This window comes from Pinus tabuliformis, chromosome 7 (genome assembly GCF_031772625.1).
Source record: "Pinus tabuliformis cultivar Carrire ecotype Pingquan chromosome 7, CPIR1, whole genome shotgun sequence".
Classification (NCBI taxonomy): domain Eukaryota; kingdom Viridiplantae; phylum Streptophyta; class Pinopsida; order Pinales; family Pinaceae; genus Pinus; species Pinus tabuliformis.
The window spans coordinates 1,281,246,031-1,281,318,119 of NC_142293.1; the positions used below are offsets into that span (position 1 = coordinate 1,281,246,031).

At 38.0% G+C, this 72,089-nt stretch overlaps 1 protein-coding gene across 1 annotated transcript; it reads right to left on the minus strand.

The window, feature by feature from the left end:
• Window positions 1-29,235: 29,235 nt before the first annotated feature.
• On the minus strand, window positions 29,236-29,808 carry LOC149252180 (uncharacterized). The gene has a single exon (XM_089454091.1). It carries the CDS (start codon window positions 29,806-29,808, stop codon window positions 29,236-29,238), a length of 573 nt encoding a protein of 190 aa, XP_089310217.1.
• Window positions 29,809-72,089: the final 42,281 nt, after the last annotated feature.

Sequence of the window (72,089 nt, forward strand, 5' to 3'; positions counted from 1 at the left end):
CTATTATCTGGTGCAATATAATGAGTTGGGATTCATTCCAATAAGTTGTTGGGTTACTAGCTAGACAAGGGTTCAAGCAGAATAAGACGATGGAATTCCTCTATATTCCACTTGACAGCTTGAACTAACTTTTTCCACTCACCTAGGTGTTGTTGTTTAGGGTTATTGAAACCTTATATGTCAAATCGCTCCTAATATAGCCCTCTGATTCATTCCCCTTATGACTTGTACCATTCTAAAATATGGTGGTTATACAATGATACACTCGGGAAAAGCACTTACCCATCTGTGGCTTCCTAGAATTCATGTTGGATATTTCATTCGTGCATGTAGTAGCTTACTAACATTTTGGGTTCTTCCCCTTATTTACACCTGCAATGCTAAGTCATACTATATGGATAGATCATAGCAAAACTTTAGATTTTTTTAACATAAACAGTGCAGCGGTGTACTCGTAAATCCAACCAGTTTTCTATGATAAACATGCAAGGCCATAGAAAATCATAGGCTAGGGTTTAATGATCCCTATAAGGTATCTAATCATACCCTTCTCATAATTTAATTACGTAGTTGCACATGCAAACTAACCCATAGGCAAATATTCACAAACACCCTTTATGTGAGTCGTTACCTTCATACTTTTCATCTTTGTTGTTGTAATATTATATGGATTAGAATCCATATTCTCCTAGCCAAACCAATGAACATACTAGCATGATAGAGTATTAAAATTAAATTCACATTGGCGAAATCTATCTTCATAAAAATAAAATTACCAAAAACATCCTCATAACATAAATTGACATTAATTCTAATGTTGCAGCAAATATGACTAACTTTAATACATAGTGTGAATAACAACAGGGATCATAATCTCTAACCAACAAATCAATCTGAAAAATTGCACCTGAGATAACACTCATCCACCCAACCTTGGGCCAACATATGATCCCCCCCGAGCTAAGATGTTCTTGTGTGCAATGAACAACCCCCTTTGATTCCCTATAATGTCTTTTTAACATTATTTTCCCACAGATTTCCTTGGCAGTGTGCCTCCTTTCAGGGACATTCTCACCCTTCATCTTAGGCTTTTGTTTTGTTTTCCCCCATAAAGATTTATTTTCTCTCCCGCAGTGTTTTTCTCACTATTTATCTTCAATTGAATATATTTATTTAAGGATTTTTTAATAAAATATGATCCAATCCATTTGTATTCCAATTTGGCAAGAATCTTTTTAACTCCAGTGTTTCTTTCCACACAACTTCCATCTTTATTAATCAAATTTATTTATTTAATTACACTAACTTTTTTCCTCATAATCAGTTCATTATGGCTCATCAATCAACACACTAAAAATATGCAATACAAAATAAAATTTTCCCATAGTTGTGGAGGGGTATTACATTTTCCACGTCTAAAAAATAACACTGTCCTTGGTGTTCATTTCTCCTTGCCTTTTACTGAGACAGTTTTGGGTAGGCTTCTTTAATATTATCTTCCCACTCACACATTGCCTCCTCCGGTGTAAAGTGCTTCCACTACACCTTAACCTGAGTGACGACTTGATTCCAGATCATGGTTTCCCTCCAATCCAATATACGAAGTGGCTCAGGCTAGAAGTCTCTTTTGGGTTGTACCTTGAAGTTCAATCATAGTAAACTGATGCTCAACTTTTGTATCCTCCAATGTTGCGTTAATCCTAGGAATATTTTGGGCGATGTCATTCACAATCATTTCCTCTTGAATTGTCTAAACGTTCTGTACAGACCTAGAATTATGCGAACAATCCCTTAGAATGTGTGTCTCGCTATAGCCCCGACATTTCAACAGTTCCCTTTCTTTTATACTGATGTTTTTCTTGTTGTTCAATTCTGTGGGTTTTAATCCAGTATAAGAATATGCAGGAAGAAGCGCATTTCCTTTGCTAAACTTCTTCCTTTGATGATTCTTTACAAAATTCTTGAGGTAGTAAGGCTTATGTCTTTTTACACTCCCTCCCACCTTGATTCTCTCTTTATTTTTCCATGATTTACCACCTTCACTTCTATTCCTGAATTTTTGGTAGCATAATCTAGCCTTCCTCACCACTTCATGCATAGATTTTGAGTTATCGAACTCAATTATCTCCTTATATAATCCTGGAAAACAATTTATGAATTGCTCTACTTTCACCTTCTCCTCTTTAAGGTAGGGTACATACTATAGAAATTTTTTAAGCTTAGCCACAAGCTCGTCCATGATCAATTTTCCCAGCCTTACATCGTGAAATTCCTTGGCCAGGTCATCATAATAGCACTCACTGAGATACTATGGCTTGAACTATTTCTGGAATTCCTCCGAAGAAACTGTCTTTTCTTCTAGTAGTTTCACGCTTTTTACTTGTTCCCACAAAAGGGTAGATTTACCCTACAACTGATAAATAGTCAGATGTGCCTTTAGAGTACTCTCATACTCATACACATGGAAATATTTAATCATATTCAATGACCACGCCTCCACATCCTCCTCCCATTCCCCATCAAAACTAGGGGATTTGATCTTCCTAAAGTCCCCGTGTAACTCCATCTTCTTCTTTCCTTTATGTACTTTTAGAGAATTATGACCTGATTCTTCTCCACTTTCATATTTTTCAGATTATGTCCCGCTATTATTTATTTTTAACCCTTTGGACTCTATACTTTTTTTGTTGGACTTCTCATTCCATTCTCTAATAAAATTTTCTTCTTCCTCACTAGCTTTTAATAACCACTCATTACTGCTCCAGAGCTATGTCAATTATTGTTGTAGATTTGTTACTATATCCACAAATTGAGAGGGTAATGAGGTGTGATATTCACCTAGCTCCACATACAAATTCTCCCCACCAGTGATATTCAAAGGAGAGTTCTCCATCATTCTACAACAATATTCTTCAATTCAACGCCCTAAGAAATGGACCAATTGCTATCAGTGTGTTACATTTACTTCTATTACTTCATATTCTATAACTACAGTTGTGCCTTTTTCTTAAGCCCAGTGTAGTAGCTGGCACTCTCATACCATTTGTCAAATACTTAACCTAAAATAACACTCCATTATACTCAATGTCAAAATTGTAATTCTACATATGGTGCATTCCTTAAACTGTAATGCTACATAAGGTGCATCCCTTATTTTTTTTTCTAAATTAGGCATGAATATATTTGTAACCAACAACATGTGATTATGGTTGTTGACATTTTGTTTGACTTGTATTTGAAATCAATGTTTCCATTCCCTAGTGCTCGTCTAAACTTTGTGATGAATGCTCCACTTCATGTTTGGTCTAAACCCACGTACCTAAGTTTTGTTATAATGATCATGATACAAATATGTTGTTGCTCCAACTATATCCACATCACTTGTATCAGGTTAACAAAAATATATGAATATCACTTATTTTAAAGTTAACAAAACATGCAATTGGTCCCTCCCCATTGATTATTACCATAGCGTAGGACTATGTGTAGAGAATCTGATGGTAGGTTAACACGATAATGCAATATAAATCAAAGCAGAATACTATAACCTACTTCTACTATCAATTTGTAGAAGCTTAAAGATCGAGCTAAACAATATAACAAGAAGAAGAAGAATCAATGGCACAATACACATGAAAATACTTTGGGAAAAGCATCGGCTAAAAACCCCACACTATTGTATTATCATACACGGAGGAAATACATAGGAATTATGCAAAGCCTTAGCTCTCACATCTAGCCAGCTCTTAGTACAATCCTCACAGATGCTCATAGGCAATCTTGGCTTCTCTCCAACCTTCCTCTCTACCCTCCAAGCTCCTATTTCCTTGCATTGTTCCTTGTGGATGATTTCCTTTTAACAAGCGGACGATCTTCTCCAAAGTTGCCCAATCCTCAAGGATTTATCCTTGATTGCATGCATGAGTTCTCTCCCTGAGAAAACACATGAAACTGATAGTACACTATCCTTGAACATTAATCTTAACTGGGTCTTTCTCAAAATAGACATGAATGAGTTTCTGATGAGGGAATCTTTAGTTAACTAGAATAGCACTAGTTGAGTGCATTAATGCATCTACTAACTCTTAACTCACTATTAGTTCCTCAAATAGATTGGAACTAATTTAACTAGACTTAACTCAGTAAACCGAGTTAACTAATTACAACTCAAATATAAATCAATCTTATCTCCTTAATTTAAGGGATAAGTCTTGCATGACTTTAGAAAGACTTCTTACTTGAATTTCTCCAACTAATTAATTTAAAATAAATTAATTAATTATTTCCAAGTAGCTATTAAGACTAAATTCGATTTTAATTCACAATTTAATTCAAGGACAAATTAAATTGGAATATTCTTGTTGCCATATTTCAACACTCCTTGTCAACAAGAAAGGGATTATTTGCCACCCCGATCTTGTCTCTATGGAACTCGAATTTACACTTAGACAATGCCTTTGTCAAAATATTAGCATCTTGCTCCTCTGTTGAAATATACTGCAGAAACATTATCTGTGAAAAGCCAAGGGCAACAAATCTAGCCTTATGCTTCTCCACACTACCATCAGTAGCTTATTTTACCTTGTAAAGCAAACGAGAACTCACAACTGACTTCTTCTCTGGTACCACATCCCAAACATTGTTATGAACTAAGGAGTCATACTCCTCCACCATAGCATCAACCCAAAACAGCTACTACAGTGCTTCCTCAAAGGAAGATGGCTCGGTCTCAACACATTCCCCAGCAAGGGACATGTATCCAGTGTACCACTTAGGTGACCTCCTATGTCTGCGCTAAGAAGATGGTACTCCCACATTCTCTCTTGCATCCTCCAACAATCTGTCAGCTTCTCTTGAGTGCTTCTGTCCATCTCTGGAAGACTCTGCTTGAGTGGATGTCTCCACTACTAGAACCTCTGCATGCAATTGCTCCACATTAGTCTGAGGCTCCTCCTCCTTAGGAACCAATAGTTCCTCCACAGCCTGTAGTTGGAGCTCCCTCTCAAGGGAAAATTGCATGGCCTTCTGCTCATCAAACTTGAGATCTCTGTGAACCATTCTCCTCTGACTGGTAGGCAAGTACACCCGATAGTTGTGAGGTGTATCAGTATACCCCACAAATATCCCCAACTTTGCTGTCAACTCAAGCTTCTTTTGTGCATCCTTTGTCACATGGAAATATACCAATGAGCCAAAGATCTTGAAGTGACCCACATCTGGTCTCTTACTGGAGAAAGCTTCCTCTAGTGTCTTCATCCCAAGTATTCGATACAGGATTCTATTCTACAAATAGACCGTTGTGTTGCATGCCTCAACTCACAAGTGAAGTGGTAGGCCTTGGTCATGCAGCATTGCCTGTGCTTCCCCTACAATAGTTTTGTTCTTCCTCTCATCCACCCAATTCTATTGTGGGTTATGAGGTTCCATCAACTCTCGTTTAATTCCTTCCACTGCACAGAAGCACTTAAACTCTTTAGATACATATTCTCCACTGTTATCGCTTCTCAAGGCCTTGATCTTCTTTCCTGACTCTTTCTCAACCAAAGCTCTGAACTCACAAAACCTTGTGAAGGTTTGGTCCTTCTTTTGCATGAAATAAATCCATCATTTATGCGAATAGTCATCAATGAAAATCACATAATACCTTTGCTTCGCTGTGGATGCCGTCAAGAATGGTCCACACAAATTAGTGTGAACTCGCTCTAAGATAGCCTTTGCTCGACTATCTTGATCATGAAAGGAAGACTTGGTGTACTTTCCCAAGGTACAACCTTTGCATTTGTCAACTTACTCAAGTTTACCTTTGGGAAGTCCTGTAGATATCTGCTGCATTATCTTTAAAGCCCCATGATGAAATGGAAAAACATCATGTTCCACATCTCGCCAATGTCTTGGCTTTGCACCAATTCTGCTTCCGTACTCAATGTTGCACAATAATCTACCTCTAGTTTATAGAGATTCTTTAACGGAATCCCTATCCTCTTGGTCTGACCCGTGTCTATGTGTCTTAGGAATGCCTTTCCTTTACTAAAGACAACATTGTAGCCTTTGTCCTCTGACATCGCGACCGATACCAAGTTCTTCTTCAGTCCAGGCACATACATAAAAATTTTCAAGGTGAGAGGAGCTCCATGCTCCCTCTAAAAAGCAACTGTGCCCACTCTTGAAACACTATACCTTCCATCGTCACCCATCTCTATGTGCATCTTGAGCTGTTTCTCCTCCAAGTCATTGAATAAATTTTTATCATCGGTCATGTGGAATGAGTCTCCACTATCAAGATATCAGACACAACCCATCATCGATGACACCATGCATGCGATGACGGTAAGGTCCATTTCGAACTGAGAGGCTTATGCCTCACCTTCTGATCCTTCTGAGGATCCCTTCTTTGACTTCTTCGATGGGCAATTAGTCGCATAATGTCCCATCTTGTGACAGTTAGATCATCTTACTTTAGACATGTCACCCTTCTTCCCTCCATGAGAAGAATTCGATTTGAAATGGGATGCCTTCCCCTTCCCTTTCCTTGCCTTACTTTCTAAGGCCAGATTTTCTTCATCGTCATTCTTTGATGAAGAACTATCTCATGTGCTCCTCTTGATCTCCTCCTGCATAAGATCTGACCACAGTCGTTCCCAATCTGGCAATTTCTCCCTTCCATTCATAGAGTCCTGGTAGCTAATCCAACTCTTTGGAAGGCCAAGGAGAGCAAGGCTCAGCATATCATCATCGGCAGTAGTTATTCCCACACTACCAAGGTCATCTGTGTAGGTGGTGAGCTTGTTCAGATATGTGGAAATAGTATCGCCCTTCTCCATGTTGATTCTTCAAAGCTTATCCTTGAGCACCAATTTCCTCTAGTCGCTATTGTTCTGGTAGAGTTCCTTAAATGTCTTACACATTGAAAATGGAGTATCCTTTCCATGGAGACTCGAGACAATATGGTCTCGAGCTCCCTCAAGGATGATCTGTCTTGCCTTCACGACACACTTCTTCCACTCAGCAAACTCTTGTGCATTAGTTGAAGCTAGCTTTGGGATTTCTTGATCAATGAATTCCTTCAAGCCATTGTCTTCTAATATAGTCTCCATTCTATCTTTCCATGCTATGTAATTCGAGCTACCTTCCAAGGCATACTCAAGTCTCAAACCATATAATGCCATTGGCAAACCTTGAAGTATGATATGAATTCGATTTGCACCTGCAACCCCGAACTTCAAACTTTTAATTCTCTTCTCAATATATTGTTCACACCTATAATACCATGTAGATAATTTCTACAAATACAGCTCTGATACCATGTAGAAAATTTCTACAAATCCACCTCTGATACCATGTAGAAATTTCTACAAATCCAGCTTCGATACCATGTAGAAAATATGATGGTAGGTTAACACGATAATGCAATATAAATCTAAGCAAAATACTATAACCTACTTCTACTATTAATTTGCGGAAGCTTAAAGATCGATCTAAACAATATAACTAGAAGAAGAAGAATCAATGGCACAGTACACATGAAAATACTTTGGGCAAAGCCTCAGCTAAAAACCCCACACTATTGTATTATCATACATGGTGGAAATACATAGGAATTATACAAAGCCTTAGCTGTCACAACTAGCCATCTCTCAGAACAATCCTCACAGATTCTCATAGGCAGTCTTCGCTTCTCTCTAGCCTTCCTCTCTGCCCTCCAAGCTCCTATTTCCTTGCGCTATTCCTTGTCGATGATTTCCTTTTACCAAGTGGATGATCTTCTCCAAAACTACGCAATCCTCAAGGATTTATCCTTGACTACATACATGAGTTTTCTCCATGAGAAAACACATGCAACTGATAGTACACTATCCTTCAACATTAATCTCAATTGGGTCTTTCTTAGAATAGACAAGCACGAGCTTTTGATGAGGGAATCTTCAGTTAACTGGAGTAGCACTAGTTGAGTGCGTTAATGAATCGATTGACTGTGAACTCACTATCAGTTCCTCAAATAGTTTGGAACTAATTTAACTGGACTTAACTTAGTAAACTGATTTAACTAATTACGACTCAAATATAACTCAATCTTATCTCCTTAATTTAAGGGATAACTCTTGCATGACTTCAGAAAGACTTCTAACTTGAATTTCTCCAACTAATTAATTTAAAATAAATAAATTAATTATTTCCAAGTAGTTGTTAAGAATAAATTCAATTTTAATTCACAATTTAATTCAAGGAAAAATTAAATTGGAATATTCTTGTTGCCATATTTTAGCACTATGTATAACCCTCACTATGTTTGAGACTCTTACTAAGCGCTACAACTGTTCCACACCCTCACCTCACCTCTAACTCGCTCATTACACATGTCTTGGCCCATGTGAGCTGGGTATGATGTCCCATGGCCCTCACAATGGCCGAGGCACTGGAACTCCAACGACCTAGATCTCTCCTCACTCATCAAGGGAGTAAAAACATTCTTTCAAACCCTAGTATTTTTCCTTATCCACCGTCCATTTCTTTGGTTTATTTCTCTCCCACCAGGGCTGAGGGTTGTCCAAAAATTGACTTTTTCCTCATCTACTACCCCCACCACATGCCTTTGTTGTCAACTCTCCTAATGTAGGCTATCCATGTTCGAGCCAGGACCTTGTCATGCCTTGGGGTTTGTCTTGCATTAAGGTGGATCTACATGATGCTCCCTCTCTACATTTTCCCTTGATACTAGTGACGAAGTTGTAGTGGGAAACCATGACGGTCATTCGGTTTCATTCACCCAGGTAATTTTCAACCTTGCCTTTCTGTAATTCCATTCCCGTAGATTGTAAAATAAACCCTTTGTCTTGACCATTGTCCTAATTACCTTCTTACACATGAATGGAGGTGAGGGTTTCAACATGGTTAGCTTAGGGTTCTAAGAACCATAAGGTAGTCACCTTCGGTCCTCTACATGATATCTCAGGTAATTTTCCTATCTCTGTGATCATGGCTAGTTTGTTTACCCATTTCATGATCTCATTCTCACTAACCCAAATCGTTTTGGGGGTTTTGATGTGATGGTTTAGCTATTGGAATGTGGCTTTTATTTGATGAAAAATACACATGTAATACCTCCATCCTTCCTCCTCTAGTGAATTGGGTGTATATTCTTCATTAATTTCGATTAAGGTTGCTTTCTATCCAATAATTTTATTTCTCCCTGTGGCTTTGATTGTCATAGTTATACTTACAACATTTATTTAGCCATGTACTATTCTTTCAATGGCTCGGAGACTCCTAACTGGTGTCATGTTACTTCTAGGTCCTTTTCCTTGCATGAATACTCTCTTCGAGCAACATCTTACCATTGTTCAGGGAATGGGAAAAAACAAGGGTTTTCCTAGGCTATCCTTGCTATTTCCAAATATAGAACTATCTGTTCTATGTGATTTTGTTTCTATTCCACAAGGCTTCTGAGTTTAATGGGCTAAAGAGTCAGACACTCTTTAGATTCTCATATGTATACACTTGACTTGAATTTTCTAGCAGAGATTAAACTCTCGTTCAAGGGTTTTTCCTTTTCTTCATTGTTGGTAGTATTTATGTGTGCTCTATTCAGTATGTCCAACACTGGTGACTATTGCTACTAATGGAAAGTTATTGTTGTCGAATAGTACAGTACTTTTGTCCTGCATTACACATGTATCTCACTCTCTTTTTGTAATTTGTATGTTTATCCTATGTTTCTGCTAGGTTTGAATACTGGTGATAAGTATGAATCTTTCTCTCTGGTTTGTTATCCTAAATAAATATTCTATTGTTAATCTATTGTGTTGAAGAATTGAAATAAGTGTGAATCAAACTTTTAGTTTTATTAACTTGAATAATTATCACTTTTCCTTCTATGTGTTGGAGTCTTGCAATGAGCCTCAATCATGCTCTCTGTTTAATTAACTTCAATAGCTATTCAATATTTCTTCTATGTGTTGGAAAGTTGTCCTAAGCGTGAGCTTCACTCTCTAATTTGTAATGAGATTACTGCACTAGCATATTACTATGTTTGTTCTGTCCTTTATGCTAGTGTTGCTCACTATAGGCCCACGCTAAGTTTAGTAATATATCTACCATTGGATATGTTGTAATATTGAATTTAAATGAGAAATTACATTTCTGCGACCATGGATACGTCTGTGCATGTAGTTCTATCGTAATTTCATCTCTTAAATCATATGCTCATGGATTGTATTTATGTAGTCGATGTGATTTCCTTTCTAGTTGTGCTTTTCTCTTTATTTCCCAATCCCATGTTGCTTATGGCATTGTTTTTTGTACGGTAATCCAAATATTACTCAATGCAATCTACAGTTAGTAAATAAATCTCAATTCGCTGTGTTTTTCGCTATTCAGTAAGGTGAAATACAGTCATTAACTTGGCAGTTTTAGGATTTAAAACTATTAGACTATCATAAATATTTTGTTACGAACGTATCACTTCCTCCATCCCTATTAGCTCTATTTTCTTGTGTGATATAATGAGATGGCATTCATTCCAATAATTTTTTGGGTTACCAGCTAGACAAGGGTTTGAGTAGAATAAGATGGTGGACTTTCTATATATTCCACCTGACCCCTCAGATTAACCTTGTCCACTTGCTTGCATGTTTTTGTTTAGGGCTATTGCAACCCTGCATGTCAAATCGCTCCTAATCTAACCCCATGATTCATTTCGCTTATAACTTGTATCATTCTAAAATATGGTGGTTATAAAATGATATACTCGTGAAAAATACTTACCCATTTGTGGCTTCCTCGAGTTCATGTAGGAGTTTCCATTTGTGCATTTACTAGGTTGCTAAAATTCTGAGTTCTTCCCCTTCTTTACCACTGCAACACTAAGTTGTACTATATGGAGAGATCATAGCCAAAATTTATAGTTTTTTAACATTAACGTTGTAGCGGTGTACTTGCAAATCCAACTAGTTTTCTAAGCTAAACATGTAATGCCATAGAAATTCTCATACCAAATTTTAATGATCCCTACAAGGTATATAATGATACCCTTGTCGTAATTTAATCACGCAGTTGCACATGCAACTAAATCCATAATCAAACATTCACAATGAGCCTTTATACGATCCACTACCCTAATACTTTTTATCTTTGTTTATGTAAACATATATGTATTAGACTATGTATTATCATAGAAAAACAACTAAAAATACTCGCATAACAGAGAATTACAATTAAATTCACATTTCAAATATTTATCTTCATAAAAATAAAATTACCAAGAACACCCTCATAACAAAAATTGACATTAATTTGTTCTATGGATGCCAATACAGCAAACAAGTAAGGTGATCGATTAGGGTTTCAGGGGTTTGCAACCCTTCCCTGATAACCTGCAATAGCAAAAATCAAACAAAGGCTACACCTGGACTGTGATGATGGTTGAGAAGAGATGAGCGGCACGACAAGGGGGGAGAGATCCCCTCCTACAGGAATGTTGTAGCAGGCGAATCAAGCCAATACGATGCCACAGGTGGGAATGGGGGAAAAGGTAAAGGGATCCCAGTTTTGGGTGCCAAATGGCAGGCAGGATTGGGAGGAAGATGTCTGCCAAGGGCTGAAAAAAAACCTAGATTCATCATCCCGAACAACAAGCTGGAAGAATACAGAAGGTACATGAAGGACCATGGCCTCATCTGCAAATTTATAGGGGCATGGCCGACTGAAAAAGAATTGATAAAATGGATCCAACACCGATGGCAACCAAAAGGGCACATAGATCTCAAGCTAGGAGCAAAAGGGTTCTTCGCAGTGATCTTCTCAAACCTGGAAGACAAAGAAAGGATATTTGAATATGGTCCATACTTCTTCATCAATGCCAACCTCTTCACCAGGCATTGGGAATAATGCTACAACTCGGACCAGGAGAAAATTCTAGCCACCCCAATATGGGTTTGACTCTTCGGCCTACCAATGGACTTCTGGGACCCTGAGATACTAGAAGGCATTCATAACTTGATTGGCACCTTCATAAAGGTAGCAGACTTGAGAAGGAAAGGCTGCTACGTTTCCTACGCCAGAATCTGTGTCTACATTAATATAATGGAGTCACTTCTATAATATATAGAGATGGAGTATCACGATGAGGTATGGTCATAACCGATCACCAATGAGCACATTCCATTTCGGTGTTGTAGATGCCATGAAGACAGCCACCTATTCCAAGCTCACCCCTAAACCAGATAGTTAAACACTTGGCGGGGGAAAGAGAGGGTGGCTTGATGGTAAAAGAGGAAGGAGACGGGAATAAAGAGGTGCAAAGGAAGAAAAGAACCTCGAGACAGGCCTAGAACCACAAAATACCCCAACGAGAGAAGGAACAAAGGATGCATAACAGATTTTCGGTCCTACGGGAAGAAGATCCAGAGGCGGAGACATGAGACACACCTCAAACAAAAGAAAATCAGGAGGACAAAGAAATAGAGGGAAAAAAAGAATGAAATATTAATTGAGGTTGAGCAAGGACCGAAGAATAACATGCAAATGGTGGAAACCCCAATGAAGATAGACAATGAGAAGGATGACCTAAGTATAGAAGAACATGTCATGAAAAGGCTACTGCAGGAATGGAGACATTTGGAGGAATGATTTATCCTGGAAGATCAGAAACAACTCTACAAAGAGACCTTCCAATGGTACAGAGATAAGCAGGGTACAACGATCATAAGCTAACCTGAACAACTAGGGAATCAAGGACAAGAGATAGGAACAAAAGGAATAGGGGGAAAAGGTAGGTAGGAAATCATTGAATGAATCCATACAAATGGTTGGGGAATTACTGGTGAACTCAGGGAGAGTAGTGCTACTGTCAGAGGTTTTTCATCAACCGATCAAATTGTTGAAATGATTATTACAACTTGGAGCATTAAAGGCCTCAACAACAGAGGAAAATAGAGGTACTTTAAGGAGAGATTGAAAAAGGATAAGCCCAACATTATGATAATATAGGAAACTAAAATTAGCAAAAAAATGCTAAAACACATAATGGAAAACTTCAGGATGGAATACGAAGTCATGGCCTAACATGCAAATTGGAGTGCAGGAGGATTGGTGATACTTTGGAACCTGACAGAAGTGTTGTTTGAAGACGGGGTAAGTATACCGTGAATTCTCACAGGAAAATTCCACAATCTAGGCTCCAATGAATGGGCTCTACTTTCAAGGGTGTATGGGCTGCTTCTCCTTGGAGAACGAGGAGCCTTCCTCCAAAATTTGAGTCACCCAAGAAATCTTTACCGAGATGAGCTATGGGTAGTAGGGGGGGATTTTAATATGATTAAAACCCTAGGTGAGAAAAAGGGAGGAATCAAAAGAGCAGATTCAGATATGGCAGTCTTCAGTGACACCATTACTAATTTTCACCTAGTGGATATAGACACAAACAACAAGATTTATACCTGGAACAATACGAGAGGTGGAGCACACCAAATAGCAAGCTGCCTAGATAGGCTCCTAATCTCAGAACAATTGATGAGTAAAGATATCTTCATAGAAGCACCAATCCTCCCAAGTATGGGGTTGGACCATTGGCTGGTCCACCTGGAAGTGGACCTAAAATATCAACCTAAGAATAGGCCGTTTAGGTTTGAATCCTTTTGGCTTACAAACCCAGACATCCTAAAAACGATGGAGGAATGGTGGAAACAAAGCACCCAACACAGCGGAAATAGGATGCATACATTCCAGATAAAGCTTAAAGATCTAAAAAAGAGGCTAAAAAAGTGGAAGAAGGAGGAGTTCGGTCACATCCTCAAAGACCAAATTGAACTCAGCAAGTGTATGGCATATGTCCAACAAAAAATGATAAAAGATGGAAGATTTGAGGACCTGGTGTTGGAAGAAGGGTTACTAATCAATCAGATAGAGGAACAAGGACATCAGGAGGAAATCATGTGGAAGCAAAAATCACGGGTTCAGTGCCTAAGGGAAGGAGAACATAACACGAGATTCTTCCATAAAGCTATGGTGCATCACTGACAACATAACCACATATATTCTCTCAAGGATGCAGAAGGACAATGTAAAACACAACATGAAGAAATGGAAGGAGTTCTGGTCAGCCATTTCAAATACTTGTTTACGAAGAGTGCTGACAAAAGATCGGAAGCCATCCATAGAATCACGTAGCAAATTCCAAAAGTGATATCGAATGAACAAAATATGGCACTAATGTGAGTTGTAACTAAAGAAGAAGTAGAGGAAATAGTGAAAGGAATTCCAAATAATAAAACCCCAGGTCCAAACTAATTCACAGTGGAATTTTACCAAGCTACCTGAACATTCATGGGACAGGACATCCCAGAGCTAGTGGAGGAATCAAGATGCAATCAAAAGGTATGTCCTAGCCTTAAATCTACTTTTATTGCTTTAATTCCTCAGACAACTAAATCTGAGGATCCTCAAGGTTTCTAGCCAATTGCATTTTGCAATGCCATCTACAAGATTATAGGTACTCTAATTGTCAAATGCCTGAAACCCCGTCTCCCCAATCTCATTTCCCCATAACAAACAAGATTTGTTGAAGGTCATCACATCCTTGATGGCTTTATCTCGTCGCAAGAGGTAGTCCATTCCCTCAAAACCTAGAAGCTCTCAGGCATGATGATAAAACAAGATCTTTCCAAAGCTTAGGACAGACTTAGTTGGGGTTACCTCACAAGAATTCTTAAAGAATATGGCTTTGCCCAAAGATGGATCAACTAGATCTTAGCCATGATATCCTCTCCAGTCTTCTCCACCATTCTTAATGGAACCCCCACTAAGACCTTTAACCCTACCTGTGGCCTGAGACAGGGGGACCTGATTTCACCCTTCCTATTCATCTTAGTAGTGGATGGGTTGGGCCAGTATATAAAGCAGCAGGTTCACACCTCCGAGCTTCAAGGGCTAAGAATCTGGGGTAATGATATTCCTATGATCCACTAGTAGTTTGTAGATGATATCATGCTCTTCTGCCAAGCCACCCTGAGGGAAGCTCATGGCATAAAAAATATCCTTAACAACTTCATGGAAGCCTCAGGAACCAAGATCAATAACGACAAATCCTACATCTTCTTTTTCAACACCCAAAGAAATGTTAAGACCTACCTTGCAAGGATCCTTGGGTTTAGCTTTGACAACTTGCCTTCTCAATACCTGGGTATGCCTCTATCAGATAATCCTCTAAGAAATAACTACTGGAAAAACATAATTGAAAAATTACATGATAAACTCAAGTGTTCAACCTTTCGATCCTTAAATATTGCGGGTAGAATAATGCTGCTCAAGGAAGTTTTTCAGTCGATCCCCATATACCAACTTTTTGGAATGGTAGCCCCAAAATGTACATGTGCCAAGATGGCAGACATTTTCAAGAAAGTACTATGGGGTGGTGCTTAGAAAATCAGGAAATGGGCATTGGTGTCATGGCAGGGCCTCACAAAAAGAAAAAGACGACGGAGGCCTAGGACTAAGGGACCCATATTTCTTTAACCAAACCATGGGGGCCAAATTATGGTGGTGATGGATGAACGAGGGAACTGACCTATTGAAAAAAATATGGACTCGCAAATATAATATGCCTGAGAGACCAGAGGCCATCCTCAAATATCAAGACCCTCCCAAGGGCTCGGCGATTTGGAATCTAGTGGCCAATAATAGACACCTTATACACCAGCATGCCTTCTCGAAGGTCCCCAATGGAAAAACAGCTAGAGTTTGGATAGAAGCTTGGCATCAATGAGGAAAAATGATGGAAAAAGAGGAAATCAAAGAAATATATCAACAGATTAGAGACAACAATACACAGGTAGTGAGACAGTACTTGAAGGAGGAGCAGGGGGAGGAAAGTTGGCGAAGATGGAAAACAAGTTAAGACTGGGAACAGACGGCAAACATAGATCAATGGGGCAACCTAGATAGAGAACTAAGGACAAGGCAGATAATGGTTTTCCAAGATCTGGACATTTTGAGATGGGGTCACACTACCAAGGGAACCTTCACTATAAGCGAAGCCTATGATATCCAAGCTTGATAGGAAGAGGAAGGATAGAACATAACATAGAAAAAGATCTGGAACGGGGGGTGGTGGCTAAAGGTAGCCCACTTCCTCTTAATGGTCATCAAAGGATGAATCTTGACTTGGGATCAGTTACAGAAAAGAGGCTTCCTGGGGCCCTCCTTCTCTAGGCTATGTCGCCAAAACAAGGAAGACATGGAACATCTCCTCAACAATTTCCCATTCGTGGAACAAAAATGCAGACAAATGCAAGGAATTTTTGAAAGGATGGATAGAGACCAAAACACTATCAGAGGAACAATTCTGTTATGGTGAACACACATCTATTCTAGTCTAGTAGTAAATAGGGCTTGGAACCTAGGCCTTGGATTCACCCTATGGGCCATATGGAAAGAGATAAATCACAGAATTTTCAAGCACAAAACAACCCCGTAGGGAAAAGTACGGGAAGGTATTGTCAAGAACATAAGGGAAACAATATTGGTAGTACCATGGCATGTAGAGGACTGGCAAGTGTTGCCCCAAGAAGGTCTAATATTACGAAAGCTAAACCTAGCACCAGGGATGATCGGAAACAAAGCATGGAAGCTAGGTAATGTGGGCATGAGCTTGAGGTTCCATTTCATCCCACTAGGAGAATGTTTCATCAAACTCAACTTCAATGGGGCTTCTAAAGGCAATCTAGGAGAAGCAAGCCTAGGGGACCTCTTTAGAGACTCCTAGGGCAACACCCATCTCATCTATTAAAAAAGGTGTGGGTTCGCCAACAACAATGAGGTAGAGTTTGCTACAGCAAGACAGGGTCTCCTAATCACTGTTAGAGCGGGATACAAAAACCTAGAAGTGGAATGGGATTCAAGCTTGGTAATCAATACATTAGCAAAATTAAACAAGGGCGCAAAGTGTGACAAACTTAGTTAGAGCTAGAGAACTGCAAGACGGATCCAGGAAATAGGACAAATCATCCCCAAATTTGACTACATTGAAGTGAAACATGTCCGGAGAGATGGAAACAAGGGGTCCGACTTCCTAGCTAATTGGGGGTGTAACCATTAGCAGGATCGGTTGGAAAAACAATGGCCAGCTAGTCCAAGGGATACCACCCTTGAACCCCTAGAGGTAATATTCAAACAAGAGTATGACAGAGCCAGGGGAAGTTAAGCCAGGCAACCCAAGCTCCTGATTGGGATGAGACGTGGTATCAGTGGTGACAGACCTAGATTTGAGATGGTCAGTACCAAAGCATTTATTACAACCACCCCGCACATGCTTAAGGCAGGGGGTGCAGTGTCCTCACTCATGAATGCATGGGATGTGCATAGGCAAGGTGGCAGAGGTAGAGATAAGGTAGGGCTGCAGAAACGGAGAAGGTATTTAATGTGCTGGGTAAGTGATTTCTACAGTGGAGAAGGAATGAAGCTCAGAGCGAAAGATAGGAGGCGGAACCGCGTCTTTGGGCTGGCAACGGCTTTTTGGTATGTAGTTTAGTCCCAATCTTGGTCAATTTCTAAGCTCTGGTTGGATTCTCATAGAAATTTCATGTGCTGGTGGGGGTTCTGCTGGGGGGAAGGGAGAGGCAAAGGGCCATCCCAATGGGGTGTAGCTCAATCAGGAAGAAACCAGGGGAGTAAATGGAGGCCCATGGCTTGAATTTGCATGTCAGTCATTTTTCTTTTGAGCCAAAAATTTGGCAATGGCATGGATATTATGGGGTTGACCCAAGCTACATGCCCATACCTGTTAGCCGAGCCCAGGGGTGTTGGGGAAAGCAGGCATGTAATGTCGGGGGGGTTTAGTAAAGTTGAGAGAGATAACCAAGAACTGCAGACATGGGGACGAGACACTAGCAATGCCAACAATTCATTGAGAAAGCCCTAGCATGTGCACTTGCATGGCAGAATAAGCGAAGAAAGGGAGGCTGGGGAGTATTATTGGCAGAGAGGCAAGCATTCCCATGACAGGATGCTACTAGCTGAGGAAGGGACTCGCATGTATGCTAGCGATTATAAAGCCTAGTTCCAGATGGGTCTAAAAGCCTCGATCATAATGCAGGAGGGTCACCGGAAACTGAGCCAGGGTAAGGGGGAGTGGCATGGAGAAGAGACTGGGGACCCAATTTCAAAACTCAAAAATCCCAGGCCACCTATGGCCTCAGGGATTCCTTAACCCACTACAGGCCAGGCCGTGTAGAGAAACAAGGTATGACCAGTTGAGATGGATTGAAGTGAATGGAATCAGGGATCTAACAGTGTTTGAATGTCTACAGGACATCAACAAACAGGACATGGCTCCAGCGAAACGCGGGTGTGGTCATGGAAAGAGGGTTCTGGCTACTTGGGCATCCAAGAGACCCAGCTCGATGGAAGGTCATAGGGGATGCAAGCCTGTTGAGCACCTCATAGCAGAAGCAACTGCGGCTTATAGGGATGAAACTAACGAAGGTATCGGAAAGATAATTGATGACTGGGAAGAAGAGATAAAATAGGAAAGGGAACTGGATGACGAGATTGAAATCTCGAGGATGATGGTTGCTGACCCAGGCAACACAAGAGGTAGAATCACACAAGTCAAACACACAGTGTACCTATATTTCTTGATGAAAAGTTTGCTTGGTAAAGAAATGGAGCAAATGTTTGTGGGGATGGCAGTCACACTGTAGGGCCTGCCCAATTACGAAAAATACATTGACAAAATCCTCTTTTAGTTGCACAAACATGATATTAGAATGGATCGTATCGACCGACACATTCCCTACATCATGGAGCTGTTTTGGTATGCCAAAGGAAACTACTGAAGATCCCGCTCCTGTTGCCTCAGTCTCCAAGGAGCAGAATGTCAAGAAAGATTAGTTTCTCTATGCTTAGTTTTTGTTTATGTGAATAGCATTTAAATTTCCTATTGTTTATGCTAGAAGTTATATAGTATTTGGACATGAGACTGAGGCCCATTTAGCCTTGCTCGAAAGACTGAAGCAATTTTATTTTTGGATGGTGTATAATGTTGAGTGATGGCCAACAGACTCGATTCCTTTCGGGGCGAGTTAAGGCCACTAGGTAAATTTGTGTTTTGTAAGTTTTCCTTATATATATAATAGAAAATGGATGGACCTTCCAAGCATTACAAAAAAAAAAATTGACATTAATTTTAATGATGCAACAAATATGATTAACTCTAATCCATTGTACAAATAACAAGAGTAATCATAATCTATAACTAGCAAATTAGTCTGCAAATCATGCCTGAGACAACACTCATCCATGCAACCTTGGACCAACCTTTGATCCCCCCAAGCTAAGATGTTCTTTCCTAGAATCAACAACCCCTTTGATTCCCCATAATGTGCTTTTAACATTATTTTGTAACAGATTTCCTTGGCGGCGTCCTGCCTTTCAGGGATCTGCTAACCCTTCAGCTTAGAATTTTCTTTTGTTTTTCCTCATAGAGCCTTATTTTATCTCCCGTAGTCCTTTTCTCAGTATTTATCTTCAACTGAGTATATTTTTTTAAGGATTTTTTAATGAAATATGATGCAACCCATTGCTATTTAGATTTGGAAAGCATCGTTTTTACTCCACTATTTCTTTCCACGGAACTTCCAACTTTATTCATCAAATTTATTTATTTAATTACATCAACTTTATTCTTCATAATAATTTAATCATGGCTTATCAACCAACATACTAACAATAGCCAGTTCAAAATAAAATGTTTCCATAATAGTAGAGGGGTATTACATCCTTCCGTTCTTGACAATAACACCATCCTCGGTGTTCATTTTTCCTTGCCTTTTACTGAAACATTGATGGGTAGTCCTCTTTAATATTATCTTCCTACTCCCCATTTCCTCCTTGGCTGTAAAATGTTTCCACTGCACATTAACCTAAGAGAAATTTTGATTTCGGAGCACGATTTCCCTCTGATCCAAGACAAGAAGTGGTTCAGGCCAGAAGTCTCCTTCAAGTTCCACCTTTGATTTCAATCATAGTAGGCTGATCCTCAACTTGTATTTCCTCCAATTCTATTCCAATTCTAGGAATATTTTTGGAAATTTCACTCACATTTGTTGCCTCTTGAACTTCCTGAATGTTCTGGAAAAACCTAGTATTATGCTGACAATCCCTTAGCAAGTGTGGCTCATTGTAGGTCCAACATTTCAACAGTTCCCTTTCCTTTATACCAGGTTTTTTCTTGTTGTTCAATTTTGTGGTTTTCGAGCTAGTATAACACTGTGTAGGTGGAAGTGCATTTCCTTTTCAAAACTTCTTCCGTTCATGATACTTGTGAAAATTATTAAGGTAGTAAGGTTTTTGTCTTTTTACGCTCCCTCCCACATTGGTGATCTCTTTATTTTTTCACGATTTACCACCTTCACTTATATTCTTGAATTTTGATAACATAATATAGCCTTCCTCACCACTTCATCCATACATTTTAGGTTATCGAACTCACTTCTCTCCTTATACGAGGTTGGGAAACAATTAAATAAATGTTGTAATTTGGCCTTCTCCTAAGGTAGGGTACGTACCATATCAAGTTTGTAAACTTAGCCACAAACTCATCCATGGTCAGTTGTCACAATGTTAGTTCATGGAATTCCTTGGCCCAGTCATCATAATAGCGCTTCCTGAGATACTATGACTTAAACTACTTCTAGAATTGCTCCTGAGAAACTGTCTTTTCTTCTAGCAGTTGCACACTTTTACCCCTTCCCACCAAAGGTTACCTTTACCCTGCAACTGATAAATAGTCACGTGTGCCTTTAGATTACTCTCTTACTCATACACCTTGAAATATTTAATCATGTTCAACAACCACGCCTCCACATCCTCCTCCCTTTCCCCATCAAAAGTAGGGTGTTTGATCTTCCTAAACTCCCCTTGTAACTCCATCTTCTTCTTTCCTTTCTGTACTTTTAGAGAATTACGACTTGATTCTTCTCCACTTTTAGATATTTTAGTTTTTTCTCACTCTTATTTCTTTTAAACCCTTCCGACTCTATACTTTTATGGTTGTATTTCTTGGTCCATTCTCTAATCAACTTTTCTTGTTCCTCACTAGCTTTTATTAATCGCTCATTACTACTCCAGAGCTATGCTAATTCTTGTTGAAGAATTCTTAGTATATCCACAAAATAAGAGGGTAATGAGGTGCTACCTTCACCAAAATCCACATCAAAATCCTCCCCAATGGTGATAGCTGGAGAAGAGTTCTCCATCATTCTATAGCAATTTTCTGCGATTTAGCACCCTACAAAATAGACCAATTACGATTAGTATGTTACATTTACTTCTATTAGTACTTATTCTATAAATATGGTGGTGCCTTTTCCTTAAGCTTAGTGTAGTAACTGGTGCTATGATACCATTTTTCAGAGACCTAACCTACAATAACACTCCATTATACTTGATGCTCAAACAGTAGTACTACATATGGTGCGTTCCCTAAACTTTAATGCTACATAAGGTGCATCCATTATTTTATTTTTCTAAATTAGGGATGAATATATTTGTAACCAACATCATGTGATTATGGTTGTCCACATTTTGTTTTACTTGTATTTTAAATCAATGTTTCCTCTACCTAGCGCTCATCTAAACATTGTGATGAATGTTCCACTTCATGTTTGGTCTAGACATACATACCTATGTTTGGTTATAATGATCTCAATACAAATATGTGGTTCCTCCAAATATATGCATATCAATTGTTTCAAGTTAACAAAAATATATGCATATCACTTGTTTTAAAGTTAACAAAACATATAATTGGTCCCTCATCCTTGATTGTTACTATAGCATAGGACTATATATAACCCTCACTATGTTTGAGACTCGTGCTAAGCAGTACAACTATTATACATCCTCATCTCACCTCCAAATTGCTCATTACATGTGTCATGGCCAATGTAAACTGGGTACTATGTCACATGGCCCTCACTATGGCTGAGGCACTAGAACTCCAATGGCCCAAATCTCTCCTCACTAATCAAGGGCGTAAAACTTTTCTTTCAAGCCCTAGTATTTTTCCCTATCTTCCCTCCATTCATTTGGTTTGTTTCTCTTCCACGAGATCTGAGGGCTCTGCAAAAATGAACTATGGCCTTGTTTGTTACCCCCACCACATTCCTTTCTTGTCACCATATCCTAATGCAAGGTATCAATGTTCATGCCAAAACCTTGCCATAGCTTGGGCTCTATCTTGCATTAAGGTGGCTCGACATGCCACTCCCATTTTTCATTTTCCATTGATACCAGTGACAAAGTTGTAGTGGGGAACCATGAAGGCCATTCATAGTGGTTTCATTCACCCAATTAATTTTCTTCCTTGCCTCTCTATAATTCCATTCTCGTAGATTGTAAAATAAACCCTATGTCTTCAGCGTTATTCTAATTACATTCTTACATAGGAATGGAGGCAAGGGTTTCCACAGGGCCACCTTGGGGTTCTAATAAAGAGAAGGTAGTCACCTTTGGTCCTCTACATAGTATCTCAAGTAATGTTCCTACCTCTGTGATTGTGTCTAGTTTGTTTACCCATTTCGTGAGTTCATTTGCACTAACACAAATTGTTTTGGGTGTTCTGTTTTGATGGTTCAGTTGTATGAATGACGCCTCTATTCCACGACCAATACACATGTAAGACCTCCTTCCTTCCTCATCATGCAAATTCGGTGTATATTCTCCTTTAATTTCGATTAAAGTTTATTTTTATCCAATAATTTTATTATTCCATGTGGCCTTGACTGAACCAAGTATACTTGCAACATTTATTTAGCCATGTACTATTGTTTTCATTTCTCGATGAGTCCTAACGAACGTCTCATTACTTTGAGGTCAGTTTCCTTGGACAAATACTCACTTCTAGGAAATTCTTACCACTGTTGAGGGAATGGTGAAAACTAATTTCTTTCCTAGGCTGTCCCTGCTATTTCCAAATCTGGGACTACTGGTTATATGTAATTTCATTTTTGTTAGATAGTTCTAATGAGTTTAAATGGTTAAAGACTTAGGAGCTCTCTAGATTCTCACATGTATAAACTTGACATGAATTTGCTAACAAAGGTTAAACCCTTGTTCAAGGATTTTTCCTTTTCTTTACTGTTGGTAATATTTATTCCTACCATATTGAGTATGGCCAACACTGGTAACTATCACTACTAATGGAAAGTTACTATTGTTTAATATTGCAGTATTTTCAACCTGCATTATGCATGTATCTCACTCTCTTTTTGTAATTTGTACGATTATCCTATGTTTCTACTAGGTTTGAAGACTCATGATAAGTGTGAATATTTTTGTTGAAGAATTGAAATAAGTGTGAACCACACTCTTTATTTTATTAACTTGAATAATTATCACTTTTCCTTCTATATGTTGGAGTCTTGGAATGAGCGTGAATCATGCCCTCTGTCTAATTAACTTCATAACTATTCACTATTTATTCTATTTGTTGGAAACTTGTCATAAGTGTCATCTTTTCTCTCTGATTGTAATATGATTATTGGATTGGCCTATTACTGTGTTTGTTCTCTCCTTTATGCCAGTGTTGGTCACTACAAGACCATGCTAGGTTTAGTAATATATCCACCATTGGATACACTGTAATATTTAATTTAAATGAGAAATTGCATTTTTGTGACCATGGATACGTCTGTGCATGTTGCTCTATGGTAATTCATTCTCTTAATTCATATGCTCGTCGCTTTTATTTTTGTGGTCGACGCGACTTCCTTTCTAGTTTTACTTTAGTCTATATTTTCCAATCCCATGTTGCTTATGTCATTGTTTTTTGTACATTCATAAAAATATTACTCAATGTAATCTACATTTAGTAAATAAAGCTTGATTCACTGTGTTTGTTGCTATTCTATAAGGTGAAATATAGTCATTGACTTGGTATTTTTAGGATTTAAATTCTTAGACTATGGTAAATATTCAATTACGAATGTATCACTTCTTTCCTTCATGTTAACTCTATTTTTTGGTGCAATAGAATGAGATGGGATTCATTCCAATAAGTTTTTGCGTTACCATCTAAACAATGGTTCGAGTAGAATATGACGCTGGAATTTCTATTGATTCGACATGACCCCTCAGATTAGCCTTTTCAACTCGCTTGGGTATTGTTTTTTAGAGTTATCACAACCCTACATGTCAAATCACTGCTAATCTAACCCCTCTGATTCATTCCCCATTTGACCTGTATCATTATGAAATATGGTGGTTATATAATGATACACTTGGGAAAAGCACTTACCCATCTGTGGCTTCCTATAATTTTTGTAGAACATTTCATTCGTGCATGTAGTACCTTACTAAAATTTCAGGTTCTTCCCCTTCTTTACCCATGCAACGCTAAGTCATACTATATGGACATATCATAACCAATATTTATATATTTTTTAACATTAATAGGGCATTGGTGTAATCACAAATCCAACTAGTTTGCTATGCGAAACATGCAAGGTCATAGAAATTCACATGCTAAGGTTTAATGATCCCTACAAGCTATCTAATCATATCCTTCTTGTAATTTAATCACGCAGTTCCACATGCAACTCAATCCATAGTAAAATATTCATAAATAGCCTTTATATGAGCCACTACCCTGATACTTTTCATCTTTGTTGTCGTAATCATATATGTATTAGTTATCCTAACCAAACCACTAAAAATACTCATATAACAGAGCATTACAATTAAACTCACATTTCAGAAATTTATCTTCATAGAAAAATATGATTAACTCTAATCTATAGTTTAATTAATGAGAGTAATCATAATCTCTAACCAACAAATTAGTCTGGGAATTGTGCCTTAGAAAACAATGATCCACCCAACCTTGGACCAACCTCTCATCCCCCCGAGCTATGATGTCCTTTCCTGGAATCAACAGACCCCTTTTATTCTGCATAATGTTTTTTTAACATTATTTTCTAGCAGATTTCCTTGGCGGTGTCCCACTTTTTAGGGATCTTCTCACCCTTTCGCCTAGGCTTTTCTTTTATTTTCCCTCATAAAGCTTGCTTCTCGCTCCCACAATCCTTTTCTTAGTATTTATCTTCAACTGAGTATATTTATTTAAGGAATTTTTAATAAAATTTGATCAATGCATTGGTATTCTAATTTGGCAAGCATCTTTTTTACTCCAGTTTTTCTTTCCACACAATTTCCATCTTTATTCATCAAATTTATTTATTTAATTACATCAACTTGTTTCCTCATAATGAGTCCATCGTGGCTCATCAACCAACATACTAACAAATCTAATACAAAATAAAATGTTTCCATAACAACAAAGAGGTATTACAGTCGTTATGGTCTACTTTTATGTTGCTTCTTATTTATGTGTTTTCATTTATGGTTTTACATCCACTTTTATGGAATTTTTCTAACATCACCGAAGAAAATGTTCTAGGTCAATCCCAAATTATAAGTCTAAAAAGAACTTCCTACCACAAAGAAATAGAGAAATTGTTCACAAACTAAAGAATCAACTTTATTGATTAATTGGATAACTCACGGGTGAGGAGCTCCACCTGGAGACTCCCTCTGGCAGAACAGTCTACGTTGAATCATCTTACAATCGAAAATATATATAGTGTTCACACATCTAGGGAAGTTAGAACAACTGCCTAATAATAAGGAACTAATTCCTAATCTAAGGCTCTAGTGAACCGAATCTCTCTAGATTTACATATTCTCCATTATCTTCAACACCCCCCCTTAATAGAGAAAGGGGTTCACAAGTATTCCTAACATTTCCCTAAGCAATTCAAACTTGATTCTACAGAGAGGCTTAGTAAATATATCAGGTATATTATCACATGAATTACAATATTCAACACATATTTCCTTTCACTGCACCTTTTCCCTGACAGAAATGAAATTGCGTATCTATGTGCTTGGTGTTTTTATGGAACAACGGATTATAAGCAAGTTTGATAGCACTTTGATTATCACATTTGATAACTGTGGCTTCTGTTTGCTTTTACACTACATCTTGGACAAGTCTTCATAACCAAACTACTTCACATACTGCTCCACACATGGCTTGATATTCTTCTTCTGCATAGGATAAGGCTATAGTATGTTGTTTTTCACTGCACCATGAAATGAACCCGCATCCAATGTCGAAGGCATATCCAGTAATTGATCTTCAATCGTCCAAGTTTCCTGCCCAGTCAAAGTCTGTAGATCCTTCCAGTCTAACATCAAATGAATCAGAATATAAGATGCCAAAACCTAAGGTTCCTTGTATATACCTTAGCACTCCTTTTATTGCAACCTAATGGTTCTCATGAGGCTGAGACATATACTGGATCAATACGCTGACTGCATAAGCTAAATCAAGCCTAATTGTAGTCAAATAAATGAGACTCCCAACCAACTTTCTCTACAACATTGTGTCTGCCTCTTTTGAACCATGATTAACTTGTAATTTGTTGTTCTATTGGAGTGGTACAAATACAGCTTTACATTGATCAACTTTAAACTTGTTCAACAAAATCTTGACATACTTACCTTGGGATAAGAAATTATGGCTTGAATCTCTCCAGAGTTCTAAGCCCAAACAGTAATGCAGTTCTCCAAGGTCTTTCGTTTCGAACATCTGTGATAAATGCTACTTGAATTCTTTAATGAGTTTGTCTGCATTTACTATCATAATCATATCATCTACATACAAAAAAATCAATACAATCCTCCCCTCATCATCATACACATTATACAAGTTAGGATAATTTTTGCTCCTGATATACCCACGCTTAAGAAAGAATGAATCTATTTTGTCATACCAGGATCTGGGAGCTTGTTTTAGTCCATATAAATCCTTCTTTAATTTGTAGACTAAATGCTCTTCCTCTTTCTTGACAAATCCCTCTAGTTGCATTAGATATACTTCTTCTATCAGATCTCCATTTAAGAAAGCAGAATTTACATCTAGTTGGTGTATTTTCCAGTGTTGTTTAGTATCAAATGCAATAATCATTCTAATTGTGTTTAATTTAGCTATCGGGGTGAAGGTTTCCTCATAATCTATACCTTCATTTTGGGAATACCCCTTTGCGACCAACCTAGCTTTATATTTATCTATAGTTTCAACTGCTCTAAACTTTAATTTGTATAGCCATCTGCAACCTATGGATTGTTTTCCTTCAGGAAGCTGAACTAAATCCCAAGTATTATTTTTAATGATAGATTCATATTCCTCCTGCATTGCTTCTCTCCATTCATTACTTTGACTACCTTCATTAAAATTAGAAGGTTCAACAATGTTCAACATACCAGTAATGAGTGCATGATCCCTGTATCTGGTTGGCAATTGTATCTGCCTACTTGATCTTCTGAGTGGTGGAGTGGCTTCCAACTTGTTTTGATCTCCCCTCTCCGGACTAGTTTCAAACTTGATTTGATCAACCAATTCTACTTTCTCTTGCTACTCTTGTTGTTGTTGTTGTTGTTGTTGTTGTTGCTCACTAGCCCATGTTTCATCACCTTCTTCTGAGAGTAAAGGCACATGTAATTCTTCATCACTGCAAATAGGGTTCCCATCATCTACCTGTTCATGAAATACCACATCTCTTCTTGCAAACACCTTGTGAGTCAAAGGATTAAACAACTTATAAGCCTTAAACTCACTGCAGTATCCAACAAAAGTACACTTAATGGCTTTTGAATCTAACTTCTTCCTATCTTCTTTCGAGACATGAGAAAAAGTCATACATCCAAAGAATCTAAGATGACTTACTTCAGGCTTGAAGCCGAACAATGGTTCGAAAGTAGTTTAATAATTCAAACACTTAGTAGGACTCCTATTCTTAAGATACACTACAATGTTTATAGCTTCTTCCTAGAAACCATTGGTCAGATTATTACCTTTCAACATACTGTAGGAACACTCCACGAGGGTTCTATTTTTCCTTTCTGCAACCCCGTTTTGCTAAGGAGTGTAAGGTGTTGTGAACCGCTACTCTATTCTGTGTTCTTTGCAGTATTTGATGAAGTCACCCTTCATGATTTCCCCACCTTGGTTTGATTGAAGAATTTTTATGAACTTTCATGTTTGCTTCTGAATCATACTTCTGAATTGCTTGAAGTATTCAAAAGCATGACTTTTTTGCCTGAGGAAATGCACCGAGGTGAACCCTGTACATTCAACAACAAAAATAAGAAAATAGTAGGCCCCTCCTAACGACCTTGTCTGCATTGGCCTACATAGATCAGTTTGTACAAGTTCAAGTATATCCCTCTGTTTTCTATCAACAATATCAGGAAATTCATTTCTATGTAATTTGGCAAGGGCACATGCTTCACAATCAACATTCATACTCTTCAAAACAGGAATACCATTCACCATACCTTTTTTATGAAGAAGTGGTAGGTCACTAAAGTTTATATGCCCAAATCTCTGATGCCAGATATTCTCTACAGAAACGACTGATGATGACAACACTTGTTGTGACACACTTTTGACATCTAGTTTATATAATCATCCTACACATGCACCTATTTCAATGGAATTCATCTAATCCAGCATGTCTTTAATTACATAATGAGATTTAAAGAACTCTACCTTAAGATCTTGATATGTTATTCTAGATATAGAGATCAAGTTCTTTTTTTATCCCGAGTATATACATAACATCATGAATATGCCTAATGTTTCCATCAGGTAGTACGACAAGGACATCACTATATCCCTTGATTTCATACCCTGTATCATGTCCGAGGTACACCTTAGTACCAATGCTAGATTCTCTGAAATTTTGAAACTATCGCCTCTTACCTATCATATGGGAGGAGGTTCTTGAGTCCACGAACCAAATTTCTAGTTCATCCTCCTTAATTGACGGCGCAAAATCAAATACAAGAAATTTGATATTCGAATTTTGATCTGCATCAGCCAGATGGCATACATGCTTCTTGTGTCACTGTTGAACTTGATCAAACTTTTTCTTCTGAAAATGTTTAGCCATATGACCAAATTTACCGCAATAAAAACATTTTGGTCTTGAATCACTTCTGTTTGGAGACATACCTTGAGATGGAGGTGGCTTTCTTCATGGGGTTCCTCCGCTTTTGTGTGATGCATTTGTCTTTCGTCTGAAGGTCTTCTTCTTTGCCATTGGGGCAAGATCTGAGCTTTGGGGTTTCAGGGTCATCCATCTTTCCTCCTACTTCATTAGGATCCCTGTCAATTATTCAAACATGGGGACTTTTTCTCTCGCGTTCAAATGAGTGATGAACATTTGATAGTCGTTGAGTGATGAACATTTGATAGTCGTTAGTCATACCATTCATGGTAATCGTGACCAAATCAGTGTTTGATATTGTTTTGCCAAAGTCATCTATCTTATTCTTAAGCTCCTTGATATGAGATATGAACGCTGCTACTGATTCATTCTCCTCCATTTTAATGGAGAGAATCTTGCTCTTTAGAAATAGTAGGCGATTTGTGTTCTTGATCTCGTACAAGTCTTTGAGAGTTGTCCAGATGTCTGCTATAGCTTTACAGTCTCGAATGTGAGGAATAATGCAATCTTTCACAGACAATTTCAGCAACACCTTTGCTTTGTTCTCCCTCTTTTCCCAGTCTTGGATTGTTGCTTTTGTTCCACCTATAGCTAGGGTCAGCTTCAATTCATCACCGTTTGTGATCGTCCATGCGTTTTGCCCCTCCAACAAGGTCTGCAACTTAAATTTCCAATTGGAGTAATTGGAAATGTCGAGCTTATTGCTCTCGTTCAGATAGGCCTCTACCATCTCATTGTTCATCTTGATACAAAAAAAAATGACCTGTAGCAAACCAAAACTATCCCAGATGTGAAGAGCAGTCTCAAAACACAAGCTTGACATTCAATTTAAAAAGAAACATGCCCCAAATGAATTTGAAAAAAGACATGGCCCTTTGTTTCTTCTTTTTTTTTTTTTAACTCTTATTGAAAAAAAATCTCTTCGCTTTTAAACATATGCAACAATTTGATCTCAAAACCTTTTTTTTTTAAATATTACACTGTTGCTCCTTCTTCAATTGGGAAATAAGCTCTCAGATCTAGCTCACGCACCCCGAATTATTTTTTTTAAATAACATTGAACCCAAATGAAGAAAAATTCTGAGGGCCTTACACTATTTTCGACCTCCAATTATCAAATACCACCGTTTTAGGCCTCCAACACCACCGTTACGGCCTCTTCTTTTGTGAGTAGGGCGGGCTGTTGTGGATTCGTATCCTGCACTTGGAGCATGACCATGCATCTAGCATGCAACACCACGCTTCCGCTGCGCCTCACACCATGCTTCCTAGGCCTCCACCGATCGACAAGACCCTTCTTCTTTGTGCAACACGCACATGGAGGTACGCTGCTCCAGCAAGTCTCCACATGACTCGGCCTCCCAGCAGCCTTCGACCTTCATGAATATGCATTCACGCAACGCTTGCCACAATGCTGCTCTCGCCTCCACGCAACATTTTCTCAACGGTCCACCGTATCCAATACCACGGTATTCCGGCCTCCGGTTTTGTGAGCACAAGAAAAAAATAGAAATGACGCAGCACCGCTTCAAGTTACCGCACCTTCACAGGCAAGAGCAACACCCTCAGCGGACACCACCGATTCTCCACACCAACGCGTCTTTCTCCAACAAATCTGAGCAGATCTGAACACACAGCCCTGAAAGTTGTTCGGCCCAACAACAGAAGAAATTTCATCGTCGGCACCTGGGCCACTCCTCCGTCAGCCACCACATAGTAAGCCACTCCTCTGTCAGCCACCGCACAGTGCTCGACCCGCAGCTCACTCCTCCAGCTCGGCCTCCCAGCAGAACGCAGTCACAAAATCACAGTTCTCAGACAATCGCGACTTCTGCTCGCACATCTGCAATATTAGGGAACGATGGATGGAATCGTCAAACAACAATCATCGCTTGTTTACCCTTCAAATCCATGATGGTCAGCGCACTCTTTCCTTAATAAAGGACGATGATCCCTGAGAATTAAATTTTAAAAATGTGTTGCTTCTCGGCCTTCTCACCATGTGAGATTTCTTCACACCCGCTCCTCATTTAGTGATTCGCAGGCACTCTCAAACCTGCAGCTCTGATACTATGTTAAACACTAAAGAATCAATTTTATTGATTAATTGGACAGTTCACAGGTTTGGAGCTCCATCTCAGGATTCCCTCTAGCAGAACGCTCTCCGTTGAATCATCTTACAATTAAAAATATATATAGTGTTCACATATTTAGGAAAGTTAGAATAGCTGTGTAAGAATTAGGAACTAATTCCTAATCTAAAACTCTAGTGAACTGAATCTCGCTAGATTTACATATTCTCCATTATCTTCAACATAAGATAAATCATAAGAAAAAAAAAAATTGACTCAGACACGACATGTACAAAAATTTGGACCCTTTAAACATCATCACATCAAATTATCCTGGGTCAAAATCTCATTATCGAGTGGAAGTGAAGTGAAACACTTGAGCTTAAGAGCAACTGAGCACTACAAGTTTTTTCGTCTCCACCAATTGGCCCTAGATATGGCATCATTTGTAGTAATCACTCATATGACAAGTAAAGTCTTCCAAATTACTGAGTCTCATTCCACTACAAGATATGTTTGTGATAAAATCATCCCACTGAAAGGCCGAAGATTCCCCATAGGCCGCCGTCAACAAAATGCTTCCACCTACCATTTTTTTAGTTAAAAGATATAGGCAAGAAGACGTGTGTAAGGATATAAATGCGTCGGGCATTGAAAATGAGAGAATACTAAAGAAACATATGGATTCCAAATGGAATCGCCATTAAGATTTAAATGAAAAGGTTTCATGCACTAGATAATATCTTTTTATATTTTTCATAAGATAAGATCATTTTATTTAGTTGCATCGACGTCTAATATTATTACAACCTTAGCCCGTCTCCACATATACATGTAATGTGGGGAATTAAGAGATGGATACGTTGTTCGCAACTATGTTTTTTTGGTTAGTTTTTGTGTTCGAATTCGATGACTTTAAAACCTGATAGTTAAAGTTTTTGAAAATAAAATTAGGTATTGAATTTAGAATTCTAAAATATATATAGTTAAAAATCACTATAATTTGTATTGATGATGATGAATAACATCCATTAAGACCAATGTGTTCTTTATCAAATAAATTTCAGAATAATCACATCATTGTTTTGCAATCGATGTTTCGAACCATCTATTGTGGTTCATCTTCAACACAAGGATGAAAAACTAGATCGGTATAAATGGCAGACATGCCCCATGAGCAAGAAGTAAATTAAAAAATTTAGTTATAAAAAGAACGTTAGAGATTGGTTAGGTCAAAATAATATTAAAGAAGTAAATTAGTTAAGAAAGATATTAAATAATAATATAAAAATAATAAAATAACTATTAATATTAAACATAAATAATCCTTAAAAAAAATAATTTAATTAAATAGAAAAAAAATAAAAAACAAATAAATAAAATAATTTAAATATTACTATTCTAAAAAAAATCAATAAAATATAATACAATTAAAAAAAATAATGTTAATCATAATATTAATAATGTGGTCTATCAAAGCTTAAAAAATTAAGATATTAATTGAGTTTTTTTAATATTGTATTTTATAAGATTGAAAAGAAGAAAGAAAATAATTTCTAAATCACAATATTTTTGTTAACTTAACAAGTTAAAAAGGTTGGTATTGTGGCAAATATTTTAAAACTTAGAACAAATGTGTGTAAGCACTAGGCAATCAAGGTGACAAAAAAAAATTCATTTTCAACCCTCTAAATATAACAAGGGTGATAGAATCTTTTGTCCCAAGGTGTTTTGGAATTTACCAATGCCCAATTTCACTTTGAAGCTCAGGAGAATTAGTTATTATCTTTTCAATGCTCATTTTCTTCTAATTAGCACTCTCAAGACAAAAAGATAATTATGGTTACCGGGATTAGGGTTGATCACCTCCTTATAATACCTTAAGTCATTTTCCACTCTATACCCTTATTATCTCACAACTTATCCTTTGAGCTAATAATATTTTTAATATTATACTTATTCTCCAATATTATTTCTTCCTTCAACCCATTGTCTACTTAAAACTAAAAACCCTATACCAACTTCATTTCAACTATAGGTGAAGGTTTTGACTAGAATTAAAAGAAATTATAAAAAATTAATTTAATTTTTATATATATAAAAAATAATATATATATATATTTTTAATACACATATTTTTTAATATATTTATCTTTTAGATAAGACCTAAGATTCTTTTAATATTTTTTTTTTTGCTATTTCTTAATAAATTTCCCACGTGATAATGATTTTTAAAATTTTTGATAAGATATGATCGAATTTTTATCTTATCTCATTTTGTTGACGTCTAATTTCATGGTGACGTTAGCTGGTTTCCACTTATTCATTGAATTTGGGGAATTAAACTTGACATTCTAAAAAAATGAAAACTAGAATGAATGTGTGCATGAATGCTAAAAATTGCTGTATCTTATGTTGATGATCGTGATATATGGTCTCTCACATTAAAAAGTTAAAATATCAATTGAGAGTGTTTAATTGAGAGTGTTTAATATTTTATTTATATAATTGATAATAGAGAGGAGAAGTATTATTAAATCGTAATAGTTTTGTTGATTTGAGAAGTAATTAAGTTTGTTAGTTTCATTCATATATATATATTTTGAAAATTAGAATAGATGTGCCTAAGAGTTGTGAAATCTAAGAGAGTGTTTTTCACTTTCAACCCCCTTAGTATCTTAAAGGTGGTACACTATGTTTTGGGAATTGACTAATGGTTCACTTGGAAGATTATTTTAATTAATTCTTATATTGGCAATATTCATTTTATTCTTAGCACTTCTCAGAAAATAAATTATAGTTATTAAGATTGGGGTTGATGAACTTTTTATATAACTTAGTTTTATTTTTTACTTTAACTTTTTATCATCCCACAACTTATCCTTAAATTTGGAAGTAATAGCATTTTTAATATTATCCTTTTTATCTACGATGACCTCATTCTTTATAGCCCAATGGTCTAGCCAAGACTCAGCATCTTTATGGGCTTATGTGGGAATTCGAAATTTTGACTAAGGTTAAAATCAATTTTGAGATTTCGTTATATATATATATATATATAATTTTGTATTTTATTGAAACTTAACTTTATATATATTCCAAAATAATAAATGATTACAAAAATTTAATAATATATATTTTATATATATATATATATATATATATATATATATATATATATATAATTGAAATATTATACTTTTGTTAGTTTTATTACAATTTTTTATAAATACATAAATTTATGTAAAAAAAAAATTTCACTGAAACGGGTATGTTTTATTAATTTGAGGAATAGATTGGACTCACGCCATGGCAGCCATCATTACATTACTTCTATTTCTGTTTCTTATGCTGATACAATATTCAGGATCCTCATGGATTACAGGGGTGATAAGAGCTTTCGCCATTTATGAGGAGTTGTCCTTTCCCAAGCGTGCAGCCTTTGTTCGCCATCAGATCTGCTTCACTGTTCAGGCTTCTGAGAATATGGAGGAATTTGTAGGAGTCAAAGTCAAGCAGGACACTCTTTAATCTGTTCAGAGATTTGTTGAGACTTGCATTGTTAAACAGTTTGCCCGTGTTTAAATTTTTTATTAAGATCTCTGAGTCTCCAAAGGCTTGGAATTCTTTGTCACCTCTATCTCTAGCTATTTGACAAGCTATAAGGAGACCTTGAATCTCTGCCTGGTTGTTGGTTTTCTGCCCGATGCCCCAGCAAAAACTGTCCCTTCTTGTGCCATCCGGGGCATAGATGACCCCTCCGGCTCCTGCTGTCCCAGGGTTGCCTTTGGAGGCTCCGTCAAAGAAAATCGTGGTTATTTTTTGTTGTCGCCACCATTCTTGGAAGTTGACTTCAGAGTCTCTTTTGCGCCATTCCGGATTCACTGAATGAGGGGCTGTTAACTGCTTCCGAGAATGGGGGGAGAGGGGGCCCAACCACCTCTCTTCTTCGGGGAGGAGCAAAGAGTCTTCTGGAAAATATTGTTGTTGGACTGCTTCAAGGAGAAGGGATTTGGCCTTTACCGCTGCCATGAAAGGAGTTTGTAGCCTATCATTGAATATCAAGTCATTCCGGGTCAACCAAATCTGCCAGCATACGAACTTCGAGATAGCGTTCCAGACTTTTCTCCAAAAGGATTTTGTTGGGAATTTTGCTGGGGTAGCATTGATTCCATGAGTCGAATAGATCAGCAACAGAGTTATGAGAGGGGGCTGGGATTTGTAACTCTTGTAGAATGAGACCCCATACTTCTTTGGCAAACTTGCATTCCATAAAGAGATGCCTGGCTGTTTCTGAGCTACTTCTACACAACTCGCATCTATATGGCCCAGCTATGCTTTTTTTCATCAAATTGTCTCCAGTTAACAACTTGTTGTGGACCAGCGTCCAAAAGAAGAAGTTTACTTTAGGTAGAGCTAGCGGTTCCCAAAATTTCTTCCAGAATTCTGGCGGTTTACTACTGTTCCTGTTTGGTTGAAGGGCATTATAAGCTGCAGCTGTTGTATAAATTCCAGATCGCCCCCATCCCCAGCTATCCTTCATCTTTCTATTCACTAGGGCCACTTCCTCTAACAGTTCTTCGAGGACGCACTTCTGCTGATTTAGTCGCTCTGGAACTCCAAAAAAATCCCAGCCTTGCCAGTCATCATGGCAATCCCAGTTTGACAGATCATAAAGACTTTTTATACCTGCGCGTTCAAGCCAGCATTTTAACTCTGCTATTTCATCTATTTCCGCAAGGGGGTCACGATTCATTATTCTGTCATGCCACAAGTTTATGTGTTTGCCACTCCCTGGGATCTTGTACGCGTTGCGCATGTAGAAACTCAAAGTTTTACTACATAATTTCCATACCTGGGAGCTGTAATTTGAATGAGCTGTCTGAATATTTCTGAGCGGCACGTTTTGAGCGTATTTTGTTTTCAGCATGTCGCAGACAGGGTGTTTGGGCTCTTTGAAAAGCTTCCAAATAATTTTGCCTCCCAACGCCAGATTGGCTAATGCTGGATCACGAATTTGGAGGCCTCCTTCAGAGATTGGGCACTTGACCACGTCCCATTTCACTAAATGAAACTTGTTTTGATTTCCTTTCCCCCCCTTCCAGAGGAAGTCCCAAAGAATTTTAGAGATTTGGTCTGTTACGCTTTTAGGGGCGAGAAGGAAGGCTGCTTGGTAGATTGGGAGCGCCGATAAGACAGTCTTGATCAGGATGACTTTTCCTGCTTTTGTGAGCCAATATCCTCCCCAAACTGTAATTTTTGTTTTGATTTTGCTGATGATTTCAGACCACAACGACCTCTTGTTGAAGCCGTTTGTGATGGGAAGACCAAGGTATTTAATCTTTTCCCATTTAGCATGTCCTTTAAAGCCAAGCAGATTGGAGATACTTGTGAGCTCTTGCTGCCCAATGTTCCAGCCATAGACTTCGCTTTTTTTCATTGATAGAGGCTCCCGAGACCCTGCAATAGCAATTGAGAACAGAGTCAAAGGCTTTGGCTATTCTAACTGAGGCACCTCCCAGGAGGAGGGAGTCGTCCGCGAAGAGAGCATGGTTCTGAGCTGGGGAAGAAGAGGAGGGTTTGAGGCCAGGGAGGGAGCCTGAGACTTTTTCAGCTGATAGCTTTCTACTGAGGGAGTCCGCCATCAGGATGTATAGGAAAGGAGAGAGCGGGCATCCTTACCTGAGACCTCTCTGAGCTTGGAAAAAGGAGGTGGGTCGACCGTTTACAAGAGGGGCAATCCAGGGGTTGTGGGTGCAGGCAGTGATAAGATTGACAAAATGAGGGGAGAAGCCAAAGGAGAGGAGGACTTTGTAAAGGAAGGAGCGATTGACACGGTCAAAGGCATTGGCCATATCAAGTTTTATCAGCATACCTTTTTCTTTACGCTGATTGCTTGAATGGATTATCTCCTGCACCTGGATGACATTATCCAAGATGTGCCTGCCTTCTACAAAGCCACCTTGATTGCTAGAGATCAGCCTGTTGAGCAGTGGCTTGATCCTGTTGGCTAGAAGCTTTGCCAGAATTTTGTATGAGGCGTTACAGAGCGATATTGGCCTGAATCTGGTGAATGTTTCTGGATTGGTTTCTTTTGGGATGAGGGCGAGATAGGTGGAGTTGGTTCCTCCCCCTACCTTGGCTTTTCCCATGAATCCTTTTACCATCTTTAAGAGATCAGTTTTGATAATGTCCCAGCAGGTCTTATAAAAGTGTATGGTGAATCCGTCAGGCCCTGGGGCCTTGTCCGGATCCATAGACCAAATGACTTTGATGACTTCATCTTCAGTGATGGGGTTGATGAGAATGGAATTGTCTTCAGGGCTGACCAGAAGGGGGATGTTGGAGAGGGGGTCTGCAATTTCCTCCTCATTGACATGGTTACCTATGGTGTAGAGATGTATGAAATGTCTAATGGCTGCTTCTTTTATCTGGCTGAACCCTTTGCAGATCTGCCCCTCTGTGGTTGTTATTTCAAAGATATGGTTTCTGGAGAGTCTTGCTCGATATTGTTAATTTAAATGTGTATAGCATAAATAAAAAATTACCATACCAAAATTGTGAAAATAAAAATAAATAAATAGAAATGGAAGTTAATATTTAAAAACAAATTATTGCTTTATATAAATTAACATCACTATTCCTAGTATTCTCCCAAAACTAGTTTAATTCTTATTGAACTCTTCCTCATTGGCAGGTTTGACAACAGTAATGATTAAGACTTAATTTATCTTTGGGAGGACACTAAGAGTATTATTAAAAAAAAAAATAAAAATGTATTATATATATGTATATCTATATATATATATATATGTATATCTATATATATATATATATATATATATATATATATATATATATATAGATATACATATATATATATATATATATAGATATAGATATTTTAAATATTTTAATATTTAAATTTTATCTCATTTATTATTTTAGAATATATAAGTATATGTGTGTTAATTTTTTATTTATATAGTAGAAACTTAAATTAAATATAAATTTTATATATTCATAAAGAGTTATAATAAAACTGTAATTGCAGAATTTAGCTTTCTGTGATCCATATCAAATTTATAGAGAAAATTTTTGGGTAAAAATCACATCATATTTTATTTGTCTACGCGTTTGGAACCAACCAGTGTGGTTCATCGTAAGGACAAGTTGAAAAACTAGCTCATGGTTACAGGATAAATAGAGAGAGCAGATCATTCAATGACAATATTTGGACAGGCAAACGAGACAAGATGAGGGGATAGGAAAATAATTAATGAATTAAAAAAATAATAAGTTATTTTAGTTATGTTTATTTTCATTTGTACTCTTTGTAGAAATCACTAGACTTATTTTTATTCATATTATTAAATCTATGTCATCCACATCAAAACTTAAATTATTATTATGACAATATTCATTAATTTTAATATAGATGACAAATGAAAAATTAGTAGTTGTTGGATTCCCGTTTTTTCTTTTTAATTCTTTTCTCCGTTTTTGTGTGGGCCAAAATTAGTAGTTGTTGGATTCCCATTCTTTCTTTTTAATTTTTTTCTCCATTTTTTTGGGCTTTTTCTCTCGTTTCTTTTTTTTTCCCTGTTTGTATTTTCTTATGATTTCTTCCAACTTTATCTTAAGAAGTTATATTTTCCGGTATTTCTTCTTGGAATAATGTTTATTATTTTATTATTCCCTTCCCTAAAATATGAATTTGTTATAATCCTATTTAAATAATAATAATAATAATAAATTTTCCTTTTCCTTTCCAAGTCAAATATAGTTGTTTTCTTCAGATAGTTAGGATGGCCTCTCTTGTCTTGAAGATAAACTACACTTGTTCATTCGAAACCACATTGGTTGGTTCGAAAGGCATCGAACAAAATGTGCCCAAACTATTACATATAGTGGATTAGAGTATGTTAAACATATTCTTAGAATATAGGAATTTCTAACCAACAAACTCTAATTAAGACAAAGAGTTATAATAACACATAATTGGTTCCAATCATAGGAGAATATTCTAGACATTTCTCCATTATTCCAACACTCCCTCTTAACGGATAAATGTGTTTTCTACCACACCCAATAAATTCCTACATACTTCAATATTTTCCTTTAAGAGACTTTGTAAAGTTGTGAGCCATATTTCCATTAGTATTACAAAAAATTAAATAAATTTCCTTAGACTACATATTTTCCCTAACAAAATGATAATGTGTCTCGATATGTTTTCATCTTGTGTGATACACAATATTGTTGGTTAGTGTGATGGTGCCTTGGCGTAACAACCCTCTGTTTTATGTAATACTCCATTTCTATCATGCCATACCTAATCTAAGATTAAGCTGTAACAAAAAATCTAGGTCGAAGGTGTAATAATGAAAGTAAATTCTTCATTATTAAATAAATAAAGATAGTGTAATCTCTTGGAAAACAAGACACCAAGAGATGATATTCTTGCTAAATGAAATCCTTTTGGTGAATGGGAAGGAATAATTTTTTCATGTTAAGAATTCTAGATCAAATTATAAATAACCTTAACGGAATGGGAGATAAATATCCATTAAGTTGCTTAGCTTGAGAAAGATGTTAAGTTTAAGTAAAACATAAAAGCCTTGCAAGAGAGATAGACAAGCTTTTATGGGAAAAGACATTGCAATCACGTTTTTCATGTATTTCTCATTTTTCATGTAGAAGGGTTCATCGAAAGTATGAAACATGGCTGCTCCTTGGACGAGGAATCAAATTCTGCATCTAACAAGTGTTGCTGCTCGAAATTTGAGCAAATCGATAGGGAGATAAGTTGAAAATACTTGTTGAAAAAATAGTCTTTTTTGTTTTCCCTCAAACATTTTATGATGTAATCTAATATTATTTTATTATTTCCACTATTATTTTATAATTTCCCTAAGAGGCCCATTTTATACCTCAAAATAATCATAATGGTTGGGGGTGCACTGATTCTATAAATTAGGGAAAACAAAAGAGAATATCGAAGCTTCCCCTTCCACAAGCTTCCAAGATTCATTGTAACTATTTACCTCAGATAAATAACTTGAATCCTATCCTATCCTATCCTACCTTGGAGATTTCATCCCTCATCCCTTGAGCTCATCCTCCCATCAAGAGTCGACCTGAAGCTGATATTGGTAAAAGGATAAGCATTCATGAACTACCTCCTTCACCTATATATTTACTACCATCCATAAGAAAGAGGTTGGATTTTGGAGAGTGATTCTACCCTGATGTTGTTGATGTAAGGGATATATTTCCATGCATTACGGTAATTAGAGCTTCACTTTGTGACAAGGAAAGGACAAGTCAACAGGGAGGAGCTCCTCTATGACATCAACATGTATTTTTGGTTGTAACTTACTCCATCTCTATTAATGCAAAGGTTTCTTTGCTTTCGTACATATGATGTTATGGTTTCATGTATTTCGATACTATGTTGATCTATTGAATAAAGTTATTAGAATATTCTATATAGAATATGAAGATCATTGGCTTGTTTTTTCTAACTATGTAGGTTCTAATTATAGTGATTAGAGCTAGAATTGGACAATACAAGCCAAGGAAGTAGTGAAGTATATGACAAATTCTAGGTAGGCTTCATCTCATTATCTTTTTAATTTAAGGAAAAAATTAGTCCCTTTATCTTTATATTGTTCTAGGTCAGTCCACCAGGCCTAGGAAAGATATTTCTATCCATAGTCACATATTTTTCATAACACTTACCATCCTTCTCTAATTATGTCTATTTGGATCTTACCTCCAATATCTTATGGAATAAACGGGTTCTCCATATTTTTTGATAAAGTCTTGCACATACTATTTTTGAAAAGTGCACTAAGGATCAAGTAAATGATACATAGCTTAATTGTATTTTAATGAGAATGAACTAATCATTGCTCCCTTCTATGTACGGAAATTTCACTTCATAACGTTAACATTCTCCACTACCCATCTAACCATATTTTTATAAGGAATAAGTTGGTACCTCGTTGCAATTCTCTGTCAGAGGAAATTCATTGCATCTTGAGGGGTTGTCTCTAGCGTAGGCATTTTCGTATCCACTATGAATATCCTCACTCTAACTTGAGCCCCTTCATCTTACAAAATATTTGTACGTATTCTCTAATGCACAATTCCATGAGTCTTTGGTACAAACTATGTCTCAAAAAGTCCCGCACCTGAAAGCTTTTTGTCTACCTATCCCCTTGTATGGGCCCTAGGATTCAGCCATAGGAGATTTATTTTTAGATTTTTCCTTCTTCATTTTGTCTTGGAAGACAACCTCACGACCTTGTGTCAATCTAGGAGATAACTCATTAGATGAAGAAGCAAGAGAACATGGAATATCTCCATCGCAAGTGGATGCATTGTGAATGCTAGGAAACAAGGGAAAGTGAGGTGAAGGGGAAGTTTCGATATGAACATCTTCTTTGACCGAAGCATATTATAGATTCAAACTAAGATTTTCATGCATAACTGAAAGATTACTTGATGTGCTTGGCCATCCGTGACAACCTACAGAAGAATTGGATTGATTACTACCCAAGGCTGGGGGTTGATTGGAATAATTTATTGTGCTATATTTTCCATCGATATTAGAAGATTGAGAATTGTTCAAGAATGGAAACTCATTGTTTTTGCGTGGAAAATTTCGAAACAAAGAGGGAAATATAATAATGTACTTACCTTTCTACCCCTTTACCTGCGAAATGTGACTTCCTTGTGCCTAATCGGAATTTGAGCCAGCAACTTGAGAATAAAGAGAATGTGAAAAACTAGCTGGTGAAGTAGATTGCTCAAGCGAGTCATGGTAGAAGGAGTCGTGACCTGTAGATGATAGAGCACAACAAAGATTTAGATCAAATTCGAGACTTGAGTTATGAACATTGACATCCTCTTGCAGGATGGAGGAGTGGGTTTTCATCATAGGCTTTGTGAGCCATTCTTGAATATCCTCCATTTTAGTGGGGGATAAATGATGATATGCACTAGAGATTTGATTAACATATTTCCCAGTTTCATGATCACCGTAAGGAGGAACCCACATTGGGGTTGGAGAAGTAGGAGGAAAAGGAACAAAAGGGGTAGTGGGCTCCTCCTTTGTGATTTGAGGTGCCTCATGATTCACAAGAGTTAGGGAAGAAAAAAAACGGAGGTTCATGTTCACCGTGTGAATAGACAAGAACCAAGTGCTCAAACTCTTGTTTCAAGAAATCCTTGTTCAAATATTCTTCCATAATTTCACAACAAAGATGAAGGAATCGAGCAGAAAAATTCTCAACTGATTCATTAGGCTCCATTATTAAGATATTGATTCTTCCACAAACATCTCGGTAGTTATACTTATTGAAGGTTTGATGGAGATCCCTGAAGAAAGGATGAAGGGAATGGACAAAAAAGGGTGGTAAGGTGTGGTACCACTGATTAACATGACCTTGAAGGGTGAGGAAGAAAAGAACACAAGACAACTCTTCATTATCGATTTCGTAAGGTTCACAAAATTGAAGAAAACTGGAAATGTTCTTGGTTATGGACATTTCATCCTGACCATTAAACTTTAACTAGGACAAGTGATCAAGAAGCTCATCGGGGGTGAAAATTGATAAAGGGAAAAATTGGAGAAAAACCTTGGGACTATGGTTCGTGTATTAGCCATTTTAGATAAGAGATTCAAACTAAATGCAATGGGATCAGCTTGACATCTAGCCCTCCTTATAGTGTCGTTTTGTTGACAGTGCTGGAAATCTATCAACCAAGGCGATCTCCCTGATATGAAGTCCTAACTACACTTCACACCATTTGGTGTAGGAGTCCCATCTGGTATAAAGGCTTATTTTCCATATACATAGATATTTTCCTTGGCTCTAGCTACCAGCATGTGAGAGTGGTGCAATGATATCTTTGAACAACAAGGTAAGTGTGTCTAGTGAGTGTGCAATGCAATGGTGTCAAGGTTTTCTTACTACAAAGGGGGGGGGTGAGATTCTAAGTGAAAGGTAATAGTACCACCCAAGAAGAGACACATGGGAACGAGGCAGGTTTGTCTAAAATCTGGCGGAATAGTCCAGAACATATGTGGCAGTTGTTAAAACCAAAGTACATAGAAAGATCCATCCACCATCCAGCGGAATAGTGCACAATGAATGTGAAAGCCATTATAACCAATGAGTGAGAAAGTTCTGTCTAGTATCATGTGAAGTAGTCCAGAAGGATGAGACAGTAGTGATAACTAATACAACACATTCCCAACAAGGTAAGCACTAAAACAACCAAAATAGTTCAACTATCTTACTACATTTGAGACAAACATGAATTACAAATGCTCATAATAGTCTCACAGACATCCACAAGTCATGCATGGAAACATGTTGGCCTGAAGAAGCATTTGTATTAAGAAAAAGATCCAAGACACATATTTACATCATACATCGCTAGCCTGAGTAGTAGGACATTAGAGCCACTCCTTGCTCAAAGAACTGACTCAAAATGTATATGCTTTGTGAGAGGAGAAAAGGTGAAAAGTACTTTTATCATACAATGAGAGGGTATATATAACCAAGGGGTCATGCTTGACCCTTGTAACTCTTTGATTACCCTCATGATTATTCAACTTCTTATGAATTTTCAACTGACATGAGTCTTCATATTCATGTTTGTCCATTTTACTTCCACCTTACATTACATTCGATTTACAATAGACATGGATCATAATAGTGATGTGGCCTTTGAAAACTCATGACATGACTTGACATGACACTGCTAACATGGACTAGCGTATTGAGGTACAAATGTCAAGACACTCTTGCTGTTGTGTGATAGATGTGTTCTTAGATATGTTTTCTCTTCTCCTCTGCATAGCTTGATGATGTAGGGTCTTCAATGATATTTGGTATTGAGGGGTGTTTTTATGCATGTGTTCCCTTTGCTTGTACTTGATAAGCTTATTTGTTCATCTAGTTGTAAGTGAGTCTTCTAGCATGTCCACTCCTTCTCATTCTTCATCAACTCATCATGATATAACAATGTACTTGTTCTTGTAATTCACTCATGATGGGGTGAAATCAAATAAAAAACTCCCTAGTCTAAGATGATGCGCTATTATACATAGAATGAGCTTCGGAAAAATGATAGGTAGGGAAAGAGGCCACACTAACTTCACATTGCACAGTTCCAGGTAATAAGGTGGGAGATTGGTCACTGAGACTGTGCACAACACAAATTAGGCTTGGCTAAGGAACTCCCCATCACAATCCTCACTACCGGGAATAATTTCGTAGAGGCCACTGGGAGACAAGATTTGGTAGTTCAGACAGAGAGTGGCGATATCAATATGGGACCCTGGGAGGTAGGTTTGTGTAGTTTTCAGACACAAGGCATGACTGGGTAGTAGAGGGGCATGGGAAGACATGTTTGCGCAGTTCTATAGATCAATGAGTCCCAGTTGAGGGAGGACACAAGGGTACACTTATGCATAGTTTTTGGAGGCAAGGAGGATTAGGTTCGCTACACATTGCGGGGTTCCAGCAGGCCAAGGAGGATGCTTGATAACTGATCTTGTGAAATGTACAGTTGAGGTTAGGCTAAGAGAAGCTACTGTGCAGTTCTGGGATGAAGGCAGTCTCCTTAGATATGGAATTGTGTAATGCAACTGTCCTAGTGGAGAGTGACTGTGTGCTACACAGTTCCAAGAAGCAAGCTTGCATCACTGAGGGTAGAGACTACACAATGTGTATTTCAGTTGGGGTCCAGTGAAAGTGAGTTTCCTGGTCGTGAAGATTTTCGAAAAAATTACCAAGTGTGGGAGGCAAGTGAACCTGTGAGGAACCTGAAAGTGTGATCACACACTTACCATACTTTGATGACACAACAACATAGAGCACTAGAACAAGAAGACAAAGCATTACCCTCTATCAGACTATCCTAAAACAAAGAGTGACAAGTGTGATACTTAAGATAGACTTTAGGATGACCATGAGGACACTTGTACCCTAATGACTAAAACTTGGTGTATAAGTGCGACAGGTGTTTAGATGTGTAGGAAAACTTGTATACACAAAGAATAACCTTCAATATCACTAGAAAGGTTCGCAAACATGACATGACAACCAAACATGCAAAAAGACGACAATTGATCGAATAAGCGAAAGGGAGCAAGACACTCAGAGGAAACGCATCGAATGACTTTCAATGCTTGAAACCATGCCTATCATTGAAGAAATAATTATATGAAAATGATAATCAGTCCTTCATGCTACAATAAGAGGTGTATTCCAAAAATATGTGCTTTGTCTTCCATACTTTCCCCCCAAAGGGTTATGCATTAAATGGAGTCTTCATGCATTCCTAATCTTCTATTATACCCTAGGTTCCTTGGTCTACCTACCTTTCCTCCTCAACTCCTTGAGATTCATTTAGCATGTCATCCTTCTTGGTGGCCATTGACAGACAAAATTGCATAGTTTAAGAAGGTAGTGACTGTTGCGGCATAAGGCCCTTGGAGGACACATCTTTGCAGTTTCAAGATGCAAGGCGCACTGAGTAGCTGAGATGCCTAAGGGAAAAAACTACATAGTTTCTAGAGAAACAGAGTTCTAGCTGAGGGAAGGAAACTTGAGGAAGCCCCTACACAGTTTTGGATGCAAACGAAGGTAGTACTTTCTATGCTTTGTGCAGTTCTAGCAAGGAATGGAAAAGCTTGAGGGTTGCAGATGCCAAGTGCACAATTCAGGAAAGATGGATGAGGCTAGGTTGTTAAGGAAACTCCAGAATTTAGCTAAGCGTAGGATCAGTGGAACTAATGAGAACTTGATTACGATCCCACACTTGAACATTTAGTGATACAACATAGAATACCCAAAACATATATAAACATACTTCACTTAATGCAACAACCTTTGTGGAAGCTTACAACAGGTGCATCTCTAATGATAGAATTTAGGAGGATAAAGGTGACACTTGTGCAAGAGTGTGTGAAATGAGTGTGGAAGATGTCTATGTGATGAGAAAAATCCATTCTCATAAAGATTTCACCTTGAAGGAAAAGAACTTTCCTTTTCATTACAAGTGATAATCCTCATTCCCAAATATGACACATACTATATAAAGATAAAATTGTTAATGACTTTTAAGATTGAAGAGGGGAGCTTGAGGTCGTTAGCTTAATAATAAGTGACTAAGGAACTATTGATCCCAAGATCCACACTAGGCTCTGAAATTTAAGTGTAGGCCAAAATTTTGGAGGGTTTTGTAGCTACTACAACAAGTTACATACAACAAATTGTTTGTTATAGAATATATTCTTGTTGTTTGGAGTTGTGCGCATAAGGTTCGTGTGTGTTTGAACATAGCTTTGATACCAACACAAAAATAGAAGGACATAATTAACAAAGTGATGCAGGTCTCTCTAGTGTGACAATTGCTCACTAAGGAGATTGCACCACAACAATCACTTGTATTCATGAGGCCACCAAACTACTACATATATTAGAATGTGAAATTGAAATTTGAAATTCAATTCATGAATAATATTAATTTTTCATCAAATTTCATGTATGCCCATAAATTTTCAGGGAATGAGAAATTGTTCTTTCTATTAAAGAAGAGAATTACAAATACTAGTATGAAATATAAAAACTTCAAAAAATGTTGGACTTTGTGAGAAAGACTTGAAAATAAGTTTTCTAAGAAAAAACTATCTAAACCAATCACTAACAAAAACATTAAAAACTACCAAAATTTTGAATAGTGCAAATATTTTCCACATAGAACACCCAAACCATTGACATAAGGAAAGTTCAAAGAAGAAGATCATTGAAATTTGTACATATGAGTAGAAAAACTAAATGATATTTAGATTCAGGAGCTAATGATTTGAGGGAACTGAAAGGAGCCTTCTCCACTGAAGTTGGTTATCTTGATATTTCTCCATCAAGGTTGTGCCTTCATCTACCTAGAGACCTCTTTTCGATCAAGCATCCATCCTACAATTTAGTTCTCTATGAATGTACTGGAAAGAGAGCTACTAGAAGTGGACTTTCAATATTTGGATTCTCTGCTACTATTAGATAAGATCTAACACATTTAACTGATGAGTCCCTTTAAGTCATCCCAACACACATTGGGAATATCCTTGAATATGCATTGAAACCACTTTGATAGAATAAAAAACTAGTAGGAGAACCCAGCGCAATGCTAACTATGTTATTCTACTAGAACCTTCTCCACATTCATATCAAGTTGCACCTTTGCATTTCCATGGAAGTTTAGAATTTCTACTAGGTTTTTTTGAAAAAACCACAGTTATTTGCAGAGGAAACTATGGAAGAACTATAAGGCACTGATATATAGGAATATTCTACCTCTGATAGCCATGGTAGAAACCAATAATCTAGGGAATGTTTGATTGAATACTGATGAGACAATCTTCCAAAATAGGTTTATTCATTATTTTCAAGATTCCTCGAGCCACGTAGATAGGAAGGGATTCGTGGTTCTCCATGTGATGGTCCCACCAGAAAATACAAGTCTCAATATTTTTGAGCGGACCTGTAACATGAATGTTGAGGATAATGAGGACTTCTTGCCACATAGCATTAGCTAAGCACATTGGAAGAAAATATGTTTTATAGTTTCAGGCCCTTGTTTACAAAGAACACATACATTTTTCCCTTTAAACCCTTGACATGACAGATCATTCCAAGTTAGAATTTCCTTTTCCAAGCCCCACCAAATGAAGCACTTGAGATTTGGAAGAATGTCCCAATTCCAAATATCTTGGTGCTAACATTTTACTTCTAGAAGAATATGTCCATAATTTATTTCAAATAAATTGGTCATTGTCTAAGGTAATACAAGGATTAAATCAAATTTTTATGCTATCAATATAGAAAATTATTTGACTTCAATGGACTGTAATATTTGAGCCTCATCACATGGCTTCAAATATATCTCTTGAAATAGATCATGAATTGATGGGAAAACAAACCATACTCCAGACCATTTAATTATAAGCTAGCCAAAAGTACAACTAAAAATTAATCAACAAACTATGAATTATTGTTTCAAAGGATAATGCGTAATTAAACAACCTCATGTAAATGAAAAAAGAATGATATTTAAATTTACTCAAAAAAAAATATTGTTGTTTTGAAAAACAAAATTATTTTATTTTTTCATACAATAAAGAAGGGTGAATCATAATATGCTAAATCAAAATTAAATCTTCCGTTTAATACCCAATAACTTACAAATTAAGATATACCAATAACATCCCCGATAGGGGTGAGAAGCAGAGACGATGGAATTCCTGAGGGAACATGAGGGCATTCATGTTAGGCACATGGCCTCAGGTTGGCAGGCTGGCCTCCCTACCCTCCCATAACACCTTGAGTATAGGAGAGAGTAAATTTCAACGTGTCACATTTCATGTTGCCTTGTGTCTTGAGAGTGGTGGCAAGCTGTTACACAGTAATTTGTCACCGACCCTGCATTCCTTAATCTTGGACACTATCGATCCATGTTACTAACATCTATTCTGGTCGATACCTTCCTTGTAATCTCAGGAAGAATGTCTCAGTTCATTATCCCTGAAGCAGACACTTTTTAACCTAATTTTCTGGGTCATCGTGGGTCGATAATTTTCCCACCCGCGAAGATGGTCGAGTTTGCGCTAGCCCTAGTGAAGTCATCTCTTTGACCCTGTGTTGCACCCACGACGAGCTACTTTTGGCAATTTTTTTAAACAACTCATCGAAGCTTCGAGATGAAACTACTTCGTGGGTGGTCCTAGGGCTGTTTGTTGGGTGAGATGAGCTCTTTCCTTTGGGATAGTTCTTCCACCTTTTGTGCAACCTCCCTAAAGGATAACGTCCTCCTCCCATCTCTTATTGAAGCTCTCCCTCCTATAAATTCCTCCTCCATGACTGAGATCAGCTAGCTTGGATGTAACTTGATGTTAGCTAGATGTAATTTGATAGTTTCAAGATTCTAAGAGAGGAGTAGAGGTAGAGAATGTTATTAGAGTGTGGAAGTAGCCTCACATGTAATTTGTCTTGAGAGATGTTTGAGTAGAGTTGGCTTGAGAACTTTCTAGCATCAATCTTTTGGACGAAAGAGAGATTCAATTTTTCCCTTAGGAGATGGTTCACAAGTGAATGCTTACAGAGACATGCTGACAGGACCCTTCGAGGAGACTTACGATGTCAAGGCTCGGTTGTAAATTTTACCTTGATTTATATTAATACAAATCAATAGCTTGTTTCCTATGTCGTATGTTCAATTGTATGTCGATAGCTTGAAGTTCCTTGACTCTTCAAGTAGATTGTTTGGCCTTTTCCTATTGTGTTTGTGTTGTTTCTCTACATGTTGTGTTCAGGTACAAGTGATTAGAAGAACAAGAGCTGGAGTGACAGGATGAGGACTTCATCGAACAATGATCTGAAGGTAGGCCTTCATAACAAAACGTTTCTAAGGAAGTTTGCTTTGGTATTGTCTTTGCGGTGACTAGACCCACTATAGGGCTAGAGTGGTTGCCTCTGTCTATAAAGGGAACTTGCATGTGTCAAAATTTGGCAACTCTACTGGGGATCTTGTCTTTTGTCTTTTGTTTTGATTGGTTTTGTTTGTTTATTATCTCCCTCATTGTTTGGGTAGCATGCTCTACTCCGGAAGTTGTTAGACTACTCCTCTAGTCTTCCCACTCTCATGAGTGATAGATTTGGCCTTGCCTTAGCCAAACTTCCATTTTTGCCTTTGATGTAAGGTTGTTGTTGTTTATTTTCTGACAGTCGCGAAGTAGTTGCACCTGCGTTTTCTTATGGGTTGCGACTTTTACTATCAGGCACGATTAAATTGCCTAACAGTCACGAAGAGTTCTAAAATCTGCTCGGCATTGCTAACTAGTTTACTTCTGTGATGACATCACAAAGTGCTTAGCTAGAGGCGTATGATGATTCATTGTCAGTGCATGTTGTTAGTTTTACACTCGCGATTATTCCTATAGATTTCAAATATTGAAGTTTGTTTGTTGATTGGCCAGTGCGTTCTATCCTCTGAGATTGCTTTTTGCCTCTTTATTGTATCAAACGTGTTGGTTGTTGGGATTTTGGATTCCGGGTTTCAAGTCTTTTGAAATCCTTCCTCTTGAACTATGTGACCTAAATACCTTAGGGATTCTTGAATGATTGGTTTGCTTAGGACACTCATTCATTGGGATCTTTAGACTCTACTTTGAATAATCTCTGACTTTGTTTGAGGCTTCTTCCTATTCATTGTTTTTTCATCTTCCTTATTGGAATGTGACGTTTGGTTACCAAACTTTCATGTCTTTTTCGTTCGGTCTCCTTCCTTCACTTGGCATAGATCACATTGCTTCCTGATCAATGAGACAACTTTCCAGTTTTTCAAAAAGAAATATCTCCTTAGTTTTGAGTCTTTGATTCATTTTGCATTTAGTTTGTTATCATTTATTTGGAAAAATCAAAAAATTGCATTCATCTTGTATTAAGAGTTGAAAGATGATTTTTGCATGAGTAAATTCTTGAGATTAAGACATTTAAAAGCAAAAAGTGTGTTTTCCATTTTCCTGTTTAGATTGCTTGCAAGTTTAAGTAAATGGTAGAAGTATTTGTTTTTTCCGTGATTGTTTTGCTTTCTTGTGAATTGAACCTCTCACTCTTCCTTAGCTAGTTGTTCATTCAACGAGAATAGTTTTTTTCTCATTTAGTTACATTCTAGGAGTTTTTGAAGATACATTCAGTAGGGCCTTGAAAATGAGATCTAATTGAAGATAAAATGTTAAAATCTATTGAAATAACCTAAGGAAGTATTGAAACTTAACGCTTATATCTAGAGGTCTAGGCTAGAGACATGTTCTAGCGTCGTTCAGCCTAGTGGCTGTTGTTTTCACTAAGGTTGGGTGATTCCTCCTTTTGTGATTTGATAAGTACTAGTACGGACTTGTTTTCCCCATACCGTCATGTATTTGAAGGGAGACCCCACTAGGTTTTAATATTGTTATCCATAGGAACTCGAGTCAGCTGCCTTGCAGAGATGATACACCCAACACATCATTCGAGGAGATTGCCTGCTCGTACTTCTTGGTTCGCCAGGAGGTATTCTGCAGTTCACGCTTGCCTTGTTAACCTTTTTCCTAGAGTTCTAGAGAAGTCACTTTCATTCCTTTTCGACTTTCTAAAAGTAAAAGGATCACCCGAGCACTTGTCCTTTCGAACTCGTTTCCAATCGAAAGAGATAGAGTCACCTTTTTTCCTTTTATCGACTCTTAAAACATGAAAAGGCAAAGTTTTGTTTCAGTGTTATAAAATTAACTTCCCATGAAATATTCCTGGTAAAAGTTATCTTCCTTAGTAATTCTTTAGGACTGATTCCAATGGCAACATTTCCAGAGTCTACCAGTCAAGGATTCCCCTCAGAAGGGAATCCTGGTCCTTTTCCTTCTTTTGGAAACATTGGTGCTCCTTATATGGAAACGTTGTCCCTTCTTGGGTTAACCATTGGTTTACCTGTCTGGTTATTTTCGACCTCAGTGATCCCGAGTGTCTCAATTCCTACCCCACCCTCTCCTTCATTCGAATCACAGCATGATGATTCTAAGGTTGACCCCTTGCCTTCTTCCACTATTTCTTCACCTTCCTCTTCTACTTCACTTGGTGAAAGTTTCAAATCTAGTAACTAGGAGGCTAAGAAGAAGAAGAAGAAGACAAATAAGAAGAAGTCAACTAAGTGAGGGGTTGACCAACCAGTTGTTACTCCAAATGCACCTCCCATTAGCAAACCTTCTGATCCTCCACAAAAGTTCAAATTCCCTTGCAGGTTGTGTAAGGGTGAACATCTCCTCTAGGATTGTTCTAGAATATACAGAGGCTTAGAGGTATGGTGTCAAAATCTAGATCGACCATCCCTATCGACCTTTGGAGATCATGTTGATGCTACACTCTTGGCTAGCGATGGTAAGAAGAAAGGGAAAATTAGATTTCCCTGTAGGTTATGTGAAGGAGAGCATCTCCTCCACCTTTGTCCGCTTATGGATAAATATTCCAAAGTTTTTCAAAACCTTATAGCCTCTCAACCCCAACTCCCTGTTGGTTATTAGAGGCTTTCTTCTGGCCCTCTCCGAGTTGATAAAGAGATTAACGTGGATTCATCTCTTGCCCGTCCTGCTCTTCTCAAGCTTGACTCTCTTGTGTCTATTCTCGACCAACCATTGGTAGGAGAGAGTGTCAACTTGGTTTCGCCACCAGTTTTTCACTCTGTTCCAAAGGAGAGTGGTGATCATACTGCTCATGTTCTTCTCATCTCCTCAGAGTCTCATGAATAAAAGAGTGACACTCCTGTCCTAGTTGTTTAGGAGAGTCCTCCTTCTATTTCTGTATAGCATAGGGGCAATCATATGATACCCCCACCAAGTAGTTCTATTGCTTCTTTCGATTGGAGTCACTTGACTGATTTCTACCTACCATCTTATGTGCCTTTCTAGATCACAGTACAAGCCTATAATATGGTAGTACCTGGAACTCTATTAGATGAAGGTGTGTCTGTTAGCATCATGTCTTCCACTACTTGGCAAGCTTTGGGTTCCCCACAGCTTGTGCCTGTCACCCAGAACCTATTGGATTTCAATGGAGGAACCAATCAACCCTTAGGGATCCTTCTAAAGTTCAATATTACTTTGGGAGGAAAGACCGTCTATATAAATGCGATGGTCACCCAAGGTTCATTAGATTTAAATCTTCTCCTTGAACACAACTATATTTATGTCATGGGATCTCTCATTTCATCGTTTCTTCATGTGGTTTGTTTTTCGCAAGAAGGAAGAAGTATGAATATTGACCAATCATCATTCATTGGTCACTAGGTGCCTCCTTTGCAACCATCATCCCCTATCGACTCTTGTTTGCAAGAAGTACCTTCCCCACCACAGGTCGATTATGTGGCTACCCGTTCCATCTCTGCATTTGCTGATGATCACGCAGATGGTATAGTACATTATGTATTGGAGGTATTGTAACCCGATCTGTCATTGGTACCAAATGACATGTATTCCTCCTGGAACATGGTCCTTCCATCTATTGAAGGCCTCTTGGGAGACATGTTCTCATATGGTCCACAAGCAAGGTCTTGAGGATAGTTCCTTGTCTTGTTTCAACCTCGTTAAGAAAGGAAACAAAGGGTTTGGAGCATAGTTCCTTGTCTTGTGTCAAGCTTGTTCAAAAATGAAACAAGGGTTCAGAGCATAGTCCTTTGTCTTGTGTCAGTTCGTTAAGAAATGAAACAAGGGTCATGAGGATAGTTCTTTTACTATGTCAAACTCATTAAAAAATTAAACCACCTCCTTTTCCAAATCGAGTCTTTGATTAAGATCTCATAAAATCCCAGTCGAGTCTTTCCAAGATCTCACTAGTGAACCTTCATTCCATCCACTTAGTTGAATGAAATGAAGCTTGGGGGGCATGTACCTCGATTTGAGTCATTATGCTGGGGGCATGTAAACTTATAGTGCAAGAATTATTTTTCATTTCAAGCTTGTGCAAACATGAAACCGAATCCAAGCAAAGTTCTCCATGGTTCAAGCTTGTGTAAAATGAACCCATTTACATATTGTGATTGTCATTTTAATTGGTTGATTTTTGCTAGATGAGCCTTCATTATTTCATTCCATCGCCACTATCTCTTTGGCTGATCATACACTTTCACTTGGTTGTTTGTCCTTTCCTGAGGTACCACAACGATGACTGGTTTTATTAGCCAACCTCTTAATCATTACATGTTTTTAGCAGTTCCACTATTGCCAGAACCAGTCGCTACCCTTTATACCACTCCATCCTCTAGGATGAGTCACCTTTACGCTCTTTTCTAACTCGTAAAAGATGAAAAGATTGCCGAGTATTTTTTCCTTTTTTGACTCATTAAAGAGAATAAAAATTAGGGTCCGCTTTCAGCTCTTTTCTGACCCTTTAAAAATGAAAAGATGGCCAATCCCTTGTCGTTTTGAACTCGTTAACAGATGTGAAACATTATGTGCCCAGTATAAATTTACCCCTTTATAGGTTGGGAGGCACTATTTACAAAAAATGTACTCCTTGGCTGAAATGGTCAAGCGGTTCCCTTGCATATTATTTTCTACCTTTTCAGATTTGAGGGACAAATTTACGAAAAGGGACCTTTGGAGTTTTCTTTTCCGTGTTTTTTTCAAACTCTCTAAATATGAAAAATGCTTCAAGTTTTACCTATGCTGGACCCATTAAACCCTGACGACATTGGACTTGTCACCATGACGAGATCGAGCTTCTCCTTCCTATGGCTGATTAAAAATCACTAAGTGGGGTTCGTCCGAAGGATGAACTTACATTACAAGCATATGCTATCCCCTTCAAGCTTGTGTTTCAAAATTAATTGGGGTACTTGCTAGAAATGTTGGGGGAAAATTTGGAAACATTCTATTGGTTATGTTAATTATTACGGCAGCTTGTTGCTCTTGGACATTGACACTTTTTCTGCTTCGTGTCAGGTTGGGATATCCTCATTCTATCTTGGGTTTTGGGTTATTCATTTTGCATCATTCCATCTAATCCTTGCTACATCATCATGACCTTTGATCCCTTGGTACTATAATGCTATCAAATTCCGGAGTCATGTCACTAATATGTTCAAGAGCTTAATCCTTCTGCAGTTTGTATCCTTACACACCTTCCTCTCATTATTTGTCTCATCGACCTCATTTTATTCCTTTTTCTCGCATCGATGATGTGGGAAAAATTATGACCTTCCTTCGACCATTCGCTTCCTGTCGACTTTAGCTCATTATTCGAGAAGTTGATCTAGAGACTCCTTTCTAGTACCTTGGAGCTTGCATGCCTCAATGGAAAGTTCTTGACATTCAACAACAAGCTTGCATCATTGGTATTCGATCATGTGATTTCACAAGTGCTTGACTTCAGATCATTCTTCACACTTTGTGGATTGTACTAATAGTACCTTGAGAACCATTAACATTACTGGTGGTCTCTCTCGCACTTGTTAATGGTTTACAACATTGGTCGGTAATCATGTGATTTTCTAGTATGCTCGACTTCAACACATCTGTTCGCATATTAGAATTTGTACCATGATCAGGTTAGGATTCAAGTCCCTGGGCTCAGATTACACAAGTCTAGGTTGCGTGGATTGATTCATACATGACTCTTTTGATTGGATGGTTGTGACCATACCTAAGTCTTTTTTGTGGTCTTTCTGATTGGATGGCTGCACCGATACCATAGACCATATATGTTTATCTTTTGGATGGTTGTGCCCATGCCTTATAAACATGTATGTCCTTTTCACTAAGTACTCATGTATAATAGATATGAGTTGTACTTGCATTTGCAGGTTCTCCATGATGATGTTCTCTTTCGATTATGGATTCGTAAAGTATTTCACCCCTCCCACTCTCTCGGACTTCATGCTTTAGGGGGCATATTTTACACAGTAATTTGTCATTGACCCCGCATTCCCTGATACCAAACACTGCCAGTCCATATTACTGACATCTATTCTGTGTCATGTTGCTAATTATGTGTAAATACCTTCCTTGTAATCTCAGGAAGAATGTCTCAGTTCATTATCCCTACAACAGACTCTTTTTTACCTAAGTATTTGGGTCGTTGCAGGTCGGCAGTTGTCCCACCCATGAAGATGGTAAAGTTTGCACTAGCCCTAGCGAAGTCATCGCTCTGTCCCTGTGTTTCACCTATGACGAGCTACCATTGGCAAGTTTTTTAAACAACTCGTCAAAGCTTTGAGATGAAATTGCTTCATGGGCAGTCCTAGGGCTAGTTTTTGGGTCATATGAGCTCACCTCTCTCCTTTGGGATAGTTGTTCCACATTTTGTGCAACCTACCTAGAGGATAAGTTCCTCCTCCCATCTCTTATGAAAGCTCTCCCTCCTATAAATGCCTCCTCCATGACTGAGATCAGCTAGCTCGGATGTAACTTGATGATAGCTAGATGTAATTTGGTAGTTTCAGGATTCTAAGAGAGGAGTAGAGTAGAGAGCATTATTACAGTGTGGAAGTAGCCTCACATGTAATTTGTCTTGAGAGATGCTTGAGTAGAGTTGGCTTGATAACTTTCTAGCATCAACCTTTTGGATGAAAGAGATATTCATTTGTTCCCTTAGGAGATGGTTCATAAGTGAATGCTTACGGAGACATGCCGACAGGACCCTTCGATGAGACTTACAACATCAAGGGTTGGTCATAAGTTTTACCTTGATTTATATTAATACAAATCAATAGCTTGTTTCCTATATCATATGTTCAATTGTATGCCGATAGCTTGAAGTTCCTTGACTCTTCAAGTAGTTTGTTTGGTCTTTTTCTATTGCATTTGCGATGTTTCTCTACATGTTGTTTTTAGGTACAAGTGATTAGAAGAACAAGAGCAGAAGTGACACGACGAGGACTTCATCGAACGACGATTTGAAGGTAGGCCTTCATGACACCAACGTTTTAAGGAAATTTTCTTTGGTATTGTCTTTGCGGTGACTAGACCCACTCTAGGGCTAGAGGGGTTGCCTCTGCCTGTAGAGGGAACTTGCCTATGTCACACAAGCATCTCAACATTATGGAGGATGGCAGTAGTGTTTGTTGGCCATTCTGAATATGTGTGACTATTGTTGTATGTGGTGTGGGAATTGTGGGAAGAAGTGGGAATTCAGAGGTTCCCCTGTCTAAGCGAGGGGACAACATCGCCATAAGAGTTTCCTCCCTTTCTTTCGGGTGTGCATCATTGTTAATTGTTGAATTGGGCTTTGTTAGTGTGAGTGTAAAAGGAAAGAAAGGTATGGTTGTCTCTTTGAGGTGATATTCTGTTCTTTTTTTTTCATCTTGTGCGGTTTCAGTCTAGGACACGTGGGAACTAGTTTTTTTAGGAAAGGACGAGTAGTAGTGGTCCTCTTCAGTCTATTTACAGGCTTCTATGTTGCTGGGTGGAGCCATTGGAGTGACAATCTTGGGCTCTGGTTAATGGGGCTTGTAGGTGGCTACTTCAGGGGAGGTGCATATTTCTGGCTCATGGTGGGTGGTTGTTTTGTGTACTACATGTTCTTAACATTGTGGGGTGTGGAGGTTTAGCTGGGGATAGTGGTGCCTCCTTCTCCGTTGGAAGTTCTGGCGGTATCGGGTGGATGGTCAATTGGTCATTCCAGTGGTGTCAGGAAGCCAACCATGCACCCTGTTCCTCACCTGGGGCATTCCTCTGCCCAGGTACAACGCAATTCTAGCAGCTCTTGCATGTACACGTGCAGGTCTAGGCTCAAGATGGTGAGTGGCAATGATGGCCTGATTCATGATGGTCGAAGTAATGGTGGGTCAGGGAACTCTAGGTGCGTAGGGCCTATTGCATGGGGTGGTAGGCACAGGGGTCTTGACATTGGGTTGGGGTGGCCACACTTCACCTGTATAACAAAGAGGGAGATTGACTCTCGTGGGGTTTCTAGGCATCATGTTTTGTCTCATCATGGTTGTCTTGGTCAATGACAAGTTTGTTATGTCGTGCAATTTCGAGACTTGATTCAGTCAATTCTGGAGAGTTTAGAGACTTCGAAGTGGGTTTGATAGGAGGAGCATACTGAATTAATAAGAACTTCGAACAAACTACATTACTTCCAGTGCCATGTCCGGGAGCATGTAGTGGTGGTCTAGCGAGGAGAGGAGCATGTCCAATGCTCCTTTTGTCCTCTGCCTCCTCCTCAAATAGCCCTGGAAAACCCAACCTCCATCACTTTTGACGACTAGCATGGATATAGCTGTTTCATATGTTATGTTTGTTTATTGTTGCCTATGGCCTCTTAAGTTGTGGATTGTGTGTCATTTTGGTTTTATGTTTCACTATCATATGATTTCAGCGGTAGTCAACATACTTGGTCCGGTTGAGACTACCTACATTTTTCTTCTGATGTACATCGTTTTGGTACCATGAATAAAATATTGACTTACAAGAAAGCAAGATATTGCAATAAAAAATGTGGAAACCTTTGAAAATATTCCTATCCATGTTTTTCCCTAGCTTTACAATGAAAACCAAAATCCGAACTTGAATGGTATCCTCTAAACATGGCATAAAGATAACAAAAATTCCATGTAGGCATTGAATGCCACAATTTCAAATTCTGAGGATGCTCATGTTGTACCATCTAAAAGCTTAGATAGATGAGCAGAGAACATGAAGCAACCACCCATTATAGATATCATACATTGTATAGTGAAATTTTTTTATTCTGAGGTGTCGTACATGACTTCATGATATTCTATTGAGCATTCACAAACATTTTCAAAAAGTGGAGTCAGTAGGTAGTAATGGAAATGGTTCACATGGTTGAGAAGTAATGGAAATGGTATAGAAGGCGAGATAGTGCACTAATTTTAAAAAATATTTCTAGAAATGCTTACCACCTTAGTTTGATTTCTCCAAACTATTTTTTAGGAGTCAATTGTAATGAAGGGATGAAGCAATGGACATTTGGAATGAATGTGCAATTTAAATTTTTTATTTTTTATTTTAGATTGAATGTGTAATTAAAATTTTTGATTTATTATTAGTCTTTGGACTTTAATAATAGATTTGTTTGTTGGCCACTATTTTTTTAACATTGACCAAATTAAATTATAATGTTTAAATGAATATCTATTTTTAAATATTATTGAAAAATTTATTTTTCAAACATTTGGTTGGACCACAATTTTGAAGGTCTTATTATAGTTTTTGTGCCATGTAATAACTCCTTATTATGTTCCATAATTTATGGATGTAATTGAAATATTTATGTCATGTTTTTTAAATATTTATAAAATGATTTTTCATTGCTAAGGTTCATACTAAAACCACCTAAATTAAAATCAATGAAAATATTTCATATTAGTGTAAATAACCTATTTACAATTAGTTACTACACACCATAATTTAAGCAAGAATTTTCATAATTGGATGTTTTGTTCAACACATTAAGTGTAAATGTCTAAGCTTAGTAGTGCTTACTATAATGAAAAATAACTTTTTAAAATTCGTATATAACTTTTTAAAATTCGTTCTCCAATAAATTTAAAGAAAATAATTATTTTATAAGATTTAAATTTTCGTAATTTTTTTTTAATTATATGATGGTCTTTTGAGACATCCAATATATTGAGTTAATAATTTACTTTTTATGTAAATAAATCAAATAATTAAATTGCATTTGTGAAATTATCGTATTATTAATAAAGAATGGGAAAAATACAGATTTTACAGATTTTGATAAAAATAATCAATGAAATTTAAAAAAGGTAAATTAATATAATTGTTTGTATGGCTTGGCTATGTCTGTTGATATTTTTTCACAATCGCATGGATCTCTGCCTTGTAGCACATATCTGTCTCTTCCCTGTGACACACACATGTTTGTGTGGTTGGGTTATGTTCGTTGATACACATGATCGCTAGCCCCAAATCAAAATACAGTTTATTAACCCACTCGAGTCTTATCTAACCACCGATACTTTAAATAGGGATACGAAGTGATGAAAAAAAAAGCATAGAGAAGTAGATTTAATAACAAAATAGGTAAAGAATGTGACGGATACGAAGTGATGAAAAAAAAAATATAGAGAGAAGTAGATTTAATAAAAAAATAGGTAAAGAATGTGACCAAGCATCTATATTATCAATTTTTCCTTGAATGAAATATTTTATGTAAATTTTTATATTTTAATTGGAACTTGGTAACTTTACCATAACATACATAGTTTGTGAAACGATGCCAATTTTTATCATGTAGGTATTCAAACATAAATAATTTTTATTATGTAAATATTTATATATATAATTGCAAATTATTAGGAAAAGACAATTTCATATCAATTAAGTAATATTTTATATCTTAATTTTTATTTGTTTTTCAACTAATCAGAAAACGTCCATAGTAAAAGTATAACTCTTTACAAAAGAGGAATTGGTGATCATCCAAGCTTTTGTATGGTTATCTCTTAATACAAATATTTCATTGTAATAAATATTTGTTTTCTTTTTTCCTATTTGCATGCAAAATGCGTTATGTATATCTGAACATTCAATCATTCTATATTCACAAATACGATTATCTACTGGGACAAGAAATATATGCTTTATAGATATATACATATATAGAATAAAGTTATGTGGGATTGAGAACAAAAAAATGTTTATATTTGCAATGTGTTCTCTTTTTTTAATAATATATATAAATTTTCCTCAACATTTATTATTAGTTGAGATTTATTTATAGGTTTCCTTATTTATAAATGAGAAAGATAAGTTTTTTTTAACTTTAGTAAATAATTATTATTTATATTTATTTATATTTTTATGATTAAAATTATCTTCTTACTATTTTTTTCATTTATTATTTATAGAATAGACAAATTTTTTCCACGATTCTTTAACTAAATCTAGTTCAAATAACAACCATATAAAAGACTATTTTTTATTTATTTATTATGTATAGAACAAAGAGGTTCATTCTCCTCATTATGTATTTCTCTATACTAGTTTTAATAATAACAATGATATTACCTTAGAAGAAAATGTCACTATTATATGAAATGATTATATTTTATCACAAGTATTTTTATGATTTCTTAATAATATAACATCATCCCCATAAATTAATAATACCAAATTTAAATGCATACTTTGTCACATCCCCGGTGCCAACCAAACAAGATTCTTTTTTCTTTTCGCATTAATTTAAAGGTTTTACCAGGTTTAAACGACTTAATATTTACTACGCCTCTCCGCTACATATGGGGTCTAGTTTGCTTTTAATGAGGGAAGGTACATATGACAGTGCTTTCTGTATGGTAATTAATTGGGAATGCGCCCAGATCTGGACACATCAGCCATCACCTTGGGATTGGCTCAACGTTGTCCCTGAACACATGACTTCATGGTACTGTCATTCGCCTGAACCCGCCACGATATGGCTCTCCTCGGGATTCCTGAACTGATCAAGGGTGGAAACTCCGCCTATCTCATCGGACGGCTAGCCTTGCTCCTTACACTTTTTCCAGTTTCTTACCACCGGGGTTGGAGCTCTTTTGGTTCATTTGGTTTGGTTCTCGGGTGAGCTCTGTTGATAGAGGGTTAGCCGGCCTGCGGCACCTCCTACCTTCTACCAGCTTCTTCCAGCGGAGATTTGGTGGGGATCCTTCCTACAGGTCGGGTGAATTTGTTTTCCTTGTTATTGTTTTGCTCCAACTTCGTTTTTACCCTATATGCTCCGATAATCTTAACTGATATCATTCACCTATTGGTTTTTGAGTTGCAGGTTCGATTCACCTTAATGATGCTATGCTGTCGTTGGTGGTAGCTAGTCCAACCCCTCTCAGACATGGAGGTGCAAATCCGCACAGGTAAGTCCATTCCTCCACGCCTCTGTCATTTGGAGCTAGGGTAGAAGGCTTGCTTGTCAAATTTCAATGACTGTCTGAACGTTTCCATGCCAGGTCGGGTTACCTGTCCTTACTGGGGAGGTTTCCTTTCACTCAGCTCTGCTCCTCTAGGGACATACCCTACAGTCTACAACCCGGTAAAGGGTTTCATCAGCAAGCTTGTATTTAGTCTCATTGCAACATTTCTGTATTATATTGGCCTGTACAGTGGCCGTGTAAGTTTGTTACACTATTTGATGCCTCGGTTTGAGGGTTATGTGGCTTATGACCAGTATAAATTCTTCTGTACATGTACTGTGTGGCTTATGGTTGCCGGGTTGAGCGTTAGCACGCTGCTTCCCCTTCGATTAATGTATAGCCCTAATATCCTTTGAGCACTCTATCGTTTGGTGATTGTTAAGCTACAGACATTGCTCTTATTTCCTTTGACTGTTATTGTCATGCGGAAAGAGTCAATTTTGCGGACAAAACCGACCTCCCTAGAAACTAAGGCTTTTCTGTGATAAGCAAAACAATCAAGCACTATCTTTCCCTAAATATGCATTTAAAATAAAAGCAACCAGGTGTTTAAGGCTTACCTTTAGTCCAACGCTGTTTGTAGCAGCCAAGCCTCTTCGATCCAGATGAGCTCCTCTCCTTGAAGCCTCCATACACAAACAAGCAAACGATTACATAGCACCTGAATAACTCATATAATAAAACATATTCATCATAAAGACCAAGGAGTTTATGAAACAAATTATATATAACAACTTATTGAGAAAAATGAACTTAATTGTATTAATTGGAAACAAAAGAAACCTTACAACCAATGCCTTGGTGTTGTGCAGGTCCCTCCCAGGGTCCAGCAAGAGTTCTCCTCTACTTTGATTAGCTCACCCACTTCCAAATGAAGCTAAGAAAGGAATGTGATCTCTCCTCTCAAGCTCTATAAGGGAGTCCTAATTTCAGCAGCATCTACCCTTAGGAATGTTCAGCTTTCAACCTCCCCTCCCTCTGGCCCAATTCCTGTATTTATAATGCTTTGGAGGAAGTTAAACAGGTCCACCGTCAATGGGATAAGCCCCTCTTTCAAAGGGATAGCTCCCCTCTTCATGGGATAAGTTCCTCTTTCATTGGGATGCATGAACCATCTAGAGGCACTCAATCCACGTCAAACCATCTTCTAGAATGCTCTAGAATCGACTGCAAGTAAGTTTTTTGAAGTAAAACTTGCGCCTTTTGACTTTTACAGGGGTACGTACCCACCCCTTTACAGACAGAGCGTACAAGTACGCAGGTATTATGTACTTGAGGTGCGAGCCCACAGGTAAGAGTAGGAGAAAGTGCAGAACCAGAGTTATATTGATTTTTTAAAGGCTTTCTCTCTTTTTTGGAGTTTGACATGAGGAGCAGAGGTATAAGACTTGCCAAGGAGGACAGTATGGTTATTGATGGAGCCATACTGACTGCAAATAGTCATGGTGACAAATTTTAGTGTAACAGATTGCCCCCTAAAGTGCGAGGTTTGTAGTAGATCAAGGTTTTATATCATCTAGGAAGGGTGAAGCACTTTATCATTTCGAGGATTATCTTGTGGAGAGCCCAGTCAGAACCTGCAAATATTCAACAAAAAATACATATATGAGATCATATCATCGCTGAGGTAGGCATTCCCATACTCAGATCAAAAACTTAACCAACAAACTAACTACTGCTCTGATATAGGAATGATTTCGCAATACATCATAATCATAGACACATGTAGACACAGTATGAACGCAGCCATCTGTTTATAATTAGTCTACTGTATAATGAATACAAAACTCCTCGCAGCCTGGATGGCGGAAACTAGATCCAGGGTCTTCATTTCTGCTTCCTAAAATAGTACGATTCTATCCATGCGAATAAATGAGTTGATGTCGAACATGGTAGAAACCACTTGATTACCAGTCAATGATGTAAACTGTTAATAAGTGTGAGAGAGACCACCAGTGATGTCAATGGTTCTCAAAGTACCCGGTACAATCCATGAGATGTGAATGAATGTGTTGATGTCGGACATGTCACAGAATCCCTTGATCGAAGGTCATTGATGTAACCTGTCGTCAAAGGCGAGAAGCCTGCCATTGAGGCATGCAGATCCCAAGGTACTGATGATTTCTAGATCATCTTTCTAGATAATGTGCTGATGTCGATAGAAAGCGATCCGTCGTAAGCGAGCCCACAACACGAAATCATAGATCAAGTTGAAGAAATGTAGCTGTAAGGACTGACTCAAGGATGGTCAAGATGGATGACAGATATTTTGCAGATGAATGGTTTATTTGCAAGACTCCTCTTGAACACATAACGACACTACAGATGGTTTGGTGACAATTGTCCCAAAGTTAATACCCGGAAACCAGCTGAAGACTTTCAATGTGGTTTGATCAACTATTAGGCAAAGGATTTCCCAACCCAGGTGAATGAAAAGTGTCGTGTTCAAGAGTGGTGATAAGGTTTTTCCAAGACAAAGTATAACAAATAGGCTCATTTTCCTCTCTTTTCCCCCACCATTTCTGGCAAGTACCTCTTTATTTTTTACAAGCTTGAGGAGGATAACATTTGCTTGATTATAAGCTCATCCTTCAGATGAGTCCAACTTAGTTTAGATTCGAACCCTAAGAAGGAGTGGTCCGTTCCTGTTTGTAATCGAACAGGTCCTTTACTGTGAAATTTTAACGAGTCCAGTATAGGAGAAACTCGGCATTTTTCAATTTTAGAGAGTCTGAAAAACTTAAGAAGACTCCAGGGTTGACCTTTTTCATAAATTTGTGTCTCCCAAGCCCGAAAAAGTATAAAATAATACTTGAGAGAACCGCTTGATCTTTACGACCAAGGAGTACTTTCATGATTAGTGTCTCTGATCTGAAAAGTAGAAAGCGATCAAGGACACGTCATTTTATTTCCAATATCGAATTTGAAACGACAAAAATCCAGCAATCTTTTCATGTTTTTACGGTCAGAAAAGGGCTGTAAGAGGACCGTCTTTTTAATCCTGTTTTAACGAGCTAAAGAAAACTTAGCAATCTTTTCACATTTTAGGAGTTAGAAAAGAGCTTAAAGATGACTCTGATGTTTTTGTTTGTAAAAAATGACAATTTTCCCTGAAAATCCTTTATCCTGCACAAAAACCAACACATTACTCATTCCTGTTGAAGATAGATAAAAATACTTTGAAAAATACCTTTTCATGGTGAAAAATAAACAAATTTACCATTTATTTACCCAAAAAACCTATAAAAAGGGCTTTTACCAATTCATTTTTATCATTTTACTATTTGAGGACAGAAAAAGGGCTTTTGGCAAGAAACTTCCCGTGGACATTGCGGAGAATCCGACTGTCGAAATCAAACGCCGTCTCTTCCAGGTAATCTACAACATCCTCCTCTTCAATTTCATCTGTTTAGAATTCTTTTTAGGCCCCAGATTTCATTTTTGGGAGGTTTTATGGTTTCAAAAACCGCCTCTCGGGGTACGCGGGCGCCACACTAGGGACCCGCGTACCCCGACATTTTCTCAGATGGAAAAATGTCAGGGGCACACACCTTGCCTTCAGGGACCCTGCGTACCCACGCTTTGTTCCTAAAGGCAGGGTGCGTACCACGCGCAACGAGTTTTTAAAACCTAAATTCTCCAAAATGGACGAATTTTTTTTGATTTTATGGAATCTAATGGATGTTTTATGGTATGTAGATTGTTCACCATGCTTGATTGGCACGAGAGAGAGCACGAAGATGTTGATTTGGCCGCCATTAATCATCAACCGTAAATTGATGCTTTGAAGGCATGCGGCCTTTATAAATTTTGGGCCATACCTGGCATGAGGGCCCAAGTGAGCTTTCTAGAGTGGCTGGTAGAAAGATGGAACGTTTAGGACCAGTGTTTTTATATTGGAGGGCACCAGCTTGAGATGGAGCCGGCAGATATCTACTTTATCACTGGTTTGCCCAAGAGAGGCGAACACTTGACTCTGTTCGGGACTAGGCCAGGTGGCCAGTCTGTCACTAGTCTCCGACTAGAGTGGTGTAACACTCAGTCTCAGGAGAAGGGGATAGAAATCAAAACTATATCCCATCCTGAACTTATGGTGATTGCCTTTACAGTTACCAGACTTTGCGGGGCTGCCGCTTTACACATTGCCACTGGATCCCAGATGCGGATGGCAATTGATTGCTATGGAGGTACCATTTTCAACTGGTGTGATGCTGTGTTGGCCGATGTAAAAGGCCAACTGACTAGAGCCAAAAACGGACAGCTAAAGACCTTTCGTTATGGGGCTTTAGTTGTGAGTTTTGGCTTAGAGAGGGTTCCGATGCTGATCCCACAGTAGCTCACTGTTGAGATTGGGCTTCCTCGAGAGCCCAAATTGATGCGATGGGTTGAGGTTATGGCCCGTCATCCTGATGAGGGGACGAAGGTTGTCCGATTTACTCCGGAGTACTTTCGCTGGTTAGAAAACCAAGTCTTTTCTATACAGGATTTTCCTTATGCCGGAGTTGATTTTCGTGGAGATCCAGACATGGTTCTTCCACCGGGAGAACAATGGGATGATACAGGTAACTTCATTTTTCACAAGTTTTTTTTAAACTATCTATTATTTTTGTTTGTTTTATATCGTCTAAAAACTGATAGTAATAATTTTCAAAATGCAGATGTAGGCCCACGATGTCCAGCCAATCTCCGGCCTTACGAGAGGAAACTACCAGTTGCAGCGGCACCGGCCCCACAGGATAAGGCCACAGAGACTTTGGCTGAGTTGGAAAGTGACCTGGAGCGTCTTACAGCAGATATACCGGAGACTACCATAGATGATATTCAAATTAGGCTTCAGCGCTATGTAGTCGGGGTCCCAGTGTTGGAAATAATACTGAGAGGGGGGGTGAATCAGTATTATCTAATTCTTTTAATAAATCTTCTTTATTTGTTCTTTGAATTATTTTTGCATGTCAGTACCATAAAATAATGAGCATGAACAAAAGAAAATAGATAGTCACACCAAAGAACACAAGATGTAAGGTGGAAACCCAATGTGGGTGAAAACCACCTGCTGCAATATGTCTCTATCTTCTTTCAAATTAGAAACTCCTTTTACAATGGTTTTGTACTGGTGCAGTCCTTTACCAGTACGCAGGCTGCAACCTGCAGAGAGCTACAACTCTCTCTCTCGTTTTCCAGTCTCTCCTGGAAGGGAGCTACAACCCCCTACTTCTTTTCTTACAAGGACCACTTTTCATAAATTTTCAAACTGGATCCATAAGCATCAAATGATCATCAAGTATAAGAGAATCACCCGATCAACTGTAGTAACCAGATCAACAATAATAGGACCAAACCCAGAACACAGCAACGATAGACAAAAATTTTAAGAGAAGTAAGCACCCTGCTCAACTGCTTGCCTGCTTACGTAAGCACCCTGCTCAACTGCTTGCCTGCTTACAGTACTCACCCTGCTTAACTGCTTTCCTGCTTACAGTACGCACCCTGCTCAACTGCTCGCCTGCTTACGTACGCATCCTGCTCAACTGCTAGCCTGCGTACCTCGCTCTGAGTCCATTGAACTGCCTGCCTGCAACCCTTCTGTGCCTGTGTACCAGCGCACCTGCAACCCTTCTGTGCCTGCGTACCTCGCACCTGAAACCCTTCTGTGCCTGCGTACCGGCGCACCTGAAACCCTTCTGTGCCTGCGTACCGACGCACCTGAAACGCTTCATTCCTGCGTATGTACGCACTTTTCTCTCACTGTACCTGCGTACCTTCGGGCATAGATGATTTCAAGACTTCAAAAATAACCTAGACAGTCAGATCTACAGATCTGAACATGCGCCAAAGAGATCTCGGTTCATCAGTAGATTCGCCTTATTTAGATCTAGACCAGATCTAGCCCTCATAAGATATTCAACCCAAAACATGCTCAAGCCAAATGATCTCCTTTGCTTTATATAGGAAAGCTCTTCCTTAAATCATGGATCAATACCACGGGCCGACACCATAATAACACAATACTGTTGACTAAATACTAAGAGTAAAACATAAGAAAACCCCACATGTGAATTTCTTTTCCTTGAAATGTGTGCACTGGGGGTACGCACCTCCTGAACGGGATAACTGCGGGTATGTACGCACTTTATGTAACACTGACCTGCGTGTATGCACCTTATGTAAGGTGTACCTGCATACCCCTTATTTTCTTCAATATTTGATAGCTGATCATCAATCTCTACTGCTGACTTGAAGTACTGTGATCTATCACCTGAATGGGTTGCCATCAAGGACAACACTTTAGCCATAATGCCAACACCCAGGACCTTTTAGGAGGTTCTTGTGTAGGGTGGCCCGTGCAGTGGTGTCATATAGAGATCATCACCAGTGATTGGATGGTTGTTTTGTAGACACATGTGACATTTTGGTTTTTTGTACTTATCATTTTTGCCGATCATAAGGTATTTTTCAACCTATGATCGAAGACGATGTATTTTTTGACACACTCCTATATATATATATATATCATTATTACCGGCTTATCTTGTAAATCATGTTATGGAATGGTTTTAAATTTACATGTATGATTATTGCAAATGTCTATTTAACATCCGAGAAGCAATTGCATCTGCTAATGTATTTAAAGACCTTGGAATATGCTGATATTCAATATAATCAAACTCACGTTCCAAGAGACGCACTCTCAAAAATAATCTTAATAACACTGGATTTCTAATGGCATACACTCTATTAAGCTGTAATACAACGAGTTCAGAATCTAACCTCACTATCAAACTCTGAATCCCAAATGAAATAGATTCAGACAATAACTCAATCACTGCACTGTATTCGACAATGTTGTTTGTTGTTTGACCGAGGCTGACCCCATGCATAGATACTAACTCGTCAGAGGGCGAATAGATAACCCAAGCTGCAGAAGAGATATTCTGTGTACTACGACAAGCACCATCAGCGAAACCAATGTATGTTTGGAGAGGCATTGACATCTGCAACATCAAGAGTAAAACCAAGATAAGCAGAAATAACGACGAAAACACACTCTCTAAGCTAAGAACACTGTCTAAACTAACAAACACACCAGCTAGAAAGAAAAACTAACCTAACTAAAAATCTCCATACCCATTCTTTTAAACATAATACCTCTTCAAGTAAAGACCATTTCTAGGTTTACCTAAAGAGTCCCTGCCAAAGTCTACCAACTCATAGGCCCCTTTTGCTAGCTTTCGCTTGACAATATAGGGCCCATTCCACATAGTAACAAATTTTCCAGCACCTAATTTATCATTAGCTTGATCATACAATAACACTAGGTCTCCTTCCGAAAAATTTCGAGGGGTCACATTTCGATCATACTGAGCTTTCATACATTTTGCGTGAGTCTCGATCGCTAATGCAACATCACGTCGATTCTCATCTAATTGAGCTAAGTATAATAAACACTTTTCCTCTTCGGAAGTAGCTGGAAGTAACTCGATGGCCATTTGCAGTGATGGGATTTCGCATTCAATGGATAGCACAGCTTCCAAACCATAAACTAGTTGGAAAGGAGTGAACCCTGTTGATGTTTTCACTGAGGTTCGGTACGCCCAAAGCACTGAAAATAACATGTTATGCCAATTTGACCGATGAATACCTATGATTCGTCAGATCATGATAACTAAAAATTTGTTTATGGACTCAACCAGACCATTCGCTTGTGGATAATAAGGAGTTGAGCTATCGTGATGCAAACCAAGCTGGCCTGTAAGTTTTGTCATCATAACATTTCGAAAATGATGTCCATGATCAGTGATTATCGCTTTTGGGACACAAAACCTACCAATTATATGATTGAGCACAAAAATTGCAACTGTCTTGCCGTCTGCCTCGAATGTAGGCATCGCCTCGGCCCACTTAGTAAAATAATCTACCGCAAGGATGATATACGCATGCCCCCCGGCCAAGTGAGGGTTACATGTAATAAAATCGATACCCCATTTGGCAAAAGGACCAACGACAATTATAGGGTGGAGAGGAGCAGGTGGAACGCGCATCTTTCGATCAAACACTTGACAGTTGTGGCATTTTCGGACCGTAGTAATACAATCCTTAAACAAGGATGGCCAGAAGTAGCCAGTGTGCAATATCTTTTGGGCTGTGGCATACCCAGACATATGACCGCGACACGCTCCAGAGTGACAGTCATTTAGAACCCTTTTAGCCTCTTCGTGAGTTAAGCAACGTCGAAAAATAGAGTCCGCCCCACGGCGATAAAGAGTATCTCCAATAATTTTATATTGTTGGGACTGGAATTGAATTTTCCGACGTTCCGACTTTGAAACTTCGGGCCGAAAGGATTGGGTCTGGAGATAGACAATGATATCCCCATACCACGGATCTAAAGTGCTGATTAGAAACAAAGATTCGTCCGCAATGGGCTCCTTTGCCACAGTTTCCGTGTCAGCACGCGGGAAGTCACACATTAACTCTGCAAAAACTAAAGATTTCTTAGACTTAGATTTCTCAAACTCCAAGTCGAACTCCTGCAAGATAACAATCCATTTAGAGTACTTGCCCCCTAGCAATTGTTTGGTCAAAATGTAGATCATAGGGTTGCAATCCGAAATGACTGTAGTTTTACATAGTAAAATGTAGTGACGAAAACTTTGAACAACTTGAACGGCTGCCAATGCCAATTTCTCCACATGTGAGTATTTTAGCTCAGTTGGATTTAATGTTCGACTAAGGTAATATATCACATGTTCTGTTCTGAATTCATCTTCCTGAACTAAGACCATTCCAATGGTGGAATGGGAGGCGGCGAGATACAAAAAGTAATCCTGGTTGTAGTTGGGAGGATGCAGCAACGGTGCATGGGTCAACACGTGCTTGAGTGCATCAAAAGATTTCTGAGCTATCTCATCCCAAGAGAATTGAGCGTTCTGTTTCAACAACCATGTAAAACCCTTTGTAACCTCGGCATAGTTAGAAATGAATCGTCGTAAAAATTTTGCTTTCCCCTGCAAACTTTGGAGTTGGCGAAGACTCGAAGGAGGAGGCAAATTTATAATAGCTTCGACCTTCGAGGGATCAACGCAAATGCCAGCTTTCGAAACTACAAATCCCAGCAATCGACTCGTTTCTATACAGAAGACACATTTGTGTGGGTTCAACCAAATACGATAATGCCTACACCTCATAAAAATTGCACGTAAGTGGACGAGGTGGTCAGCTTAATGTAATGAATGAGCAGGCAAATCATCGAGATACGGTTGCACAATGTATTTGATGTCATGAAACGCATAAGACATCACCCTTTGAAAATTTGCTCCGATATTCTTGAGCCCAAAAGGTAATTTGCAATAAGCAAATGTCCCCCATGGACAAATGAAAGCCGTTTTTGGTTGATCGGCAGGTAGAATGTTGATTTGATTGTAACCGGAAAAACTGTGCATAAAGGAAAATATTTCGCTGTCGGCACAATCATCAATGATTTGATCGATATAGGGTGTTGGATAATTGTCCTTTGGACAGGCTCGATTAATGTCCCTATAGTCGATGCATATTCTTATTGTTCCCTGCTTTTTGTTAACTGAAACAATATTCCATACCCAATCCGTTAACGGGATCGGATAAATGAAACCTGCTTTCAACAGTTTCTCAACTTCTGCTTTAATTGCAGCAGCTTTTCTTGGGTGAATCTGACGCAAACGTTGCCAGACGGGTTTAGCATCCGGGTAAGTTTTGATCTCATGAACAACAATCGCGGGATCAATTCCTGGCATTTCCTCATATGACCAGGCAAACACGTCGCAGAATTCTTGAAATAGGGCCTTGTATGTCTGAATTTCGTCATCTGTACACGAGGCACCTATATGAATGTTCTCAACAATTCCAGGCTTAGCCGAAATGTCAATGGGAATAGTTCGAGAGATGTTTCCCAAATTTAACTCTGAATCAGGATGTTTCATTGGATTCTGAGGTTCCTTGACATATTCAGTCGTAAAGATTGATGAGAAATCATGTTCAAAACGATCATCCTCAAGTAAAAACAAAGATCTGTGATGGAGATCTTCCCATGGTAAATCATCTACACATAGGATTTCACGAATTTGCTCATCAGAGTGAACAAGTTCAAAAAACGTAGTTAAATCCGAGGTTGATGTGAAAAGTAATTCCTCACAGACCACATTCATTAAGTCTTTTTCGGTTGAAGAAGGGTCGGTAAAAGACTGCACGGCTTCATAGGCAATTTCATATGGACTGAAAGGCATAAAATTACCAAATGAGTCTATTTCAGATTCAGAAGGAACGATCCAAGGATCGTCATAAAAAATAGTGTCTGATGTAATCATATGAATGGTTGCAAATGAAGATGATGCGTTGATTGGAGGAAAATGAAAAGTTCCCAGTAAACCGGCATCTTTAACTAATCCTACTCCAACATCCTTATATGGGATAG

Coding starts and splice junctions, on each gene's coding strand:
- LOC149252180 (XM_089454091.1), bottom strand. CDS start 29,808: ATGAACAATGAGATGGTAGAGGCCTATCTGAACGAGAGCAATAAGCTC.